This window comes from Elgaria multicarinata, chromosome 3, assembly GCF_023053635.1.
Source record: "Elgaria multicarinata webbii isolate HBS135686 ecotype San Diego chromosome 3, rElgMul1.1.pri, whole genome shotgun sequence".
NCBI lineage: Eukaryota > Metazoa > Chordata > Lepidosauria > Squamata > Anguidae > Elgaria > Elgaria multicarinata.
Window position 1 is genome coordinate 160,345,524 of NC_086173.1, and position 70,435 is coordinate 160,415,958.

A 70,435-nucleotide genomic window follows, 5' to 3' on the forward strand; every position below is an offset into this window, starting at 1 on the left:
CCCTCTTCATCACCACAGTTAAAGCTGCAGGAGCTATACTAGAGTGACCAGATTTAAAAGAGGGCAGGGCACCTGCAGCTTTAACTGTCATGATAAAGAGGGAATTTCACCAGGTTCTCCATATATACAAAGGACATCTGCTGAAATTCCCTTTTCTAGGCAACTGTTAAAGATACAGGAGCCCGGTCCTCCTTTCCATATGGTCACCCTACATTATTGTCTTGAGCATTCAGACTGAGTTCTGTCTCACCTGGCATTCTGGGGGCTTGTTGTCCTGCCGCTTCACCAGGAACTCCTCGGCGAGGCCGACCGCCTGGAAGCAAGTCTCCGGACGCCCGGCCCTGACCCAGCTCTGCATCTCCGTGGGCAGGATGGCCAGGAACTGCTCCAGGATCACCAGCTCCAGGATCTGGTCTTTGGTCTTCTCCTCTGGGAGCAGCCACCGATGGCAGAGTTTCCAGAGGACTCCGCAGACCTTGCGGGGGCCCTCGGTGATGAAGAGGAAATTTCCCCAGAATCCCCATATATACAAATGACACCTGCTGAAATTTCCCTTTCAACACAACTGTTAAAGATATAGGAGCCCTGTCCTCCTTTTCATATGGTCACCCTAGGTCACACATATCCCATAAAGGTTTAGCATGCTGTGGAGTGTATTTCTCTCCCCCCACTGCGATTGGTAAATTACCTATCCCAGGAACCCAGCCTCTGAAATACAGGTAAGAGGCTCGGGGTGGCTTGCTATGACATCTCTCGGGTGACGCATGGATAATTCTGGCTGTTCCATGGATAAATCCCGGTGACCATAAAGACAGCCGCCTAGAGTGTCTGGAACATCCAGCTACACTCTAGCCAGTGCAGCCAATCTCTATGATGGTTGGAGCAGCTGGTGCCACTTGATTCCTGCCATAATAATAATAATACAATTTATTTCTTACCCACCTCTCCATTTTGATCGAGGCAGGGAACAACAATAAATATACATAAAATGGAATTAAGAACTGTAACATCCTAAAAACATTCTAAAAACATCCTAAAATTCCACTGGATAGGCCATTGGGATATGCAGCTGCAGCGTGGGAGGACAGCGTGGGAACCACACTGCGTGGTTGGATAAGGGAACCACTGCTCTGTGTTGTTCCAGGGTCATGTGAGGGGCACGCAGGGCATGGTTCCCTTCCGCCTCCCCACACTGCTTCCTACCCACCCTCCCCTGTGATCATCTGAACAGACCCACTTGACTAGGTTCATACAACACGCTAACCCACAGTCAGTGGTTGAGTGTGCGTTGTTTGTTGAACCATGGGTTGTTTGTTGAACTGTAGGTTAGCGTGTTGTCTGAACCAGGACATTTCCTATAGGGTGGATTGTTAGCCATGCAATGTGGTTTATTTTTCTTGAACAAACCATCTTGAGAACCCACGGTTTGTGGTTGAGTTGTTCAGGGTTGTTAACAAGCCACCCTGCAGAAAATGTTCTGGGTTCAGACAACACGCTAACCTAGAGTTCAACAACAACCCACACTCAACCACTGACTGGTTTAGCATGTGTGAACAGCCCCACAGAGTGTAATCTAACACCACGTTAGCACTGCTAAAGTCAACTGAAACCAGTTCTATGTACATTCTTCTTGGTGGCTTCAAAAGGGGTTCGTAGCATTCATGGAGGGAGAAGTCGATCTAAAAGTATTTTAAAGGTATTTTGAGAGAGAGATAAAATGAAAGGACTGGTTTTAATTACATAGCATGCAATAGCAACAAAAAATCGCTTATTGAAGGGAAAATCTATGGAAGTCCGAGAACACGATATGGGTAAAATTTGTCGCATAGTTATTTGAACCAAGACTATTATAAAGGGGTGCATCCGTGGCATAACTTATGATGGCAAATGTATCAAATCCATTTTGGGGGTGGGGGGGAATGCCGTTGATTCACTTCTTCTGCCTGTGATGACAAGGAAATACGTAAAGAAAATGCTCAAATGAAATCCTACTCTGAAAAGAAATTATTTCCCCTTGGATCTGTTTGTGTCCCGTCCCCCCGTCCCCCGGATTCAAATAAAACATTGGACAAACATTAAGATGGCTGGCTCTTTTACTCATCAGTTACTTCAGGCAATGTGTTTTGCTAAACAATTAATGCAAAATGAGAACACCCAGAAGTCATGAGAGTTGGCACCAGTGTTCAGAAATGACCAGTTTATGTAAGTGTGAAAAGGATGGGGTGATTTTTTTTTGTTTTTTGCTGTATTTCATTTCAGATGAACCTTGTTTCTGGTGTTTTGATGCAAAAAGAATAACATGCTTACAAAAGCAGGCCGCTATTTTTGTTCACGATGAGAGAAAGGCCAAGCTATGAATTTGCCAAATGAAAAAGGAATTGTAGTGTCGTACATTTCTTGTAAGTATGACAAATGATAATAAGCATATCTATCTATCTATCTATCTATCTATCTATCTATCTATCTATCTATCTATCTATCTACACATACACAAACCAAAGCGTTGGATTATTCAGTCACACGCAGGAACATTTTTTCATTCTTGTACATGTTCTTTAAAAGATATCGGCAGGGGTGGGGGGAACCAAAACAGAAAAAACCCAAAACCAAATGCCACCTTGATATCAAACCTAAGGTCATTGATACAGTTTGGTCAACTGGTACGGGCCACCTCAGATATGCCAAATAGGCTCAGTAAAGAATCCCCACACACACACCTGTGTGTATTTCATTTGTGGGAATAAGAATTCTGTATAGTGCAAAAGTTAACATAAGTGCCATGCTGGATTAAACCAAGAGTCCATCTAGTTCAGCACTCGGTTCACACAGTGGCCAACCAGCCATCAGCCAGGGATGAACAATCATTTACCTAGGGAGGTTGTGGGCTCTCCCACACTAGAGGCCTTCAAGAGGCAGCTGGACAACCATCTGTCAGGGATGCTTTAGGGTGGATTCCTGCATTGAGCAGGGGTTGGACTCGATGGCCTTGTAGGCCCCTTCCAACTCTGCTATTCTATGATTCTATGACATGGTGCAACAGCACTCTCCCACCCATGTTCCCCAGCAACTGGTGCACACAGGCTTACTACCTCGAATGCTGGAGATAGCACACAACTTTTTCTATAAAACTGTTAAAGCTGCAGGAGCCCTGCCCTCTTTTTTGTCTGGTCCCTCTGGGCAGAGCTCCTGCGGCTTTACCCGTGGTGATGAAGAGGGAATTTCACCACGTGCTGCAGGCATACATACAAATGACAAGTGCAAAAGCAAGGAAAACCCCATGGGGGAGTAAAAAGAAGCCAAAGGCAAAGGTAGAACCAGGCAATCTTCAAAACGAAATATTTACAAAAGTTTATTTACAGTGCCAAGGTGATGCCCTACGCGTTTCCAACGCAAACTGAGCTCTTCCTCAGGGCGGTTATAGAGTTAGTTAAGTTGTCTGCTTGGCATTGTAAATAAACTTTTGTAAATATTTCGTTTTGAAGATTGCCTGGTTCTACCTTTGCCTTTGGCTTCTTTTTACTCTTCCATACATACAAATGACACCTGCTGAAATTCCCTTTTCTACACAACGCTAAAAGATCCAGGAGCCCTGCCCTCTTTTCCGTAGGGTCACCCTATGCACCACTAAATACCTGGGAGTAAGTCTTGGTTTGCACTGACAATTCAGGGCGAGGGAACAGTGGCACGCAAAAAAAAGACTCCAAGAATAATGAACGAACTCAAAAGTTTTCGAACCAGAGCATTTTTCTCCCTAAGGGGTGGGGTGAGGTGGGGGACGACTCTATAGGGTTAAGCCCACGGAGCCGTACTTGCCTAGAGAGCCTGAGAAATCAGATCTAGTGTAGTCTTATCTGGCCAAGCATGAAAGCTCCTTCCTGGTGGGGGCAGGGGAGGAAATGGCATTTTTTTTTGAATTTTGCAAGTAGCAGCAGCTGCAGTGGTAGCAGAAGCAAGCATCGCCACCCCCTCCTTCCACTTAGGGGGTGGGGTAGGGGTGGGGAAGGCATGAAGAGGTGAGCTCTTAAATGGGTCGCATGCATGCAGCTTTTTAGGAGGGGTGGGGTGGGGTGGGGTGGGGAGATCATTGCGGTGGAAATGGAAAGGAAGTCTGTTGATGCAAAGTCCTGAAAAAGGTGAAGGGACGGAACCCTCTTCAAGAGGCAGCTGGACAACCATCCGTCAGGGATGCTTTAGGGTGGATTCCTGCTTTGAGCAGGGGGTGGACTTGATGGCCTTAGGGGTCCCTTCCAACTCTGCGATTCTATGAAGGCAGCTGGTGCCAGCAGTGACCCAGAAAGTCTACTGCTCGCTCCCCCCCATCCCCCCAAAATCTTTCTCAGATTTTTTTAAATTTTATTTTTAAATTATACTGTTGTTTTCTGCTTATCATGAGCTGGAAGGCATGAGAACTCTAAGCTGAATTCGGCTCTAATTGAGGGTATTATTTGAAGGGCTCCTGATAACCTCTCGTTTGGATTACTGCAATGCGTTATACGTGGGGCTGCCTTTGAAAACGGTCCGGAAACTTCAACTGGTGCAAAACAGGGCAGCAAGGTTATTAACAGGGACTGGCCGGCGAGATCACATTACGCCAGTCCTTTTACAACTTCATTGGCTGCCAGTCCAGGTCCGGGCCCAATTCAAAGTGCTGGTATTGACATTTAAAGCCCTAAACGGTTTGGGGACAGGTTATTTGAAGGAACTCCTCCTCCCATATGTACCCGCCCGGACCTTAAGAGCATCTACAGGGGCCCTTCTCCGTGAGCCCCTGCCAAAGGAAGTGAGGCAGGTGGCTACTAGGAGGAGGGCCTTCTCCGCTGTGGCACCCCGGTTGTGGAACGAGCTCCCCAGAGAGGTCGGCCTGGCGCCTACACTGTACTGCTTTCGTTGCCAGCTGAAGACCTTTTTATTCACTCAGTATTTTAACACTTAATTTTAACTTAAATTTAAATTTTACTGTTCTAACTCTGTATTTTAATCTTATATCAACTTTGCTGTGTGGTTTTATCCTGGTTGCGCTTTTTATACTGTATTTCGTAATTGTGTTTTAAACTGTTGGTGTTTTACTGTGGTTTTAATTTTTGTGAACCGCCCAGAGAGCTCCGGCTATTGGGCGGTATAAAAATGTAATAAATAAATAAATAAATAAGGGTGGAAGGACACCCCCGCATAAACGTCTGTGTGCCTGTTCCCATGGCTAGGGTATAGAAAGGAGAACAGGGCTCCTGTATCTTTAGCCGTTGTAGAGAAAAGGGGATTTCAGCAGATGTCACTGAAGCTGGCAAACCCAGCCACAATCTAGAACTGTAAAGCAGTCTAGGGTGACCGTATGAAAAGGAGGACAGGGCTCCTGTCTTTTAAACAGATGAATAGAAAAGGGAATCTCAGCAGGTTTCATTTGTATGCATGCGGCACCTGGTGACAGTCCGTCTTCATCGCAGCAGTTAAAGCTGCAGGAGCCTTGCCCTCTTGACCAGATACAACAGAGGGCAGGGCTCCTGCAGCTTTAACTGTTGTAGAGAAAAAGGCATTTCAGCAGGTGTCCTTCGTAGGCATGCAGCCCCTGGTGAAAGTCCCTCTTCATCGCAACAGTTAAAGCTGCAGGAGCCCTGCCCTCTTGACCAGATACCAAAGAGGAAGGCTTTCTCCGCTGTGGCACCCCGGCTGTGGAATGAGCTCCCCAGAGAGGTCCGCCTGGTGCCTACACTACTCTTTTCGTCGCCAGCTGAAGACCTTTTTATTCTCTCAGTATTATAACACTTAATTTTAACTTAAATTTAAATTTTACTGTTCTAACTCTGTATTTTAATCTTATATCAATTTTGCTGCATGGTTTTATCCTGGTTGTGCTTTTGATACTGTATTTTGTATTTGTGTTTTTAACCTGTTGGTAGTTTTACTATGGTTTTAATTTTTGTGAACCGCCCAGAGAGCTTCGGCTATTGGGCGGTATAAAAATGGATTTTTTATTATTATTATTTAATTTTTTTTATTATTATAAATTTATTTGTGGTCTCTCCCACACTAGAGGCCTTCAAGAGGCAGCTGGACAACCCTCTGTCAGGGATGCTTTAGGGTGGATTCCTGCATTGAGCAGGGGATTGGACTCGATGGCCTTGTAGGCCCCTTCCCACTCTGCTATTCTATGATTCTATACCAGTTTATGTGGCTTGCAAATATAAAAGATTTTCCGTATATCCCTGCCTGGACCCTGAGATCATCTTCAGCAGTTCTTCTCTGGGTGCCCCTGCCAGAGAAATATAAATAAATAAATACATAAAGGAAATGAGGTGGGTAACTACTAAGAAGAGGGCCTTATCTGTTGTGGCACCCTAGTTGTGGAATGTGCTTCCCGAAGAAGCTCTCCTGGTGCCTACGTTGTGCTCTTTCCAGTGCCAGGTAAAGACCTTCTTATTCTCCCAGGAATTTTATTCTTTCAGTTTCTGTTAAATTGTTTTATACTGTCATTTTTAACTTTTAAATTGTTTGAATGGATCATGATTTTAATGGTTCCAAACGGCACAGACAACTTCAGCTATCGGGCGATATTGAAATGTAATAAATAAATAATGCTGCCTCATTTCCAGTAACCTAGATTTTTTTAAAAAACCTAATAATTCTGGGTTATTGTTGCATACGAACCAGACCAATGTGGTTATGCTTTTCAAAGCTTCTATCCTTACACCGTCCTGTCTCCGTTTCTCTTTCCCACAGGGGCAAAGCCTCTTCTGCGATGTCAACGCCTGCTTGCCCGAACATCCGAAATAAAAAGAACCTGGAAATTAGGCCGCAGACCTGACATTTACCCAATGCTTGCAGCAAAAGAGAGCAGTCCGCAGGCGATAGGGTAGGCCAACTCTGTCACTGGAAGAGACAAAATGGCTGCTAAGCGAACCAAACTGGGCCTCAAGTTCCAGGCCTCCCAAGAGAGAGAGCTGCAGCAACAGATAAAAATGGAGGATGGTGACGAAGAGGAGGACAGAGCAGCGAAAGGCCCTCGTGTCCTCCAGGCCGGAAGCCTGAGGGACATTTTGGGATGGGGGAGACCAGAGCAGGTGAAACAGGAGCCCGATGAAGAGATTTCCCAGTACTGGGAAGCCCACAGCCAGGAGTGCCTCAAGCTCGTGCGGTCCCCGCATTCAGGATGGGGGTACCCCCAACAGCCGGAGGAATTTGTGCTGAGGCAACGGGGAGTCAAGAGGCAGGAGCAGCAGGTCAGAAACCCAGCGAATTGAGTTGTGGGGCAGTGGGAGGTTTTGGCTACGACCAGAATTAATTTCAGCAAGGCCTCCCATCTCTGCAGTGGGCCCTTTTAGGATGCTGGGGAGTAAGGGGGACCAACTCAGCACTGCTGGGAGAGGGCTCTGGACAACACGTGCTGAGGGCCCCCTCGACTGTGAGGCGGTGCTGGTTCTAGGATTTTGAGGGCCTTTGGGCAAGACATCCTCAGTGAGCCCCTGTCTCAATGAGTCCCTGCCTTCTCACCGCCATGGTCACTGTTGTGTTTCTCAGAACCTCCCGCCTTCTTGGGAGACAATAAGGAGGCCTGCTAGGTAATCCACAAAGCTTTATTCAAGCAATAAACATCTCTTCCCACCCGAAGAGAGACTAATCTCTAGGAACTTTCCCCTAGGCAAAACTATGTGAGTCAATTGTCCTTTCAAGAAGAATGGAAAGTCCTTTCCCAAGATGCGTTAAATTCAGAGAAACTAGTTCTGAGGCAGCTTCTGTCGGGATGCCAGACAGGTTGACTTTCTCTCGCCTTCCTTTAGCTCCACCCATTTTAGTCTGCGGCGTACTCTAGGATCGGCTAGCCTCTCCGTGCCCTCCCCTTTGGAAGAATATTGGCTTCCCACTGACGGTGTATTGTTTGCCCTTGAGGAGATCAGCTCTGGAGAGGGTTCACTCCCAGCTGGTGAAGAGCCCGTGAGAGCTTTCTCCCCCACTGGTACAGGCTGGCCTGTTTCTGGCGCCGACTCCTCTACTTCAGAGTCTGATTCTGATTGATCACCTGAAACACCTTCTTCCAAAACAGGGGGAGCAGGGCTAGGCATGACAGTCACTACCTGCTCTTTCTGCTCGTCGCTACTGTTGGCTTACATGGCAAGCAGAGAGCGAGTGAGAAAGGAGGCCCCGGCATCTCCTGGTCCTTCTTCTCAGCATCCCCCTGAGGCAGGGGAACAAGCAGGTTGCAGCGGTGAAAAGGGTGAGCAACTCAAAGCAGCCCTTGTCTGTGGGTAGGGTGACCCTATGGAAAGGAGGACTGGGCTCCTGTATCTTCAACAGTTGTATAGAAAGACTTCTGACATGAGTCTACCCGTACACTGTGCTCAACATCTAAGGTCCTGCTCTGAGTGCCTACTCTAAGGGAAGCTCGGAGGATGGCAACAAGGGAGAGGGCCTTTTCAGTGGTGGCCCCCCAATTGTGCAATGATCTCCCCGAGGAGGCTCGCCTGGCGCCAATACTGTTATCTTTTCGGCACCAGGTCAAGACTTTTCTCCCAGGCATTTAACAGCATTTAACAAAGCTAAGTATGTTTGTTTTTTAACAGACCTCAGAACTGTTGTTTTAAAATGGATACCATTGTTTTTATACTGTTGTTTTGATGGTTTTAAATTTTTGTATTCTTTTTAATGCTCACTGTTTTTAACAGTTGTAAACCGCCCAGAGAGCTTCAGCTATGGGGCAGTATATAAATGTAATAAATCTATATATATAAAAGCCCAGAGGCCTCCTCCAAGCCACTTATGCAAACAGGAGAGAAGGCAGAGGCAGTGGATTGGCCTACGCCAACCCGTAGGCCAATCCACTGCCTCTGCCTTCTCTTCTATTTGCATGTTCTCTCCTATTTGCACTTATAGGCCAATCCACTGCCTCTGCCTTCTCTCCTATTTGCATGTTTAAAAATTCTGAGCTCACAGGGCCTTCTATGGAAGTTCCAAGTTCCGAAGAAAGTTCACTGCCAGGAGCTTCCGGCCTAGCAGAGGGCCCAAAACCCACCAACCTCCTCACCAGACTGCTCCTCTACACCTGTCGAATGACGGGCTTTTTTGCTAGTAAATAAATAAGGGGAATTTCAGCAGGCGTCATTTATAGGCATACGCAGCACCGGGTGAAATGACCTCTTCATCACAATGGTGAAAGCTGCAGGAGCCTTGCCCTCAGCTGTACCTGGTCACTCGACAGATGTGATGAAGAGGGAATTTTACCAGGTGCTCCAAATGATACATACTGAAATGCCCGTTTCTATACAACTGTTAAAGGTACAGGAACCCTGTCCTCCTTTCCATATGGACACCCTGTCTGTGGCTCCCCCCGCTGTGGTGCGGGCCCTCAGCAGCTCCCAGCCATGCCTACCCTCGGCGCTGGTGAGCCACCTCAGAAGTCGCTTCCCAGGGGTAGAATATAAACGTAATAAAATACCCCACTGCATGTGTGAACCAGCCCTTTGTCGCCGTTCGCAGGTGCCAGTTCCGTTTGACGAGACGGACGTCCATTCCCCGGAGGCCGAGCACACCTTCCTGGACAGGCGGCGGCATCATCTCCGCAGAGAGGCCAAGCGGGGCCTGGAGAGGGAGGCCGGGTCGCTGGGTAACGCTTTCTTCTGCCCCGAGATATTGGCAGGGCCTGTGTGTTCTGTGTGAGGAGGTTTTATCTAGGGTGACCCTATGAAAAGGAGGACAGGGCTCCTGTATCTTTAACTGTAATGTAGAAAAGGGAATTTCAGCAAGTGTCAATTGAAGAGGGTGGAATTCTCTCTTCATCAACACAGTGAAAGCTGCAGAAGCCCTGCCCTCTTTTGTATCTGGCCATTCTACTATAGCTAGTGTAGCTTTAACTGTTGTCATGAAGAGGGCATTTCACCCACTTCAGTTGACATCTGTTGCAATGCCCTTTTCTACAGTACTGTTAAAGGTATAGGAGCCCTGTCCTCCTTTTCATATGGTCACCCTAGTTTTATCCCACTCATCATTGCCGCTCTTCTATCTCCACGTTAGGCATTATAAGAAAAGGAATTGAGAATAAAACGGCCAGTATCGTACGGCCCTTAGAATACTGTGTACAGTTTTGGTTACCACACCTAAAAATGGATATTATGGAGCGGGAAAAAGTGCGGAAAAGGGCCACTGAAATGATGAAAGGGCTGGAGCATCTCCCCTATGAGGGAAGGTTACAACAGCTGGGATTGTTCAGGTTGGGAAAAAGGAGGCTGAGGGGAGACGTAAAAGAGGTGTACAAAATTATGCATGGGGTGGAGAATGCGGACAGGGAGACATTTTTCTCCCTCTCTCAAAATACTAGAACCCCAAGGGGTCAACCCAGGAAGCTGATGGGTGGGAGATCCAGGACAGATGAAAGGAAGGACTTCTTCACACAGCGCAGAGTTAAATTATGGAACTCACTCCCACAAGATGTAGTGATGGCCACCAATTGGGATGGCTTTAAAAGGGGGGTGGATAAATTCTTGATAGCCAAAGGCTATCCATGGCTACTAACCCTGATGATTGTGTGCTATCTCCAGGATACTAGGCAGTAAGCCTGTGTGCACCAGTTGCTGGGGAACATGGGCGGGAGGGTGCTGTTGCACCATGTCCTGCTTGTTCATCCCTGGCCGATGGCTGGTTGACCACTGTGTGAACTGAGTGTTGGACTAGACGGACCCTCGGTCTGATCCAGCAGGGCACTTCTGATGTTCTATCTAATAGCAAACTTTGGTGATCCAGCCTAGTAGCCAAGTCTGGCTTCTCTGGGGTTGCCCATATGGCCACACACCTTTTCTGCTGACCACCGATGGTTTGGTGGTTTTTCCAGCTTTCTTGCACTTCCCCCCACCCACCATTTCAAAAGGTGGAAATGCTTCTCCTAAAGCTTATTTCCTGGCCGTAAGAGGTGTAAGCTAAGATATCCTGGCATCTTTGGCCTTTTGGCCCCACCCCTTTTTGCCTTTAGCTCCACCCACCAACAGAATTTATTACATTGTTACAGTAATGGAATTTGTCTCTCAGTTGAAAGGGGTTTTGCACTCATGCCCTCGGGCAGTCTTCCTCAACCTGGGGCGCTCCAGATGTGTTGGAAGCCAGATCCCAGCTGGACATCAGGACAAACTTCCTGACTATTAGAGCAGTACGACAATGGAACCAGTTACCTAGGGAGGTTGTGGCCTCTCCCACACTAGAGGCCTTCACGAGGCAGCTGGACAACCATCTGTCAGGGATGCTTTAGGGTGGATTCCTGCATTGACCAGGGGGTTGGACTCGATGGCCTTGTAGGCCCCTTCCAATTCTGCTATTCTATGATTCTATGATTCTATAAGTTGTGATGGCTTATCGCTTTTAGCAATAAAGATTTCATTCATTCAGATGAATGTAATGACTAGATGAACTCAAACAAAAGTTTCCCACGCAGCCCCGTTCACGCCTTTCTTCTCGGTCCCAGTTGGCTCCATCACACCGATCCACGGTTTCCAGAAGATGAGCCGCCGTGGCACCAACTGGTCATACGCCGAAGTGCTGGACCTCTTAGATATTTGGGGGGAGCAGCGGATCCAGCAAGTCCTTCAGAGCAGCCACCGGAACATGGACACCTTCCAGGTCATCGCCAACGAGATGGCCAAGCGAGGGCACGAGCGGACGGCCCAGGAGTGCCGGACCAAGACCAAAACGATGCGGCGGGAATACAAGAAGGTCAAGGAGAGTAATTCGGTCGGGAAAGGGCGCACGGTGTGCCCCTTTTATGACCAGCTGGAGCGCATTTTGGATTCCTCTGGGGGGTTGCAAAGTTTCGCCCCCCGGGAGGAGTCAAGAGGAGGAGATGACGTTCGGCCGTGTGCCCCAGAAGAGTCGGGAGACTACCGGGACCTCTTTGACCCCTCCACTCAGTTTTCCGTTGAACTTGTCGATTCGGTGGACTCCCCCACCGTGGTGTGCAAGATAGAGAACACTAACGAGGAACCGACAGGCACCCCTCGGACGGCCGTGGGTAAGTACCACGTTTTTGTGCAAGGAGGCATAATTGGTTTGCAGAGAAAGGCAGGTCGAGCGGTTGTGGGGGAGAATGGGGAGTCCAACGTTCTTTGTTCAATTTTCGCCACTTTCTGAGAAACCCCACTCTCTGGTCAAAAGCAGAGCTGGAAACTGGGAAGCACCCCTCTCTGCTCCGAAACGAGTTTTCTAATCCAAGGAAAGGAAAGGAAAAGAACCTCTCGTGCAAGCATTGAGTCATTACTGACCCTTGGAGGGACGCCAGCTTTCGCTGACGTTTTCTTGGCAGGCCTTATAGCGGGGTGGTTTGCCGTTGCCTTCCCCGGCTGTTATTACCTTTCACCCAGCTAACTGAGTACTCATATTACCGACCTCGGGAGGATGGAAGGCTGAGTCGACCCGAGCCGGCTGCCTGAAACCAGCTTCCGCTGGGATCGAACTCAGGCCGTGGGGAGAGTTTCGGCTGCAGAAACTGCTGCTTTACCGCTCTGCACCACATGAGGCCTTTTTCTAATCCAAAGAGAGTTTTAATGTTTTGATGCCTGCTCTCCCACGCGATGGAACAAAATGGGATTTCGCAGTAAGTCCTTCTTCTCGATCATCCCAGAGTGCAGGACATGGAATCGTGGGCTCAAGTGACAGGAAGCCAGATTCTGGCTGGACATCAGGAAAAACTTCCTGGCTGTTAGAGTGGTACAACAATGACCTAGGGAAGTACTGGGCTCACCCATCCTAGAGGCCTTCAAGAGGACAGCCATCCGTCAGGGATGCTTTAAGGTGGGTTCCTGCACTGAGCAGGGGGTTGGACTCGATGGCCTTAGAGGCCTCTTCCAACTACACTATTCTATGATTCTATTCTATGAATCTGTTCTATTCTATTCTCCCTTTTTTTTTTATCTGGTCACTCTAGTAGAGCTCCTGCAGCTTCAACTCTTGCAATGAAGAGGGAATTTCACCAGACGCTGGATGAAATGACACAAATGACACCTGTTGAAATTCCCTTTTCTGTGCAACTGTTAAAGATCCAGGAGCCCTGTCCTCCTTTCCATATAGTCATCCTACCTAAAATAAATGGGTAAGTATGGAATTCGGGGTTGGGGAGATTTCTTTTCAGCTCCACCCACTTTCGCCCTTGACTACAGCCACCCGTGAAGTGCAGCCGCTGAGATGAAATGAAATGAAATTTTCTTCTGCAGAAATTTGGAGGGCCAAATTTCATTTCAAAGAAGATCCGTCACCGGTGGTATTAATGAATACATTTCTCTTGTTTTTTAGAAGCCGACCATCTGCCCCACCCCCTGCCGCCCACCCCACCCAGCATTCCCAGCAGCCCAGCCACCACTGGTTCCACAGCAGGTAAAGGTGGTGTTGAATTCATACCATTTGCTGGATCGAATGTATTCCCCCCCCCTCTTGTTTGGATACTGTCTGCCTCCTAAGGGCAGTATCCAACGTTGTCGTGCCACAAACTCCAATAGCGCTAACGGAGCTCCACCGAATCTTTCTGTTGCATGTCACACTTGAACAGCCGCTTGCACAAATGTAACTTTCGTTGGCTTCTCCTCTTGCGCATATTTCGAAACCTAGTTGTCTCTAGCAAAACGTCATTTGTGATGGGAATTATTTGATGTTGCTGCCTCCTCTTAAAAAGGCAGTTAGCAGAGAAAAACAAAAGGCAGAACAGAATGAGCGTTTACCAGTCCCTCATGCAGACAAGACGATCAGGGGTCTGGAAACAAAGCCCTATGAAGAGAGACTGAAAGAACTGGGCATGTTTAGCCTGGAGAAGAGAAGATTGAGGGAAGACATGAGAGCACTCTTCAAATACTTGAAAGAGGTTGTCACACAGAGGAGGGCCAGGATCTCTTCTCGGTCCTCCCAGAGTGCAGGATACGGAATAACGGGCTCAAGTTACAGGAAGCCAGATTCCAGCTGGACATCAGGAAAAACTTCCTGACTGTTAGAGCAGTACGACAATGGAACCAGTTACCTAGGGAGGTTGTGGGCTCTCCCACACTAGAAACCTTCAAGAGGCAGCTGGACAAGCATCTGTCAGGGATGCTTTAGGATGGATTCCTGCATTGAGCAGGGGGTTGGACTCGATGGCCTTATAGGCCCCTTCCAACTCTACTATTCTAGGATTCTATAAAAGGAGACCACGTCCTCCCTTGATGAAGTAAAGGTAAAATTGTTTACTCACGGTTTCAATGCATAAAAATGCAGCTATAGCATGTAGTTTCGGAACAAAGTTTGTTCCCTCTATTTCTTTGTGTACTATAACACTAGCAGAAGAGAGAGCAAATGCATGCGCTCCCAGCCACGGAGAAGGTCAGAGAGAGGGGATGGAAGAGGAGGAGCAGGAAACTACACTAGAGACCGTCAAGATCCTAAGGCTAGTTTTCTGGGGTGACCATATGAAAAGGACAGGCCTCCTGTATCTTTAACACTTGCATAGAAAAGGGAATTTCAGCAGGTGTCCTTTGTATGCATGCAGCACTGGGTAAAATTTCCTTCATCACAACAGTTAAAGCTGCAGGAGCCCTGCCGTCTTTTGTATCTGGTCATTCTAGTATCGCCCCTGCAGCTTTAACTGTGGTGATGAAGAGGGAATTTCACCAAGTGCTGCATGCATACAAATGACACCTGCTGAAATTCCCATTTCCATACAAGTGTTAAAGTTACAGGAGCCCTGTCCTCCTTTTAGTATGGCCACCCTAAGTTATTGTCAAATTCCCCATGCATTAACCAGCTAACTGCAACACTGTCCACTTCCTGTAACTTTTAGATGAGGTTGCAGTATTCCCAACAATTTGTGCTAGCGGAATGACATAGTTGGATACTGCCCAAGGTGTCTTTCTGGTTAAGTACGGTACCTTGGACGACCTTCCCTGTTTAGGGAACAGGGAATCTTGAACTATTAAGTGGGCTAAGGTGACCATATAGAAAGGAGGACAGGGCTCCTGTGTCTTTAACAGTTGCATAGAAAAGGGAATTTCAGCAGGTGTCATTTGTATGCATACAGCACCTAGGGAAATTCCCTCTTCTTCACAACAGTTAAAGCTGCAGGAGCCCTGCCCTCTTTTGTATCCTCCAGCTTGTCTGCATCCTTCTTGAAGTGCAGTGCCCAGAACTGGACACAGTATTCAAGATGAACCGATTGAATTCAGCCGTCAGGCTGAATGAGATTGCCCAGTCTTTGTATACAAAGTACCAAGTTCCTTCAGCTTATCTTTCTAGGATTGACTTCCTTGTCCCGGAATTCTGTGCAGCATTTCAATTTGATTTGATTTTTTACATTTATATATACCGCCCCATAGCCGAAGCTCTCTGGGCGGTTTACAAAAGTTAAAAACAGTGACCCTTAAAAAGTATACAAAATTTTAAACCATCAAAAACTTAAATAGTATAAAAACAACGGTATCCATTTAAAAGCAACAATGGGAAAAGTCAGTGGTTTTGATATAAAAACCAATTCTTAATCACTGGCGTTTTTGAAGAATTGTGAATTCCTTCTTCTTGTTTCTCTCTCCCCATTTTTGAAATGGTTTGCTTTCAGATGTGCATATAACGCCTTCTCACAGTCCATTGGCCGGACCTACGGGCCACTCGGCTGCTGAACGCCTCGCCAACCTCCGGAACCGGCATAAAAAAACCCGGAACGATTTGGCCCTGGAACTGGCGAGAGCGGCCGACCAGCGGATGCAGATGGCCACCAACAGGATCCTTTCCGCCCTCGACGATTATGCCAAGGTGGACCTGGAGGAGCGCGAGAAAGACCGGGCCGGGACCGAGCAAATCATTGCCATCATGCACCGCCAGACGGAACTGTTGGAGCTGCTGGTCCGGCAGCAGTCCCCTGCCCCGGCTGCCGTATCTCTGGCCTCCTCGCGGCATGCGTGGTCTCCACGGATTGGGCAAGCCTGCCACCGGCCTACGGGCCCTTCCTCCTCCCGCCTGGGTGTTCCCCGCCGGCCGTTGACGCCCAGGGCACGGAACAGAAGGAGGCCTCAAAACTACAGTCCTTGATTGTCCCGTTGCACGGATAGCTTGCAGTTTGAGGAGTTATAATTTTTATTTTTATTTGGGTTCTCAACATGATTTGGGTCATTTCCTCACCCCTCCTTCGGGTAGAAAAGATAGCACGTTCATTTTTATTGTCTACCAAGTGAAATTTAAAAGGCCTCACTTTTAACGTCTTCCAAGTGAAATCTAAAAGGTCTCATTTTTAATATCTACCAAATTTAAAAGGCCACGTTTTTAATGTCTTCCAAGTGAAATCTAAAAGGTCTCATTTTTAATATCTACCAAACAAAATTTAAAAGGCCACATTTTTAATGTCTACCAAGTGAAATCTAAAAGGCCACGTTTTTAATGTCTACCAAGTGAAATCTAAAAGGCCACGTTTTTAATCTCTACCAAGTGAAATCTAAAAAGCCTCATTTTAATGTCTTCCAAGCAAAATCTAAAAGTCCTCATCGAAACCTTTATTGGTGGTTTGTTCTGTTTTGCCAAAGAAGCACTGAAAACCATTGTTTTTCTTCCCCTCCCTTTTTCTTTTATTTAAAAAATAAAATAATCTAACATCCTCTCGTGTCCTGACATTTCAGCAGTTGTTTCCACCCACCCCACCCCAAAGAACCTGCAGAGTGCTATTGCTGTTGGCAGCTCTTGTTTTTGAAGGGGCCAAGCAGTCCTGACTTAATCCTGAGCAGTGGCTGAGCCCCCAAACCTATCTTTCATCACTTGCCACGGCTTTAACGACAGTGAATACGGCTTTTTTTGCCTTTTTCATGGTGGTTAAAGCCATGGTTTAAGGTGTCTTCTGAACAGGGCCTGGCTTTCTGCCTTAACCACCGTGGTTAAAGCCATGGTTTAAGGTGTCTTCTGAACAGGGCCTGGCTTTCTGCCTTAACCACTGTGGTTAAAGCAGTGGTTTAAAGTGTCTTCTGAACGGGGCCTGGCTTTCTGGCTTAACCAGCATGGTTAAAGCCATGGTTTAAGGTGTCTTCTAAACAGGGCCTGGCTTTCTGCCTTAACCACTGTGGTTAAAGCAGTGGTTTAAGGTGTCTTCTGAACAGGGCCTGGCTTTCTGCCTTAACCGCTGTGGTTAAAGCAGTGGTTTAAAGTGTCTTCTGAACGGGGCCTGGCTTTCTGGCTTAACCAGCATGGTTAAAGCCATGGTTTAAGGTGTCTTCTGAACAGGGCCTGGCTTTCTGCCTTAACCAGCATGGTTAAAGCCATGGTTTAAGGTGTCTTCTGAACATAGGGTTGCCATATTCTGAATCCACAAAACTGGGACAATTTTGGGGCGGGGGAGGGGCTAGGTTTTTTTTTTAAAAAAACTGAGCAATATGTAAAGGTCGAGGGAAAGAAAGAAAGTGATTGAAGCTTTAGTTATCTAACACTGCAATCCTATGTGTGTCTACTCAGAAACAAATCCTATTAAGTTAAATAGGACTTATTCCCAGGTAAGTATGCATAGGATTGTAGCCTAAAGTACTTAAGCACCTCCCAATAAATAATAGGCAAAGAACAGTTTAAGCAAACAAACAGAAAAAAATGACACTAAATTACATTTCTCCACTAGTTCCCAAAAGCTAGAGGAGACTTCAATATGGAGACTTACACTCCACTGAGCAGACTAAAGGCACCATTTTGGAGGTTGGAATTTTTCCGGCAGCCTAGAAAAGGAATCTGGGATTCTTGACTGACTGGCCGGGACATTTTGGAAATGCTTGGTTTTCCGGGATGTATGGCAAACCTATCTGAACAGGGCCAATGTGAAGAGCCAAAGCCTGTTCATAAACATCTGGGGCTAAAAGTGGTATTAGTTTCCTGGTCAGAAGTAGTGGCTTTGGGTTGGTTTGAGCCCCAGTGTTAACCTTGGCTGGGAACATCGTCTCTCTTATCATGAGAGTGATTTTGACACGTCCCTTCTCCCTTCAACAGATGTTCCCCCATAACTCTTGAAGCTAGGCCCTAAACCAGAGAGCAGGCCTCATCGTGAGGTAATCTGATGTCATTGCCTCAGGCCGTGAGCAAAGTATGGCTGTTTTTTTCATGGATTGTTAAAAACAGATCTTTAAAACAACCCGCCGATGAGAGCAGGGGTGTTGTTTGACCTGGGCTGATGGGGCAGTGGACTTGAATCTCCCAGGGTCCCAGATCTCTATTTCCAGAACCCTGAGTGGCCATTAAAGCCAATGAAAAACAGTGGGGGCTGGGGGCTCCGACATCAGTGGGGCGGTGAATCTGTTCCAGGTTTCAGTCTGAACTGCGGAATGGCACTTTGGATAGACCCTTTATTTAGAGTTCTGACTGGTTCTGACAGAAGCCTGGATCAGACTTGCCTCCCCACTGGCCCCCACTGATGGTTCCTTCCCTTCACTGCCTTGCAGGGGGTGATTTTCAAGGGAGTTGCAGCTGTGGAGGGAGGAGTTAACCTCCAAGTAGTGGAGGCTGGTGGCTCCGATTTCGGTGGGGCTGTGAATCCATTCTGGGTTTCAGTCAGAACCAGCCAGAACTTGAAAGGAGCTATTCAAGGTGCTGAACCAGTTTGGGGGCTCAGATTCAGCACCCTGAGCAGCTCTTTTTGAGTTCTGGCTGAAACCCATAATTGATTCATAGCCCTTCCGAAATTGGAGCCACCAGCCTCTGCTGCCTTCAAGACCCACCCACCCACCCCCACTTCGCATGGCAATTATATTTAGGGTGTGTGTGTGTCTTCCATTGGGGTCAAGAAAAGTTTTTCTTAGAATCATAGAACCATAGACTTAGAAGGGGCCTACAAGGCCATCGAGTCCATCCCCCTGCTCAATGCAGGAATCCACCCTAAAGCATCCCTGACAGATGTCCAGCTGCCTCTTGAAGGAAATACTGTTGCATGGGATGGAGGGCAAACAGAGGCAGCAAATCAATTGTAACTGAAGAGGAATTACTGATCTGAGGTGATCTGGGACAGGGGGCAAGTTAATGAAACAAATGATTTTTGTTTGTTGGGATTTGGATGAGAAAGGGGTTGACTGACTTTTACCTATTGTATCAAATACCTATCTATTTGAATAATGGGCTCAAGTTAAAGGAAGCCAGATTCCGGCTGGACATCAGGAAAAACTTCCTGACTGTTAGAGCAGTACGACAATGGAACCAGTTAGCTAGGGAGGTTGTGGGCTCTCCCACACTAGAGACCTTCAAGAGGCAGCTGGACAACCATCTGTCAGGGATGCTTTAGGGTGGATTCCTGCATTGAGCAGGGGGTTGGACTCGATGGCCTTGTAGGCCCCTTCCAACTCTGCTATTCTATGATTCTATGATTCTGTTTCTGAATTTGCACATATTGCTATAACAGGGCCAGCGGCTAGAAAGAGGAGCTGTGTTATATTCCACCTCTGATGTGATCCTGGTCTGAAAACCCGTCCCCCAAGATGTTCCATCTAGAAGGGAATGCCTGAGTGTGGCCACCTTCTCACTGCTATTCTTGCTGCTGCCTGTTTGCTTGGCTGGACTCTCCCTCTCTCAAAATACTAGAACCCAAAGGGCTCATCCCACGAAGTGGATTGGTGGGAGATTCAGGACAAATAAAAGTACTTCTTCACACAGCGCAGAGTTAAACTGTGGAACTCACTACCACAAGATGTCGTGATGGCCACCAGTTAGGATGACTTTAAAAGGGGGTTGGATAAATTCCTGGAGGAGGCTATCAATGGCTGCTAGTCCTGATGGCTCTGTGCTACCTCCAGTATCCGAGGCAGTAAGCCTGTGTGCACCAGTTGCTGGGGAACATGGGTGGCAAGGTGCTGTTGCACTCATGTCCTGCTTGTGGATTTCCCCATGGGGCATCTGGTGGGCCCCTGTGTGACCAGAATGCTGGACTAGATGGACCCTTGGTCTGATCCATCAAGGCTCTTAATATGTTCTTCATTATGGTATTCATTTTTATTATTATTTGGATTCGTCGTTGGAGGGAAGGGAGCAGTTGGTTTTATCCAGAGAATATCGAGGTCTGGCTAGCAGAGATGCCTTGGTTGGTGGCCCCACATATAAACAGTACTGGACTAAGAATAAAATAGTCTCGCTGATCTAGGGCAGCTTCTGATGTATTTCAGCTCTGAGCGGTAACTCCTCCCCAGTTAAAGCAAGGAGAAGTTTAACTGCAGTTATCACAAGGGAACAAAGAACAGAATTAGACCTTAACTTGGGCCCATTTCCTGTCTTTTTTAGAGACTAGGGTGACCATATGAAAAGGAGGACAGGGCTCCTGTTTCTTTAACAGTTGCATAGAAAAGGGAATTTCAGCAGGTGTCATTTGTAGGCATGTCGCACCTGGTGAAATTTCCTCTTCATCACAACAGTTAAAGCTACAGGAGCTATACTGCAGTTATACTGTGACCAGATTTAAAAGAGGGCAGGGCACCTTCAGCTTTAACTGTGGTGATGAAGAGGAAATTTCATCAGGTTCTCCATATATACAAATGACATCTGCTGAAATTCCCTTTTCAATACAACTGTTAAAGATACAGGAGCCCTGTCCTCCTTTTCATATGGTTACCCCACCTAAACAGATATGCCATTATTTAATGCACAGTAAACTGTTGCAGATGTTTCTTGGGCCGGATCTACACTACTGCTTTAAAGCGCTTTATAACAGTTTTATAGCACTTTAAAGCAGTTAAAGCGCTTTATAACTGTTATAAAGCACTTTAAAGCAGTAGTGTAGATCCTGCCTGGGCCAGATGATTTTGGCCAACAGCTAGCTGCTTTGGGAAAAGAACAAAACAACAACAAAAAATGGACCGGACGGAGAACTTATCTGAGGAGAAAATCCAAGAGTTTTTATACCTGGTAAATGTCTGTTTTCGAAGGTGGAATGATATGCTTGTGTTTGTTCACAAAAGGAATTTACAAAAATGTTTAGTTGCTGTTTTGGGGTGGGTTTTTTTTTTTAAAAAGGACAGATCTATTTGAAGTGGGGATGTTACAACTCTTTCAGGCTGAAAGAGAAATTATGAAAGCTCTTGGTACGGGTGGGGGCCTGCATTCCAGCGATGGGCGGAGCCACAGGAAAATGTGGGCGGGGCCACATCCCATTCCAGCTTCTACTCAGAAGCAAGCCACATTGAGAGGATTTATTTATTTATTTATTTATTGCATTTATATTCCACCTTTTTTCCTCCTTAAGGAACCCAAGGCAGCATTCATAATCCTCCTCCTCTCCATTTCTATCCTCAGAACAACAACCCTGTGAGGTAGGTTGGGCTGAGAGTCTGACTGGCCCAAAGTCACCCAGTGAGCATCCATGGCAAAGTGGGGGCCCCACTTATAGTTTCTTGCCCCAAGGAACCCCCCCAAAACCTGGAGCTGGCACTGTCCCCAGCCTTCCCATGTTGACCTGGAAAACAAGTCAAAGTTTCACATGGCCGAGAAGCCAAATAAAGCAGGATTCCTGCTCGCACGGAGACCTCTACAACCCACTGCAACGGCTTTCAGGCAGGCAAAGGAGAACCCCATTCTATGCGTGTCTACTCAAGAGTAAGCTCCAGCGCAACAGCATTCACGCAAAGGAACAGCTCAAATGCCAAAATTTAAAGGTGTTTAAAGTTTAAACACCGAGCAGAGTATTTCAAGGTTGAATGCCTTTAAATCAGTATTATTTCTGACCAGAAATGAGAATAGAGTTCTTTTGTACTGTGCTGAAGAACAGATTGATTTCTTGGGAAACCCCAGCGTTTACCTCCAGGGGATTTCTGCACAGAGCGGAAGAGGCGGGGCCTGCGGAAGGTGCTCGCGGGCCAGAAGTGGCCCTCAAGATGGAGGTTCCCCATTCCTGGTCAATAGGAACAGGATGCTCCAGTGAAAGCTGGTGGCTCTGATGTCAGTGGGGCAGTGAATCTGCTCAGGGACAGGGTCCAGCACCTTGGATAGCTCCTTTAGAGTTCTGACTAGTTCTGACTGAAACCCAGAGTGGATTCACTGTCCCATCCACTGGGATGCACATCAGTTTGCTGTTCTAGGTAATGCAATGCATGCAACAAGGAGGAGGGGAGGAATCGCACCCTTCAAGCATAAACTTTATTGCCTTAACATTCAGCACCAACAGTTACGTATCAGCATGCCAAATACTGTTCTATCTTATTTGTTTCCTAAAATCCCCTACTTCCGTATCATCCACAGGATCTGAATGTGAACTTTTGCAAATAAATATAAATGGGGGGGGGGAGAGGGAAGGATTAGAGTGAGGAGTCCTTTCTCATCGAGTTTCTTCAGCTTTATCAGAAATTCTCCTATGCTTTCTCCCCATTGTGGGTTCTCATGTGTGCCATAAGGTTGGAGCTCGAACCAAAACTTTTCCCGCAGTCCACGCACAAATACGGCCTTTCCCCCGTGTGAATTCTCTGGTGGCCAATGAGGTGTGATTTCTGACTGAAGCTTTTCCCGCAGTCGGAACACTGGAAGGGCCTCACTCCTGTGTGGGTGCGCTCATGCGTATTGAGGTTGGAGCTCACGCTAAAGCCTTTGCCACAGTGCGAGCAGACATATGGCTTTTCTCCAGTGTGGGTTCTCTGGTGGCTAGTGAGGTGTTGCTTCTGACTAAAGCTTTTCCCACAGTCGGGACATTTGTAGGGTTTGTGTCCCGTGTGAATTCTCTCATGTGCAATAAGGTCTGAGTTCATACAGAAGCATTTCCCACACACGGAGCACTTAAAGAGCTTCTCTCCCGTGTGGATTCTCTGGTGCCTATAGAGATGGGACCTCCCACTGAACGTTTTCTCACAATCTGAGCATTTATATAGCTTCTCGCTGGCATGGATTCTCTGATGTCCGTTCAGATGCGAGCTGCGACTGAACATTTTCCCACACTCGAGGCACTGATGAGGTTTCTCTCCTGTGTGGACGCTCTGGTGAGTGATAAGCTGTGAGCTCTGGCAGAAACTTTTCCCGCAATCTGAGCATTTGTAAGGTTTCTTTGTGTGGGATCTCTCATGCCTAATCAGGTCTGACCGGGTGCCAAAACTTTTCCCACACCACACACATTTGAACGGCTTTTCCCCCACATGACTTCTCAGGTGGCTAGTGAAAGAGGAGGAATGGCGGAAACCTTTTCCACATTCCGAACATTTGTAAGGTTTCTCCCCTGCGTGGGATCTTAAGTGCTGAGCAAAGTCCAAGCTCCCGCCAAAATTTTCCCCACAGTGCAAACAGGAATACAGTTTCTCTTCCACATGTGTCCTTTCATGCGCTGCAAGGCTGGATCTCAATGCAAACATTTCCGGACACACCAAACATTTGTGCAGCTCCTCTCCTGTGTGGATTCTCTGGTGAGAAATAAGGGCCATAGTCTGATTGAGGGTCTTCTCGTCCACAGTACCTGGATTTTGTCCGTTGCTCTTAAAGATCCTTTCCTCTTCTGCTTCACTGAAGTCCTTGTCGCCTCCCAAAGGAGGAACTGATTTACGCTCTTGGTTTCCAGGGCAGCTTGCCTGTTTGGTTTCAGGCTGATGTGCAGAAATTCCTCCATTCTCCTGACACAAAGAAATTCTTTCTGTGGACAATGCCTGGGGTCCCACTTCCTCCAGACCTTCCAGATATGGCTTCTCCTCCTCCTCCTCGCTGCCAGGAGTCCATTCAGTACCTGCTGGAAATAAACAAGCAAACCTGACATTAGAGCAATATCCCAAGATGATGTGCACACAGAAAAAACCTGGAACCGGCATGGCTATGAACGGCCTTACATATGTATGCGTATCACCCAGAGACTAGCCATGATCTTATATGAGATTATGGTAGTGTAAGCCTTGAAAGGTTGTCACACAGAGGAGGGCCAGGATCTCTTCTCGATCCTCCCAGAGTGCAGGACATGGAATAACGGGCTCAAGTGACAGGAAGTCAGATTCCGGCTAGACATCAGGAAAAATTTCCTGACTGTTAGAGCAGTACGACAATGGAATCAGTTACTTAGGGAGGTTGTGGGCTCTCCCACACTAGAGGCCTTCAAGAGGCATCTGGACAACCCTCTGTCAGGGATGCTTTAGGGTGGATTCCTGCATTGAGCAGTGGGTTGGACTCGATGACCTTATAGGCCCCTTCCAACTCTATTATTCTATGAATAGTAGTATGACAATGGAATCAGTTACCTAGGGAAGTTATAGTCTCTCCCACACTAGAGTGATTCAAGAGGCAGCTGGACAGCCATCCATCAGGGATTCTTAAGGGTGGATTCATGCATTGAGTCGGGGGTTGGACTCGATGTCCTTATAGCCCCCTTCCAACTCTACTATTCTAGGATTCTATGGTTCTATTACTTGAGATCTACCAGACAGATTTTGTTCATTTAGTTTTATATTGAAGCTTGAGCAGTGTAGACATGCAGAAAATCTCAAAACTTCTAAAAAGTTCAAAGCTCGAGCTCTGGGCAGCTTAGGAAGGGAGACGGATGAAGCAAAAGGGAGGTTAATATATATTCCTCACGCTGTGCATGTAATGTAACATGTGAGACAGTGTGTGTATGCATGTGCAGTAACGCGTACTTCTGTGAGCTCTTAGAGTGCTGGGCCAATGATAGGATAGGCACAGGAAGTTGGGAGAGGGGCTGAAGAAGTCAGTAGAAAATAGGTAGAACAGGAGGAACAGAAGCTGAGGAGAAAGTGCTGAAAAGACACCAGAGGTAGAAGAGAGAGAAAAATCTTACACCACATGTGTTTGACCTCCAACTTCAAAAAATGATAAACAATCTTTTTAAACATGGTATTTATTATTTATTTATTGCATTTCTATACCACCCAATAGCCGGAGCTCTCTGGGCGGTTCACTATATATATATATATATATATATATATATATATATATATATTTCACATTTGCCGGTTTATTTGTAGTATATTTATTTTAAAAGTGTAAAGTTGTTCCAATTGCATGGGAAACGGGCAAACATGTTTTTATCCAATCTTTTCCAGACTACTAGACTCTGTGGTGACACGGGATTTGCTCTAGTAGTTATATGAAACCTCCATATACGGGAGGAGTATACCTCCAAATATCAGTTACTGGGATGTTTCCTTCATGCCCCACTTGTGGACTTCTTGGGAACATAATGACCATGGCAATGTGTTTGAGAGGGTGTATGGGAAACACTTGTTTCAGAAGCCAAATATGTGGTTGTAACTGGAAGGAGGGTATCAGGGTAGCACACTGCAGTGGATTGCAGGGATGGAGCTGGTGTCTGGATCAATGACCCTGCTTCCTGAGAGAGTGGAACGCCTTGGTACATTTGCAAGGGTGTATTTCTGGGCGCAAAGATTACTGCAGACGCTGACTGCAGCCAGGAAATCAGAAGACGTTTACTTCTTGGGAGGAGAGCAATGACAAATCTTGATAAAATAGTTAAGAGCAGAGACACCACACTGACAACAAAGGTCCGCATAGTTAAAGCAATGGTATTCCCCGTAGTAACCTATGGCTGCGAGAGCTGGACCATAAGGAAGGCTGAGCGAAGGAAGAGAGATGCTTTTGAACTGTGGTGCTGGAGGAAAATTCTGAGAGTGCCTTGGACTGCAAGAAGATCAAACCAGTCCGTACTCCAGGAAATAAAGCCAGACTGCTCACTGGAGGGAATGTTATTAAAGGCAAAACTGAAGTACTTTGGCCACATAATGAGAAGACAGGACACCCTGGAGAAGAGGCTGATGCTAGGGAAAGTGGAAGGCAAAAGGAAGAGGGGCCGACCAAGGGCAAGATGGATGGATGATATTCTGGAGGTGACGGACTTGACCTTGGGGGAGCTAGAGGTGGCGACGGCCGACAGAAAGCTCTGGCGTGGGCTGGTCCATGAAGTCACGAAGAGTCGGAAACGACTGAACGAATAAACAACAATATATATATATATATATATATATATATATATATATATATATTACTGTATATATACACACACACTCTTCTTTATTTAATAAACAAATAGGATGGCAGAATGGCTCTGGGATGGAGAAGAGAAGGGGGTTGGGGACGTCACAGGTGCCTGCCAATCAGTGCTGCATGCAGCCTTAAGCTAGCAAACCCATTCCTCCTGAAGCTTGAGCACTGGAAGGCAAATGGCTCATTTGAACACGAGAAGAGGTGTTCACTACCAGAGCTGCCCTGCTGTTCAAACGCCCAACACATCTCTGTGCCCCTGAAGTCAATAAAAATATGAACACGAAGGAACCCTCACCCACAGCGCAGGTGTCTCCAGTGTCCTCCTCCCGCTTGGGCTCCCTGTAAAGCTGCTTTGGTTCGATATCCAACGGAGCCCATTCCGCTTCGGGGAGATTCACGGATCCCGGATGTATTAGCACCTGAAAAAAAGCCAGAGGATCTAAATCAGGGCACGGGGATGGTTGGTAAGCAGGATTCGAGGCTCTGCTCTGCCAGAGGTTCAGAGGATGGCAACAAGGGATAGGGCTTCTTTGATGGTCCCCCCCATCACCAGTCTGTGAAATGTCCTCCCCAGTGAGACCTGCTTGTCACCAACTTTGTCATCTTTTCAGCATCAGATTAAGACTTTATTCCCAGGCATTTGATGGCACGACTTGGGACAGCACCTTCTCCCTTACCAACCTGCCCGATCGCTGAGGTCATCAGAGGGCACGCTCCTGGTGGTTCCACGTGGCCCTGTGGCCCGATTGGAATCCACCAGGAGAAGAGCCTTTCGTGTGGTGGCCCCTTCTCTGTGGAACTCCCTGCCCCTGGAGGTCAGGCAGGCGCCAAAACTAGGCTGCTTCCGGGGCCTCCTGAAAACCACTCTGTGTCGAGAAACCTTCCTCAACTGACTAGCCACCGTTTTTCTAGTTCCTTTGTTTTTAAATTGAACAAGTTTAATTTGCTTTTTTAAATCTTCTTTCTTTTACTGTTTATACCTATGTTCACCGCTCTGGAATCCGTGTTAATCTTTTCAATGTTAGGGTGTGGTTTTTTTATCGGGTCCTGGTAGTCTTGTTGGTAATTGTTTTAAACTGTTCCAAATGGCTTTAAATTCTGGCACATTAAAAGACTTATGTTTTATTGTGTTGTGAACCACCCAGAGAACTTTGGCTACTAGGTGGTTTCGGGATGTCATGAATGAATGAATGAATGAATGGTAGGTAAGAACATAAGAAGAGCTGTACTTGGAGGGTGAACTCATGTCCTGCTTGTGGATTTCCCATGGGGCAGCTGGTTAGCCACTGTGGCAACAGAATGCTGGACTAGAGGCCTTCAAGAGGCCGCTGGACAACCATCTGTCAGGGATGCTTTAGGGTGGATTCCTGCATTGAGCAGGGGGTTGGACTCGATGGCCTGATAGGCCCCTTCCAACTCTACTATTCTGATTCTATGATTCTTTTTCCCCCCAGCAAATGTAACTTTATTAAAAAGCTCTCTGTAAAAACTTCTTGATGAGTTACTAGGTGTGTAAATACATACCATAGTACCATATTTCTTCGATTCTAAGACACACTTTTCCCCCCATATAAACATTGTGGGACCACAATACCTGACGGAACGCCTCTCCCGACGTAAATATACCTGGTCACTACATTCAACATCTAAGGTCCTCCTCCGGGTGCTTACTCCGAGAGAGGCTCCGAGTGTGGCAACGAGGAAAAGGGCCTTTTCGGTGGTGGCCCCCAGACTATGGAACGATCTCCCTGTCAAGGCTCGCCTGGCGCCAACGCTGCTATCCTTTCGGCGCCAAGTTAAGACTTTCCTCTTTGCCCAGGCATATGGCGGCACATCTTAATCACCCACATGTTTAGTTTTTAAACTGTTTTTAATGCTTTATGTGTGTATGTTCTGTGTTTTAAAATTTAAAATTTTGTATACTTGTATTTATCTCAATTTTAGAATTTCTGTAAACCGCCCAGAGAGCTCTGGCTATGGGAGCGGTATATAAGTGTAATAAATAAATAAATAAATAAATAAACAAACAAACTCTAAAAACGGGGTGCTTCTTAGAATCATGGGTGCGTTTATTATTTCTTAGAATCAAAGCTTTTTTTCTGTTGGTGGTACTGAAATTAGTGTGCGTCTTACAATCGATGGCGTCTTACAATCGAAGAAATACAGTAATTTTCTTTCCATTTAACACACCTTTAACCAAAATGTATCTGCCATTATCATCTTTCAAGACATCATTAATTTCTGCATTGACTCGTGGATTAATTATTATTGCCACACCTTTTGTTTTAGCATTTGCACAAGATGTACGGAATACACATTACCTAACCTCATTCCATTCAGGTATGCTCTACGTTGCTCCTTTATATGTGTTTCTTGAAGGAATATTATATCTGCTTGAGTTCTCTTTCAGCTCCTTACTACTTTTTTCCCTCTTTATACAATTATTTAAACTGTTTACATTCAATGAAATAAATCTAATTCTATCCATATTATTCTTAAGAGAAATCTAACTACACACCCACACACTTTTTAAAAGGGAAAATTTATGATGGATTGATTGTCCTATAATCCATGTAATCCATGATTCCCTTCTGATTCTATGATTCTAAGACCCTTGGTCGGATCCTTACATCCCAGAGAGTTGCTCCCAGTCAGTGAATTCAGCGTTGAACTGGATGGATCTGGCGCAGGCGCTCTGAGCTACCCTTCATCACTGGTTCAGATTGTTCATAGAAAACGTAAGAAGAGCAATGCTGAATGCTCAAATCCGTAAGTGGTTCCATCAAAAATACAAGTTAAAAATGCTTTTCTTTAAAAAAAAAAAAAAGTAAGAACAGTAAGGCAGGTTGAAAGGTTGTCACACAGAGAAGGGCCAAGATCAATTCTCGATCCTCCCAGAGTGCAGGACACGGAATAATGGGCTCAAGTGACAGAAAGCTAGATTCCATATGGACATCAGGAAAAATTTCCTGACAGTTAGAGCAGTACGACAATGGAACCAATTACCCAGGGAGGCAGTGGGCTCTCCCACACTAGAGGCCTTCAAGAGGCAGCTGGACAAGCATCTGTCGGGGATGCTTTAGGGTGGATTTCTGCATTGAGCAGGGGGTTGGACTCGATGGCCTTGTAGGCCCCTTCCAACTCTATGATTCTAGGGTCGTAACAGAACCCCTTACATGCTGAGGAAAGCATGTGTGAACAAGTATCTTTTCAAGACTTGCCACCATGTTTGATTCCCAAACTGCATACGGCAGGGTTTCTTACATCCTACCTGGTGTAGAATGAACCTGGGACCTTCATAGAATCATAGAGTTGGAAGGGGCCTACAAGGCCATCAAGTCCAACCCCCTGCTCAGTGCAGGAATCCACCTTCAAGCATCCCTGACAGATGGCTGTCCAGCTGCCTCTTGAAAGCCTCTAGTGTGGGAGAGCCCACAACCTCACTAGGTCATTGTTTCCACTTTCGTGCTGCTCTAACAGTCAGGACGTTTTTCCTGATGTCCAGCCGGAATCTGGCTTCCTGTCACTTGACAGTTTATGAATAAGAGACTAGTTCTGGTGCTGTTGAAAATAGTTAAACTCTTTAATCATTCTTGTCCGTATGCAAAATACTCGACGTTTCGGATTAGTTGTAATCCTTCCTCAGGAGCTACAATTAATGTAATTAATACAGTTTAATATATATTTGAAAAAATGGTGTTGCGTTACATGTCTGTTTGTTTTTTCAAATATATTTTAAACTGTATTAATGACATTCATTGTAGCTCCTGAGGAAGGATTACAACTAATCCGAAACGTCGAGCATTTTGCATACGGACAAGAATGATGAAAGATTTTAACTATTTTCAACAGCACCAGAGCTAGTCTCTTATTCATTATCTGTTCAGTGGTTCCTCTTTACCCTGTCAACTACACACTTCCTGCCACTTGAGACCATGATTCCGTGTCCTGCACTCTGGGAGCATCGAGGAAAGGTCCCGGCCCTCCTCTGTGTGACAACCTGTCAAGTATTTGAAGAGTGCTCTCATGTCTCCCCTCAATCTTCTCTTCTCCAGGCTAAACATGCCCAGTTATTTTAGTCTCTCTTCATAGGGCTTTGTTTCCAGACCCCTGATCATCCTGGTTGCCCTCCTCTGAACACGCTCCAGCTTGTCTGCGTCCTTTATTATTATTATTATTATTATTATTATTATTATTATTATTATTTATTTATATAGCACCATCAATGTACATGGTGCTGTACAGAGTAAAACAGTAAATAGCAAGACTCTGCCGCATAGGCTTACAATCTAATAAAATCATAGTAAAACAATAAGGAGGGGAAGAGCCCAGAACTGGACGCAATACTCTAGATGAGGCCTAACCAGGGCCGAATAGAGAGGAACCAGGACCTCACGTGATTTGGAAGCTATACTTCTATTAATGCAGCCCAAAATAGCATTTGCCTTTCTTATAGCCATATCGCACTATAGGCTCATATTCAGCTTGCAATCTACAATCTATATCAGTGGTTCCCAAAGTGGGCGGTATTGCCCCCTTGGGGGCGGTGGGATTGCATAGGGGGGGCGTTAAGAGGCAAAGGGACGGCAGGGGGGCGCTCGAGGTGGTCTCTCCAGAAGGTCCTAAAACCCAGGGACCGAGCAGGAAAGAATGGCAAATCCAGCTGCTCTCCCCGCACCGCTCCTGCTCAGGAAGGCCTTTCTCACTCACGCAGCCGCTCTCTCCTCCTATCTCAAGCCCACAGCGGCCCCACCAGAAGTAGGGGGTGGGGGAAGCGCCCACAAGAGGCAGCAGAGCAGGAAACAGCGGCGAATTCAGCTGCTCTGCCCACTCTTCTCTTGCCTAGGAGGGCCCAGGGCTTCTTTCCTGCTGGAGCCACCGCCGCCTGCTCGCTCGCTCGGCCAGAGCTGCTCCTTCCTACAAGCTGCCCCGGCAGACCTCTCGCGATAGTTGCTGCACAAGGCGGGAGCAGCAGCCATGTGGCGGAGAGGAAGGAGCATGTGGAGGACGGCGGGCGGCAGAGCAGCTGCCAAGAACAGCAGTCAGCCAGCAGGCTGGGTGGGTGGGGAGTAGGACTGCTTGTGCTGCTGCAAGATATCACCAGGCTCCCTTCCCCTGTCAGGAGTTGCAGACTGGGGCCATCTCCCCTCTGAGCTGCTGCCCTCCTGTCATAATCAGCCCGGCAGCTATTGTGAGGCTTGGGGGGAGGGGGGGGTTGGAGAGAGAGAGAGAGAGAGATGCTGTGTGTCTCTGTGTGTGCTCCCACCCCCCAAAAAACCTGGACTACAACAGGATCGGGAGAGAAAAGAAAAGGGGGAGGGAGAGAGGATTGCAATTCCCCAGGTCCTTCTTGGCTAAAGAAGATTCAGCAGCACCTTTTTCCAGAATGCTTGCTGAAACCATTCCTATCTGCCCTCGCTTATTTCAGGGTGTCCAACCCCCTTTTTTCAAGCGTTCTTTTGGTAAACATGGTACGAGTGTATCTTGTGTCACCATAAAAACAGGGCTGCAACACAATCCTAAGTATGTCTACTCAGAAGTAAGCCCCACTGAGATCAATAGAACTTACTCTGAGGTACATGTGCATAGGATTCAGCCTGAAAACGAAGAGAGGGTGAAGAAAAGACAGGAGAAAATGAATTGTAGAAATAGAATAGCAAGGTAACTGTGGGATATTTAACCATATTTAAATACAGTAAGTACAGTAAAATTAGTGCCCCTCTACTTCAGCCCCAGCCAGATTTTCCATAGGAAAACTCTGTACCAGGTGACAGATAATTATTTTAAAATTTTAATTAAAATACATTATCCTTTCCTATAACAAAATGGTGCTTTCTCCTAAGTAAGTGTGTTCCACTGAAGAAGGAAATCCTATTTGATTCCTATATTCATGCTAGTGTGACATGATAAGTTAAAGGCACAATTTTATGCATGTTTAGACAGAAAAAAGTCCTTCAACTCCTAGAATCTCCTCTAAATGGGAAGCACCCACCCCAGGCTTGCCGAGGGAGGGAGAGAAAAGAGAGCGAACGCCTCTGTTTGCAGCCAGCATGGCAGGGCACACCAATTGGATTTTGAATAAAGTATTCAATTAATTGTTACTGTTTTGAATTTTATTGTTATTATCTTCCTTGGTGGGTCGTTGAAAACCACTATTCTGAATAATGATTTTTATAGTGTAGGGTAGGGGGGCGCTGGGCATGAGTTTGTGGAACCAAGGGGGCGGTGACCTGAAAAAGTTTGGGAACCACTGATCTATAATCTACACATTACAGTGTAGGCGCCAGGCGGACTTCTCTGGGGAGCTCGTTCCACAGCCGGGGTGCCACAGCGGAGAAGGCCCTCCTCCTTCCCCCTCCCTACCTCCCAGCAAGGGCAACAATGGAACCAATTACTCCTCACCTGTTTTCCTGAGCTCTCCTGGGCCTCTTGCTGCCTTAGCCAGAAATCCTCGGCGACGGCCACCGCTTGGGAGCAGCACTCGGGCTCACCGTCCCTAACCCAGCCCTGCATCTCCGGGGGCAGGATGGCCAGGAACTGCTCCAGGATCACCAGCTCCAACATCTCCTCCTTGGCGTTCCTCTCCGGCTGCAGCCACTGCCGGCAGAGCTCCCACAGGCGCAGGCACGCCTTCCTCGGATTCGTGGCCTCCTCGTATTGGAACCCCCGGAAACGTTGACGTCGGGCTTCTGTCTCATGGGCAAGCTCGTGAAGTTCTTCTTCCTTCGCCGGCTCGTATTCTCCGAGGCGGCCTGGGCTCTTATAGGCTCGTGGGGATGCTCCGTCCACATCTGGACCGATATAAGCCGGTTGGGTGTCTCCATTGAGGCCCGGTAGGCCCACCATGGCTTGATTTCTTCTAGGCCACCGGCTAGTGGCAGCCAATCCCTCAATGGGAGCGCCTGCATCATCCCACAGAGCTTGTGGATAGCCAAATCCTGCGTCAGGAACGCACACGACCTTCAAGAGCTCCTGAGAACCCCAGCAGTGGGACACTCCATCATCTGGCTCCTCTTTCACCTGACAAGGCATCTCCCCAGACTGGAACTGGGCAGCCTGGGACGGCGACTCCCTCTGCTCAGCGGCCATTTTGTCCTGCCAACACATCAGGAACAAGGCCGTGAGAGAAAACAGCGACATTCCAAATGTTGAAAGGCGGAGATTTTAAATTTTGAATCCAGCCGCTGTGGCCTGTTCAGATTTTGAAATTTAGTGATAGGGGCTACGTTGTTATCTTTCCGGTGTCAAGCAAAGAACTTTTCTTTTCTCCCGAGCATTTTAGAGGCAATGAGTACTTTCCAACAGGGGGAAATCATATTTCCTTACTGTTGCTCTGCTTCCTGCTTCTCTTCCGCATTTGAAATGAGCTGAATTACACAGGAAGAGAGCAGTGACCACTAGGGGTGTGCACGGACCCCCCGCTCCACCCCGCGGGCCGATCCGAAAATTTTGGATCGGCCCGCTCCGCTCTGCGCCGCTCCGCCCATACTCCGCTCCTCTTCACCGTGGAGCTCCGGCTCCGAATCGGAGCTCCGCAGTGGAGGGGAGTGGCGCCAAGTAAGGCCGGGAGAGGAGGGTGGGGGGGGTTACCGGACCCTGCCGCCGTCGCCGCCCATGCAGCGACGGCGGCAGAGCCCGGTAAGGGACCAAGGGGGAGGGGGGCCTTACCTGCCTCCGTCCACGGTCCGTCGGCTTCTTCAATTGAGCCCATGGTTCAACCAGGAAGTCTGGGCCGCACTTCCTGGTTGAACCGCGGGCTCAATTGAAGAAGCCGAGGGACCGCGGACAGAGGCAGGTAAGGGAGAGGAGGGGGGGTTACCGGGCCCTGCCGCCGTCGCCGCATGGGTGACAGCGACAGCGGCAGGGCCCGGTAAACCCCACTTACCTTTCTGGCGGAGCTCCGGATCGAGGCGAAGGATCCGCCTTCACCTAGATCCTCTTCGCCACGCTCCGCCGGCCCCCCAATCCTCTTCGCCTCCGCCTTAAGGGCAGGCGAAGCCCCCCGCTCCCTTCCTGCTTCTCCGTTTCGAGGAGAAGCGGCGCACATCCCTAGCGACCACGTGGCCTATAATTTAAAACCTCCCAGCGTATATAGTTCAATGGGACAGTACCCTCTAGTGGGCATTGTATAGCGGAACTTCGACTGCACACGGCAGGAAACCCTGACATATTTCAGAAGAATCAGGTTTTCTGAGGTTTATTTTTAAATGGATTAACTGGGAAAAGGAACGGGAGACGCACAGGAGGCTCACCACGTCGTCAAAATGACCAGCGAACTTCCATAAGTGGCCAGTCACGAGCATGCTATAAATTGCCCGTTTAAAAACACTCCTAGTTCTAGGATATTTGGCTGCGTTTCTCGCTTCCCGGCCTGTTTATTATTGGTTATATTACATTCTTTTTAACATTTGTATTGTATTTTATATTTTTTCTGACTGAGTTGTAAAATGGCATTTTAGTTTTTCAACTGGTTGCAATCTGGCCAAAGAACATTAATTTGGGGGCGGGTTAAAAATATACTAAATAGAAATAAATAAATAAATCCCATGGAGTTATAATTTCTCCCCTTAAATCCCTCCAACCCTGTTAACTAAAAAGACCCAAGATTGCTGATCAGCATTTGTAACCTGCTTTTCACCTTTTTTTCAAAAAACCAGGGTTTCCAGTGCCACAGCTATTTAAAAACAAATGCAAAATACAATCAGAAATGAAAAGCCCATTGGCGTTTATGTCACAAAACAAAACAGGCAAAGAACATGATCTCTGTAGGGTAGCTGTGTTAGCGCATTGCAGCCCAAAACAGCAGAGAGTCTGTTGGAGCCTTAAAGACTAAGAAATTCATTCTGGCATTAGCTTTCGTGGACTATGGCCACTTCATCAGATGCATGGAGCATTTCAGATTTCGTATAATAAACCATTGGGTGTCCCAATGGAAAGGAGGACAGGACTCCTGTATCTTTAATAGTTGCATAGAAAAGGGAATTTCAGCAGGTGTCACTTGCATATATGCAGAACCTGATGAAATTCTATCTTCATCACAACAGTTAAAGCTGCAGGAGCCCTGCCCAATTGACCAGATGGAATAGTGGAGTTGGAAGGAGCCTATAAGGCCATCAAGTCCAACCCCCTGCTCAATGTAAGAATCCACCATAAAGCATCCCTGACCGATGGCTGTCGAGCTGCCTCTTGAAGGCCTCTAGTGTGGGAGAGCCCACAACCTCCCTAGGTCATTGGTTCCATTGTCATAGTGCTCTAACTGATACAAAAGAAGGCAGGGCTCCTGCAGCTTTAACTGTTGTGAAGAAGAGGGGATTTCACCAGGTGCTGCATGCATACAAAGGACACCCTGCTGATATTCCATTTTCTATGCAACTGGTAAAGATACAGGAGCCCTGTCCTCCTTTTCACATAGTCTCCCTAATAAACCAGAAAGTCTCCAAAAGGCTGCGTGCATCTGATGAAATGTCCCATAGAAGAAATTTGTTAGCCTTTAAGGTTCCACAAGGGTCCCTGTTCTTGTAGATTGAATAAATAATTTCAAATGGCCGGAGAGCCGGATAAAACCATGGATTAACACTCACATGCACCAACAGCCGGAGGATAAAATCAAGATGTGCCATTTATTTAAATACCATATTTCTTCGATTCTAAGACGCCATCGATTGTAAGACGCACACTAATTTCAGTACCACCAACAGAAAAAACAAGGTTTGATTCTAAGAAATAATAAACGCACCCGCGATTCTAAGACGCACCCCATTTTTAGAGTTGTTTATATGTCTTAGAAAGTGTGTCTTAGAATCGAAGAAATACGGTATATAAGGGTGCAATCCTACACTTAAACAGATAAGGGTGCTGGCTGGAGAATGCTGGGAGTTGTAGTCTAAACACTTTTGTTCAGTCTAGACATGCATAGGATTGCACCCTAAACGAATAAATAAAATGCAGGCCCTCCAGAAGATCTCCAATCGGTGCGTGCAATTCCTGAGTTTCCAGATCCTGCCCACATACCTTCCCAAGGCCTATAGACTGCACTCCTAATTGCAAGTTGAACACTATCACCCTGTTCAGACAATACGCTAAGCCACAGTGGTCAAGCATGTTGTGCTAAATATTACAGCTTAGCGTGTTGTGTGAACCATTCCTAACCATGGTGGCTACATAACCACGGTTTAAACACGCTCGCTAACCCTTTGCTGCAAAAGGGTTAGCTGCCTAACTATGGCTTAGCGTGTTGTCTGAACTGGCCCAATAGGACTTATGTCTGAGCAAACACGTACAGGATTTCCAGAGGGGTGTGCCTTGTTAGTCTGTTGCAGCAAAAAACAGTGAGGAGTCTTGTGGCACCTGAAAGGCGAACGTATTTGTTTTGGCATCAGCTTTCGTGGGTTCCGTCAACTTCACCAGATGCATATATGCAGCGGGTGGCATTTGGTGGCAGCATAAATATTCAGAGGGAATTGCAAAGACACATACCAAAGTGAAATTACACAACTGAACAAGTACAATTTCGGGTGACCCTATGGAAAGGAGGACCGGGCTCCTGTATCTTTAACAGTTGCATAGAAAAGGGAATTTCTGCAGGTGTCATTTCTATGCATGCAGCACCTGGTGAAATCCCCTCTTCATCACCAGAGTCACAGTGACCAGATACAAAAGAGAGCAGGGCTCCTGCAGCTTTAACAGTGAAAGCTGGAGGAGCCCTGCCCTCTTTTGTATCTGGTAACTCTAGTATAGCGGTTACACAACAGTTAAAGATACAGGAGCCCTGTCCCCTTTTTCACATGGTCACCCTACACTGAATTCATCAAGAAATTCAATTCTATTTCCTGTGGCTCGAATAAGGACAAAGGTTTTGTTTGCTGATCCCACGAAATATGTTTACCGGCTCGCTATTGCAACGACCTCTTTATGTTGCCTTCCAACCACTGTTTGCCAACGGCAACTGTTAAAATAAGCACCACTTTTGTGCATTTCAATTCCTTCTGACAACACAGCTGCAGATTTGAGGTTAACACTTCATTCCACGAAAGCTTGTGCCGGAATAAATGTGTTATTCTTCAAGGTGCCACAAGACTCTTTGTTGTGTGTTTTTTCGGCCAGATTCAGCCAGCTGCCTGTGTAGAAAACATAGAAAGACATGCCGTTAGCTTTCCAAATGTGGGAGCGGGGGAATAGGGGGGGGAATCAATCAAGAAATCCACAAAGCCCTGAATAGCTACCTCTCAGCAAAGCAAGGCGGTAATTCTGTTCCACTTCATGGCATCTCCGCAAGCCACATTTTGCAATTCTTAAGCCAATATTTGCAAAAAAAAAAGAGGACACCCCCACCCACCCCACTCTCCTCCTCCAGGAGGGCTGGTCAGGAAGTTACAGCCTGCTCTATATCCATAGCTCCCACCCCCGCCCCACTCAAATTTTTGGGCTTCTCTAGGAATTGAAGCTCTGATGTTTAACCCTTACATTCCTGTTGAAAATCATGAATTGGAGCCACAGGCTAACCAAAGGATGAGCATTTCCAACGATGAGTACTGCCCACACTCCTTTTTCCTTCATTCATGGCAGGGCTTTCTGTGTATGTCACAGCTGCCTGGGTGTGAGGTTGCCAGCATGCCCCATGTGTCTGTGCCTTTAACAACATGGCGGTATTGTTGCCAACTTACTCAACGTTCCCCTGCTCCTGTGCATTTAACAACTGCGTGGCAGGAAGGTCGCCAACTTACACAACATCCTCCTGATCCTGTGCATTTAACAACTGCATGGCAGGAAGGTTGCCAACTTACTCAACATCCTCCTGCTCCTGTGCTTTTAACAACTGCATGGCAGGAAGGTCGTCAACTTATTCAACATCCTCCTGCTCCTGTGCATTTAACAACTGCATGGCAGGAAGGTCGCCAACTTACTCAACATTCCCCTGATGCTATGCATTTAACAACTGCATGGCAGGAAGGTCGCCAATTTACTCAACATTCCTCTGCTCCTGTGCATTTAACAACTGCATGGCAGGAAGGTCACCAACTTACTCAACATCCTCCTGATCCTGTGCATTTAACAACTGCATGATAGGAAGGTCGCCAACTTACTCAACACCCCCTGCTCTTGTGCATTTAACAACTGCATCTTGAGGTTATCAGTGCCTGTACCACCATGGCCAAGCTGTCCCTGTCCAGGAGAGGCCGTAGTTGGCGAACCAGACGAAGCTGGTAAAAGGCACTCTAAGCCGCCATGGCCACTTGAGCCTCCAGCAACAGAGATGGATCTAAGAGTACCCCCAAACTACGAACCTGATCTTTCAGAGGGAGTGCACCCCCATCCAGAACAGGCAATGAACCTGTCTCCCGGACTCAGGAACCACTCACCTACAGGGCTTCTGCCTTGCCAGGACTCAGTTTCAGTTTATTTATTTATTGCGTTTATATATCGCCTAGTAGCCAAAGTTTTCCAGGTGGTTCACAAAAATTAAAACCATGAAATACAATTTACCCATGTGCTTAGGGTTGGCCTCTTATCTCCACAAGAGCCAGTGTGGTGTAGTGGTTAGTGTGTTGGACTGGGAGTCGGGAGATCTGAGTTCTAGTCCCCACTCAGCCATGGAAACCCACTGGGTGACCTTGGGCCAGTCACAGCCTCTCAGCCCAGCCTACCTCACAGGGTTGTTGTTGTGAGGATAACGTGGAGAGGAGGAGGATTATGTACGCTGCCTCAGTTTCCTTGGAGGGAAAAAGGCGGGATAAAAATGCAATCGATCAATCCAGAGGACGAAATGTGCCACACCACCCAATAACCCAATTCTGTTCCCTTTTCAGAAACCAACAAATAACAATCTAGTATCTTTAGTGGTTTTGTAACACTCCCTCTTCTTTCTTTATCCCTACTTTGTACTGTTTTATATAATGGTGTATCTTCCTGTTTTATATCGGTCTGTTGACTGTAAATAAAGGAATACAATAAATACTCCCCCCAAAAAGGAACAAAAGAGGACACGGGTTTGCCTAAATGTATATGTATAGATGCAAAGAAATAATTATTATATCTGAAGTAGAAATTCACGAGTTCACCTTAGCGAGGGAGAATGGGCCCAGGCAACCCGTGTGCCTGGGTGCTCTCTGGGTGCCCTTGAGGAGTAGCGTCAAAATCCCTCTGCGCCCTTCTTATACGTCTGTGTCTTCATGGGGTTGGATCCGGGATCTCCTTTCCACAAGAACCGCTCCCTCCACCTGGCTTTCAGGGGTCTCCCCTTCCACCCACCCACTCCCACACCAAAGCTCATCCCAGTGACCTGGTCAGTCAACCTCTGCACGGCGACACTGCTTTTCAAGATTACCTCAGCACAAAGTGGACTTTTATAAGCAAGTGATTTGATAGTCCATTGATTGCCAATATGGGTTAAATTTTTAGGCATTTTCTCACATCTTTTAAAGGTTGCCATACTGGAGGCATTTTCTAAGAAAATAAAAGATATAAAGGCCTGATTTAGGAAGGCACCATGTTCAGATGACCTTATTAAATGACATCTGTAAACACCTTGAAATCAATGCGGTGATCACTAGAAGCCAACATGGATTTGTCAGGAACAAATCCTGTCAGACTAATTTAATCTCATTTTTTGATAGGATAACCTCCCTTGTGGACTGTGGGAATGCTGTGGATGTCATATATCTCGACTTCAGCAAAGCTTTTGACAAAGTGCCCCATGATATTCCGATTAACAAACTAGCTAAAAGCAGGCTAGATGGAACAACTATTAGATGGATTCACAGTTGGCTACAGAATCGGACTCAAAGAGTACTTATCAATGGAACCTTCTCAAACTGGGGAGAGGCAACGAGTGGGGTGCCGCAGGGCTCAGTCCTGGGCCCAGTGCTCTTCAACATTTTTATTAATGATTTGGACGAGGAGGTGCAGGGAACGCTTATCAAATTTGCAGATGACACCAAATTGGGTGGGATAGCTAATGCCCTGGAAGACAGAAACAAACTTCAAAGTGATCTTGATAGGCTGGAGTGCTGGGCTGGAAACAACAGGATGAAATTTAATAGGGATAAATGCCAAGTTCTACATTTGGGAAATAGAAACCAAAGGCACAGTTACAAGATGGGGGACACTTGGCTCAGCAATACTACAAACGAGAAGGATCTTGGAATTGTTGTAGATCGCAAGCTGAATATGAGCCAACAGTGCGATATGGCTGCAAGAAAGGCAAATGCTATTTTGGGCTGCATTATTATTATTATTATTATTATTATTATTATTATTATTATTATTATTTATTTATATAGCACCATCAATGTACATGGTGCTGTACAGAGTAAAACAGTAAATAGCAAGACTCTGCCGCATAGTATAGCTTCCAAATCACGTGAGATACTGGTATTCGGCCCTGGTTAGGCCTCATCTAGAGTACTGCGTCCAGTTCCGGGCTCCACAATTCAAGAAGGATGCAGACAAGCTGGAGCGCGTTCAGAGGAGGGCAACAAGGATGATCAGGGGTCTGGAAACAAAGCCCTATGAAGAGAGACTGAAAGAACTGGGCATGTTTAGCCTGCAGAAGAGAAGATTGAGGGGAGACATGAGAGCACTCTTCAAATACTTAAAAGGTTGTCACACAGAGGAGGGCCAGGATCTCTTCTCAATTCTCCCAGAGTGCAGGACACGGAATAACGGGCTCAAGTTAAAGGAAGCCAGATTCCAGCTGGACATCAGGAAAAACTTCCTGACTGTTAGAGCAGTATGACAATGGAATCAGTTACCTAGGGAGGTTGGCTCTCCCACACTAGAGGCCTTCAAGAGGCAGCTGGACAACCATCTGTCAGGGATGCTTTAGGGTGGATTCCTGCACTGAGCAGGGGGTTGGACTCGATGGCCTTGTAGGCCCCTTCCAACTCTGTGATTCTATGATTCTATGATACAGGAGCCCAGTCCTCCTTTCCATACGGTCACCCTATGCTCACCCAAGGGCCTTAAGATCGCTCTATGAAATGGGATGCTCTTCACTTTTCCTTCTATTCCTAAGTCAGGAAGTTGCAACCCAAAGAGGAAAAGACCACACCAGGAACAGAGTTTCAACCATCTTTACTGAATAAAGTGTTCAGAACATGTAACTATGGTGGTAAGGGGGAAAATATATATATTTAGATATATAAGTTGCCACTTAGGAAATACCATGCAACACATAATACTAAATGAACATTCCTTTTTTGGGATGCACAACAAATATAGCGAAGGAAGTTTAATATGAAACAATATTATTAAATTCCTGCCTTTCAAGCCTTCAACAGGCTTCCAAATAACTTAGCAAGTACTTCAAAAGGAAAACTACAGTATTTAAATAATTAAAAGAGCATTAGGCAGATATTATTCCTATATATAGCAAACCTTGTGCGATTCACTGTATTAAAGGCCCCAGAAAAATATAAATGAGATTGGGAGCGTGCTGTGTTATTCTCCAGGTTTAGAAAGATTAGCAGCAAAGGCTTAAGTCAGGGTGGGGAGTCACAGCCCACCCGATGGTGCTCGACTACAACACCCATCAGCCCCGGCTAATGCCAGGGGTGATGGGAGTTGTAGTCAACTACCACAGGGTGCGGTGGCACAGTTTTCCCACCCTTATCTAAGCAACGACCGGAGCTCTGCCATGAAGGTACAGAAACAAGCAGACCTAGACAGGAACATGATGTCATTTTAAGCGCCTTAAACAAAAATGTGAAAAGGAAAAAAAAAAAAAAAGAAGAAGAAGAGAGAGAGAAAGAAAGATTTGTGTAATTAAAAAATCAAAGAAGAATTAGGTTTATATTTCAAATCATGCAAGGATCAGAAACTCCTGATCTATTAAGCACACAATAGTTTGTTTCTAAAGCAACAAAAAAAGAGAAAACGTTTGTTTTAGCCGGTTCGGTGTGGCCCCCAAAGCCCCAGGTTTCTAGCCAAAGGAGGCCCTAAAACATTGGACACCCAGAATCCGGAAGTGATTGATTGGGGGAAGGGGTACCCAAACCCCCAAGGTCGCAAAGGAAGAGTAAAACACCACAAAGCAAAGTGTCAAAAGTGGAGGGACCGGCAGACTAATTCATTTGCGTGCGTTATTACATTCTTAAGAGTTTACAGGCGTCTCTCTTCCCTCGCTACTCGTTTCCAACTTGCTGTTTGTTTTCTCTTGTGCAGGAACGTCTGGATCAGCGCCGGCCAAACTCTTCTGGCTTTTCTCCCCCACGTGGACTGTGTAATGCCTGTGAAGCTCTGATTTCGACCTGAAGTTTTTCCCACAGTCAGCGCACAGGAACGGCTTGGCTCCCGTGTGGGTTCTCTGGTGTGAAATGAGGTTTGAGTTCCGGTTGAAGCTTTTCCCACAGTCCATACAGACGTACGGCTTCTCTCCCGTGTGGATCTTCTGGTGCCTGGTAAGGCTGGTGCTGTCGCAGAAGCTTTTCCCGCAGTCGGAGCAAATGTACGGGGTCCCCCCAGTGTGGACGCGCTGGTGTCTAACAAGGCTCATGTTGGAATAGTAGCTCTTCCCGCACTCGGTGCACTCAAAAGGTTTCACCCCCGTGTGGGTTTTCTGATGCGTGATCAGGTTCGAGCTCCAACGGAAGCCTTTCCCGCACTCCAGGCACGTGTACGGCATCTCCCCCGTGTGGATTCTCTGATGGAGGGTCAGATCTGCTTTCCGGCAAAAGTTCTTCCCGCAGTCGGCGCAGTTATACGGCTTCTCTCCCGTGTGGATTCTCTGGTGGATCCTAAGCTCTGACCGTTCGCAGAAGCTGACGCCACACTCCGCGCATTTGTACGGCTTCTCCCCCTTGTGGATGATGGAGTGCCTGATTAAGTGCGACTTGACCCGGAAGCTTTTGCCGCAGTCCAGGCACTGGTAGGCTTTCTCCCCGGCATGGATTCTCTGATGAATAGTGAGACCCGAGCTTTGGCAGAAACATTTCCCGCAGTCCAAACACTGGTACGGTTTCTCTCCTGTGTGGATTCTCTGGTGTCTGACAAGGCTGGTGCTGTAATTGAAGCTCTTCCCACAGTCCAAGCATTTGTACGGCATGTCACCCGTGTGGGTCACCTGAAACTCAATGATTTCCGAGTTGTCAGGAAAGCCGCCGTCGTTAACCGCACCAGCACCCTCGGTCTTCACCGTGCAGGTTCTCTGTTGGCCAGCCGTTTCACCGAAGGGCTTCTCACCTTCGCAAGGAATGGGTTTTCCTACTTTCTCTCCCGGGGAACTTCCTGGACGCTCCTCAGGTTCTGGCCAAGTTCTGGAAGCTTCTGCAGGCTCATCGTGCTGGGAAGTGTCCTCTTCCGGGCTGCCCATTGCGACCCCGTCTGCTTCCTCTTCAGGAGAGTCTTGCGGCTGATCTCTCTCCCCATTCGTACTCATGGGCTCAGCACCTGTGGCAGCGAGGAAAAAAGCAAGGGAAATCTCAAAACTCACAGAGGGTTTGAATGAATGAATACCTTTATTGAATAAGTCTTCTGACCATTTCAAAAAATCACATAATCTTTAAAAACAAACAGACATTACTTAAAATTTATGATTTAAGATTTTAAAACAATATACAGTTCATATATGATACATTATATATGACTGACAGTTAATAAGACCCCTCGTATATTACAACATTTGATAAAAACTTATTAATTAATCCATTTTTTCTAATTCTTTTTTCCTTATGCTGGCTGCTTTAAGAGCGAAGAGAGCAACCCTCTGGGTTACAAAATAGTTAGAACCACGTAAGAGAAAGGACAATTTATCCTTGGCTGTCCAGTCTCTCATGCGTATTAAAAACATAGATAGATAATGTTCTCTATATTTTGAATATAAACAACATTCAAGTAAATAGTGGGCTAAATCTTCTATTTCAGGGTTGCCACATATACATAGTCTAACTTTCGATGGAATACCTTGGAATCGACCCTGTAACATCATTGTGTCCATCAGGGTTTGAATTTCTGACCCATTCTTGCTACAGAATAATAGTAATAATAATAATAATAATAATAATAATAATAATAATAATAATAATAATAATTGTATTTATTTGTTACCCGCCTCTCCCTCTGGATCGAGGCGTGGTACAACACAAATACAAACACCATAATATATATATAATTGATTAAAACACATAAAACTAATACATTATTAAAAGCAGAACATTATTCAAAGGCATCTTAAAATTCAACTGGGTAGGCCTGCCGGAAGAGATCAGTCTTTATGGCTGTCTTAAATTCTCGAAGACTGTTAAGTTGACAAACGTAAAAAGGGTCCGTCTAGTCCAGCACTCTGTCCACACAGTGGCCAACCAGCTCTCGACCAGGGACCAACAAAGCAGGACATGGTGCAACAGCACCCTCCCACCCATGTTCCCCAGCAACTGGTGCACACAGGCTTACTGCCTCAAATACTGGAGATAGCACACAACCATCAGGGCTAGTAGCCATGGATACCTTCGCCTCCAGGAATTTATCCAACCCCCTTTTTAAAACCATCCAAATTGGTGGCCATCACTACATCTTGTGGTAGGGAGTTCCACAGTTTAACTCTGCGCTGTGTGAAGTCGTCCTTCCTTTGATCTGCCCTGAATCTCCTACCCATCAGCTTCATGGGATGTCCCCTCTGAGTTCTAGCATTGTGAGAGAGGGAGAAAAATGTCTCCCCATCCGCTTTCCCCACACCAGGCATAATTTGGCACACCTCCATCATAACCCCCTCACTCGCCTTTTTTCTAAGTTCAACATGTCCTATCACTTCTCCCTCTTCGTTGCTTTTGTTCCAAGCTCAAAAGTAGCAAAGATGCCTTTGAATAATGGGGCGCTTTTAATAATGTATTAGTTTAAAATGTTTTAATCAATTATATGTATTTTAGGGTGTTTGCATTTGTATTGTACCCTGCCTCGATCCAGAGGGAGAGGCGGGTAACAAATAAATAAATAAATTATTATTATTATTAGTAGTAGTAGTAGTAATCTTTCCTTAAGAGTATCAGAAGAGCCCTGCTGGATCAGACCAAGGGTCCATCTACTCCAGCGCTCTGTTCACACAGTGGCCAACCAGCTATTGGCCAGGGATGAACAAGCAGGACATGGTGCAACAGCACCCTCCCGCCCATGTTCCCCAGCAATTAGCGTATACAGGCTTCCTGCTTCTGATACTCAAAGTTGCACTTCACCATCATGAGGACTAATAGCCATTGACAGCCTTCTCCTCCGGGAATGTATCCAACCCCCTTTAAAGCCATCCAAAGTGGTGGCCATCACTACATCTTGTGGTAGTGAGTTCCATAGTTTTAACTCTGCGCTGCGTGAAGAAGTCCTTCCTTTGATCTGTCCGGAATCTTTCACCCATCAGCTTCATGGGATGACAATTAATTGGGTTCTAGTATTTTGAGAGAGGGAGAAAAATGTCTCCCTCTCCACATTTTCCACACCGGGCATAATTTTGTACACCTCACTCAGGTCTCCCATCAGCCTCCTTTTTAAAGAACATCAGAAGAGCCCTGCTGGATCAGACCAAGGGTCCATCTAGTCCAGCATCTGTTCACACAGTGACCGACCAGCCATCGGCCAGGGATGAACAAGTAGGACACGGTGCAACAGAACCCTCCTGCCCATGTTCCCCAGCAACTGGTGCACACAGGCTTATTGCCTCGAATACTGGAGATAGCACACAACCATCAGGGCTAGTAGCCATGGATCGCCTCCAGGAATTTATCCAACCCCCTTTCAAAGTTGGTGCCCATTATGATGCACATTCTAGGTTTTGGAGATGGACAAGACACCTAAGGCAGCTTCCTACCTGTCGCTACCTGGCATAGGTACGATACCTAGGTAAGATACACTGCCTGATCAGAAACCTCAGGTCCACCTGAATGCCACGTCCCACCTTAAAAGAAAAGAACACACACCCATACTGTTTTACTCTGTACAGCACCATGTACATTGATGGTGCTATATAAATAAATAAATAATAATAATAATAATAATAATAATAATAATGTATTTGAAACTCTAGGAATCCTTACCGAGAGAGCTGGAAATTCCAGCATCACCTTCCTGGAAATCCTGGTTCTGCTCGCGGTCCAAAGGAGCCCGTTCAGCCACAGAGAAATCCGGGCCTCCCTCTTCAACCGGCACCTGAAACAGAAATGAAGGATTCCGGTCGGCAAAGAGGGACAGAGCAGGAAAGAGGGACGTTCCTGAAATCATAGAATCCTAGAGTTGGAAGGAACCCAAAAGGCCATCTAGTCCAGCCTCCCCTTGCCAATGCCGGAAATCCACCACTACAGCATCTCCGGTTTGTGGTTCTGGGCTCCACCCACCCCCAGCCGTAGATTGGAGTGGTGCTATCCAGGCCCAGCTCTACCCTATCATATTTGTGTGAACCAGGGCTGAGGTGAGGCCTGATCCATCGGGGCAGGTGGTAGAAGTGGGAATCTGGGCTGAAAGAACGGCCTGTGGAACACCAGGCAGGTTTTAAACTAAACCCAAGGAAGGGGACAGGCAGAGGAAAAGGAGACGGCTTGGGAGGCCTTCGTCAGACTCGCTCACTGGAGAAATTCAAGTGGATCCCACGGTTGTTTCACACACATAAAATCTCCTACTGATTCTGCCTTTTGGGTTTCAACAGCCGAATTTAGGAACTTCCAAAGAAGGCTTTTTGCTGTCGCTCTTGTTCAAACAATTGGGAGTCACTGCCAATCATCTAGAGGGTAAAATCCAATGCAAGTCCTACTTAGGTCTCCTCTAAGTAGGACTTACTCTGGCTACCCTGTCCCATTCCTTTCAATGGGTCTCCTCTAAGTAGGGCTTACACTGGCTACCCTGTCCCATTTCTTTCAATGGGTCTCCTCTAAGTAGGGCTTACACTGGCTACCCTGTCCCATTTCTTTCAATGGGTCTCCTCTAAGTAGGGCTTACATTGGCTACCCTAAGTCCCATTCCTTTCAATGGGTCTTCTCTAAGTAGGGCTTACACTGGCTACCCTGTCCCATTCCTTTCAATGGGTCTCCTCTAAGTAGGGCTTACACTGGCTACCCTGTCCCATTCCTTTCAATGGGTCTCCTCTAAGTAGGGCTTACACTGGCTACCCTAAGCCCCATTCCTTTCAATGGGTCTCCTCTAAGTAGAGCTTACACTGGCTACCCTGTCCCATTCCTTTCAATGGGTCTCCTCTAAGTAGAGCTTACACTGGCTACCCTGTCCCATTCCTTTCAATGGGTCTCCTCTAAGTAGGGCTTACATTGGCTACCCTAAGTCCCATTCCTTTCAATGGGACTCCTCTAAGTATACATTTTAGTGGCAACCCCAAGTCCTATTCACGTCAATGGCTCTACTCTAAGTATGACTCCTGCTTGCTTTTACCCAGAAACGTACCAGTAGTTTGCAACCTACCTCTGCTTTAAATGATGGCGAGCCTGAACCATGCAGAGCTGCTAGGAGCAACAAGCCAGAATTTTGTATTTTATTTTATTTTTTAAAAAAGTGGGACTGTAAGAGAGGCATCAGTTGTGGATTGGGCCCTGGAAAGATTCTGGGGCACTGTCAGCTGCTCATGGATGCCAGCTAGCGGCACCAACCCTGGCTCTGGGGTGGAGCGCCCCTTAATGAGGACTAGTACCTGAAGTTGAAACGCACTTAGCACCGCCGCTGAGCCAAACCTGCTGCTCACCTGCTCCTCTGGCCTCTCGGCCTTGCGCTTCTTCGGCCGGAAGCCCTCGGCCAGGGCCACCGCCTGGGCGCACGACTTCGGACATCCCTCCACCACCCAGCGCTCCATCTCCGAGGGCAGGATGGCCAGGAACTGCTCCAGGATCAGCAGCTCCAGGATCTGCTCCTTCGTGTGCCTCTCCGGCTTCAGCCACCGGCAGCAGAGGAACCAGAGGCGGCTGCAGGCCTCTTGGGGCCCCTCAGACTCCCGGTAACGGAACTGCCGGAACTGCTGGCGCCGGATCTCCAAGAGCACCGCGTCCTCGTCCGGGACCTCTTCCTTTGGCTGCCCGGAGGGATCCAGGTTTCCGTGGGCCTCTTCGGATCCTCCGCCGAAGGCCAGCTGGGTTTGGGTCTCCCGCTCTTCCGTGGGGCACCGCCTGACTTCTGCTTCTGCCTTGAAAGAGGCTGGAGATGTCTGGGGCCCCATCTGGTGAGAGGGCCCCAGGCCCTGCGGGCTTGAGACGCCCGAGCTAGGAGACTCCACTGTCCTTGGGAACGCCTGCCAATGGGCCTCTCCATACAGAAGGGTCCCCTCACTGGGCTCAGGTTTCATTTGTTTACTTGGCAACCTCGGCAGAAAAGCCCTGTTAACCCCGGCCTGGGTGACACTAAAGCCATTCCCCCCTTCTTCCTCCGCCGTGGGGCGAGCCGCCTCCTGCTCCTCCATTTCCATCTCTGCTGTAGGGCCTGCCGCCGCCGCCTCCTCCTCCTCCCTCTCCTCCAACAGCGCCACCTGCTCTAGCTTGACCTGGAGCTCGGCTCCCTGCTCGGCGGCCATTTTGAGCGAGCAAATTCACGACAGCGGCCTATCCTCCCAGGGCGTCTCCGCGTCTCTCTCGGGATTATTGGGAATCCGGGGCCAACGCGCGGCTAAGAACAGGAGCCGAGAACATTCCGGAAGGGCTTCTCCCTGAAGGAAAGACACGTGAATCAGAATGAGAGGGAGGAGACACATGGATACGAATTCCTGCCCTCTTTCAAGCCCACACAGAGGCCCCGTTCAGACCACACGCTAAACCCGTTAACCGTTTTGTGGTTAAGCAGCATGGCTTAGCGTGTGGTCAGCATGCCTGTCCCTTGTGAATGCCATTGCTTTCCTGGCTTCTCATCCTCCATTTTGAAGAAGAGTTTAATTGATTTATTGCATTTCTATAGCCCTCTGGGCGGTTCACAAAAATTAAGACCATTCAAAGTATAAAACAACAGCATAAAACCATAATATAAAAATACAATATAAAAGCACAACCAAGATAAAATCAGCAGCAATGCAGAAATACAAAATTTAAAATACAAATTTAAACCACCAGAGTTAGAATTAAGAGCCTCGTGTGGCGCAGAGCGGTAAAGCAGCAGTTTCTGCAGCTGAAACTATCCCCACGGCCTGAGTTCGATCCCAGCGGAAGCTGGTTTCAGGCAGCCGGCTCGGGTCGACTCAGCCTTCCATCCTCCCGAGGTCGGTAAAATGAGTCCCCAGTTAGCTGGGGGAAAGGTAATAACGGCCGGGGAAGGCAACAGCAAACCACCCCGCTATAAGGCCTGCCAAGAAAACATCAGCAAAAGCTGGCGTCCCTCCAAGAGTCAGTAATGACTCAGTGCTTGCATGAGAGGTTCCTTTCCTTTCCTAAAGTTAGAATTAATTTATAGACTGTTAAAATACTGGGAGAATAAAAAGGTCTTCACCTGGCGTCTAAAAGAATATAGTGTAGGTGCCAGGCGAACCTCCTTAGGGAGCTCATTCCAAAGCTGGGGTGCCACAGCAGAGAAGGCTCTGCTCCTGGTGTATTTGATACACCTCGCTACGGGGAGATGTGGGTAGAATTATAACAGACCCTCGTGATACAGGTTCTGTTACTGCAAGTCCTCATTCACACATGCATACAAGCTCACATGTGTCATGTTGAATTCAGGATTAGGAAGCTGCCTTATACAGCGTCAGACCCTGGGCCCATCTAGGCCAGTACTGACAACACTGACTCGCAGTGGCTCTCCAGCATCTAAGGCGGGATTCTTTCCTAGCCTGACCTGGAAAACCCACTTTTTCAAACGCCGCTAAGAGTTATGCATAGTTTTAACACTGTTTTGCGTCTTAATTATTGCTAATTTTACTGTATTGTTGTTTGTAATTTCCTAGTTATAAGCCCCCTTGAGAGAACCTTTTGGTTTAGAAAAGTGACATTAAAACATCTCTGAAATAAACGCTTCCATGAACCGGAATCCGCTTCATCAGATAAATGAATCCTCAGTTGTGTATGAATATGTGGCATTCCTTTTGGGCTCCTAGGGGGAGGTTTTGTGTATGATGAACACTTCTTGTGTTCTATTTTTTGTTTGTTTGCTTATGGTGTTTATTTATTGCCATATGAAAAAGAGGGCAGGGCTCCTGCACCTTTAACAGTTGTACAGAAAAGGGAATTTCAGAAGGTGTCATTTCTATGCATGCAGCACCTGGTGAAATTCCCTCTTCATCACCACAGTTAAAGTCGAGATATAAATGCAGTACTACTGCTGCTAATAATGATAATAATAGCCTAGCAGTGAAAACTTCCTCCAGCATGGATACCTCCACACACAGGGCTCAAACTCTCCTTCCTTCATCCAGCGTCTGGTCGACCTCAACTCAGGCTTGGCTGGGGTTGATGGGAGTTGTGGTCCAACACACAGAGGGCGTCCAGTCGGGGAGGCAGGCAGCTTTAGACTTAGCAGAGAACTCTTCTTCAGACTTCCCCTGGCAGAGATCACCAACAGCGAAACAACTTTTCGAAGTTGGATGGTCCAAATCGGTATTTTTGAATGATGAAAATTGCCCCCTAAGCAAACAAACCGGATCCCAACAGCAATCCCATCTCTGTTCCACAGACCAAAGTTGATTTCTGAGGGTTGTGGTTTCCCCCACTACTCCAACACTGCAGTTGTTTTTCCTCTATAAACCTAGGATGACCACATAAACATTATTTATTTATTTATTTATTTATTTGTTACATTTTTATACCGCCCAATAGCTGAAGCTCTCTGGGCGGTTCACAGAAATTAAATCCATGAAGAGCATCTGGTACCTCTGGGCAGAGCTCCTGCAGCATTTTCACATTTAAAAAATAACTCCTAGGATGACCATATGAAAAGGGAGACAGGGCTCCTGTATCTTTAACAGTTGTATTGAAAACGGAATTTCAGCAGGTGTCATTTCTATGCATGCAGCACCTGGTGAAATTCCCTCTTCATCACCACAGTTAAAGCTGCAGGAGCCCTGCCTAGCGTGACCAGATACAAAAGAGGGTAGGGCTCCTGCAGCTTTAACTGTTGCGATGAAGAGGGAATTTCACCAGGTGCTGCATGCATAGAAATGACACCTGCTGAAATTCCGTTTTCAATACAACTGTTAAAGATACAGGAGCCCTGTCTCCCTTTTCATATGGTCATCCTAGGAGTTATTTTTTAAATGTGAAAATGCTGCAGGAGCTCTGCCCAGAGGTACCAGATGCTCTTCATGGATTTAATTTCTGTGAACCGCCCAGAGAGCTTCAGCTATTGGGCGGTATAAAAATGTAACAAATAAATAAATAAATAAATAAATAATGTTTATGTGGTCATCCTAGGTTTATAGAGGAAAAACAACTGCAGTGTTGGAGTAGTGGGGGAAACCACAACCCTCAGAAATCAACTTTGGTCTGTGAAACAGAGACGGGATTGCTGTTTGGATCTGGTTTGTTTGCTTAAGGGGCAATTTTCATCATTCAAAAATACCGATTTGGACCATCCAACTTTGAAAAGTTGTTTCGCTGTTGGTGATCTCTGCCAGGGGAAGTCTGAAGAAGAGTTCTCTGCTAACTCTAAAGCTGCCTGCCTCCCTGACTGGACGCCCTCTGTATGTGTGTTGGACCACAACTCCCATCAACCCCAGCCAGGCCTGAGTTGAGGTCGACCAGACGCTGGATGAAGGAAGGAGAGTGTGGAGGTATCCATGCTGGAGGAAGTTTTCACTGCTAGGCTATTATTATCATTATTAGCAGCAGTAGTACTGCATTTATATCTCAACTTTTTTCCTCCAAGGAATCCAAGGCAGCGTACATAACCCTCCTCCTCTCCACTTTATCCACACAACAACAACCCTGTGAGGCGGGTCGGGCTGAGAGTCTGCGACTGGCCCAAAGTCACCCAGTGGGTTTCCATATGGCCGAGTGGGGACTAGAACCCGGATCTCCGAACTCCCAGTCCAACACTGTAACCACTACACCACACTAGGCTATGTTTGCGGGGTGTTTTCTTCTTTAATTATTTGCTGCGAGGGGAGAGGAGCCCTAGACAGAGGTGGCGCACTTGGCTTGCGTTGCAGACTGTCCCACTGGCTAGGCTGACTGGGGATGATAGGAGTTGTAGTCCAACACATACGAATGGCGCTAGGTTGGAGGGGGGAGGTTTGCTTACTCTAAAACCTGCCCTTTTTTGGACATGGGTGTGAGCGTCTCTAAAGGCGATCCTCTCTCTTTATCCAAGTTTCTCCAAACTATTATTATTAATTTTGGGTCCGGATTTTATAGGGCGGGAAAAGGCGGAGGGGGTGGGGATCGGATCCTAGCAGTAGCAAGCAGCCCAGACGCCCCTACCCTGGGGAAAACGGGGCTGGCTTGGGGGTCGCCCTGGTTTCATCCCTGGCTCTAGCAAGAACCCCCTCGCCCGTGACTCTCCCCCCACTTTGCATTGCCTGCGACACCTCCCTCCCCGACGCGGCGCGTTCCCACGTTCAGCCTCCGTGTTCTTACCACGCGGCCGCCATTCATCTCCTGCTGTGCAGCTGCTGAACATTCCAACCGGAAGGAACTCTCAGTGTTGTTTTTTTTAGTATTATTATTTCCAGACCCTTTCAACCAGCCTTTGAAGTTTCTCGGCCCGTCTAGGAATCTCGTTCTAGTGATCTCTGTCATCTTAACCCTTCAACTAACCACATCCAGCTCCCCACCCACCACAGGTTCAAAGGAAAAGAATAGAAAAAGCAGTGTGGGGTTACATGGGAGGCTTTTTCAGGCTTGTAGGCTGGGCATGCGTGCAGCCCCAGCCAGTGGAGGGTGGTGGCTCCGATTTTGGTGGGGCTGTGAATTCACAGAATAGTAGAGTTGGAAGGGGCCTACAAGGCCATCAACTCCAACCCCCTGCTCAATGCAGGAATCCACCCTAAAGCATCCCTGACGGATGGTTGTCCAGCTGCCTCTTGAAGGCCTCTAGTGTGGGAGAGCCCACAACCTCCCTAGGTCACTGATTCCATTGTCATACTGCTCTAACAGTCAGGAAGTTTTTCCTGATGTCCAGCCGGAATCTGGCTTCCTTTAACTTGAGCCCGTTATTCCGTGTCCTGCACTCTGGGAGGATCGAGAAGAGATCCTGGCCCTCCTCTGTGTGACAACCTTTCAAGTATTTGAAGAGTGCTATCATGTCCCCCCTCAATCTTCTCTTCTCCAGGCTAAACATGCCCAGTTCTTTCAGTCTCTTTGTTTCCAGACCCCTGATCATCCTGGTTACTCTCCTCTGAACATGCTCCAGCTTGTCTGCGTCCTTCTTGAATTGTGGTTTCAGTCAGAACCAGCCAGAACTCTAAAGGAGCGATCCAGAGTGCTGAACCCCATTTCCCCAAAATAGTTTTCAACACCTTGGATAGATTTCTGGCTGGTTCTGATTAAAACCCAGAGCCCCACAGAAATCGGAGCCACCACCCACCACTGACTGGAGCACCCACCCTCTGGAGAACATCAGAAGAGCCCTGCTGGATCAGACCAAGGGTCCATCTAGTCCAGCACTCTGTTCACACAGTGGCCAACCAGCCATCGGCCAGGGATGAACAAGCAGGAGATGGTGCAACAGCACCCTCCCGCCCATGTACCCCAGCAACTGGTGCACACAGGCTTACTGCCTCGAATACTGGAGCCCTTGATCGCCTAACCCCCTTTAAAAGGCATCCAGATTGCTGGTCATCCCCACATCTTGTGGTTGTGAGTTCCATAGTTTAACTCTGTGCCGTGAAGAAGTCCTTCCTTTGATCTGCCCTGAATCTCCCACCAAACCGCTTCATGTGATTTTATTTATTTATTTATTTAATGATTTTTATGCCGCCATTCAGCCAAAAAAGGCTCTCACGGCGGCTTACAAAAGTATTTCATGACAGTCCCTGCCCACAGGCTTACAATCTAAAAGACATGGCAAAAAAGGAAAGGGGATTGGGAGGGAGGAGGAGGAGGGGGGGGAAAGGAAAGCAAATTCAGGCACTACAATCTTAGTTGTAAAGTTCAGCAGTTACAGTTGACGGCAGGAGGGAGGGGGCTCTCAGCTGGAGCTGGACACCTTTGGGTTCTAGCATTATGAGACAAGAGAGAAAAAAGGTCTCCTCTCCACATTCTCCACACCATGCGTAATTTTGTACCCCTCTACCATGTCTCCCATTACTCAGGGCCAGCATTTCCATAAAGCAGTCTGATGTGGGTGCATCAGGCAGCAAAATCTTGCAAGAGCAGCAAGCCGGCCGAGTGGGCCATTCGACAGAAAACACACACACACCCCAACAGTTTAGACATATTCCTAAAACTCACCTCTTCATGCATTCTTTTCCTGAAGTGTGACCCAACCAGCTATGGCTTGACTAGTTCTGACTAAAACCTGGAGTGGATTCACGAACCCACTGTCATCGGACCCACCTGCCTCCATTGATGCTGACCATGTTTCGTCCACACTGGCTGGGTGGGGGTTTTGCCCATTTTTCTTCCGATCAATGGTAGACAAAGCTGACTGCTCACCACATTTTGAAGTAATACATCTAAAGCAGCCTTCCTCAACCTGGGGCGCTCCAGATGTGTTGGACTACAACTCCCAGAATGCCCCAGTCAGCATTCTGGCTGGGGAATTCTGGGAGTTGCAGTCCAACACATCTGGAGCGCCCCAGGTTGAGGAAGGCTGATCTAAAGGGTTAGCAGGTGGCACAAAATCATTATCTACAATAATCTAACCGTACACCTGCTTAAAGTCTTCTTTTTTTTTTAATCGTTTTCTTTTCCTCTATTTCTGCTAGGTTGACCCTATGGAAAAGAGGACAGGGCTCCTGCATCTTTAACAGTTGTACTGAAAAGGGAATTTCAGCAGGTGTCATTTGTATATATGGGGAACCTGGTGAAATTCCCTCTTCATCACAACAGTTAAAGCTGCAGGTGCCCTGCCCCCTCTTTTAAATCTGGTCACTCTAGTATAGCTCCCGCACCTTTAATGGTTGTGATGAAGAGGGAATTCCACCAGGTGCTGCAGGCATACAAATGACACCTGCTGAAATTCCCTTTTCTATGCAACTGTTAAAGACACAGGAGCCCTGTCCTCCTTTTCATAGGGTCATCCTAATTTCTGCAAACCTCGAAGTGAAGCTCTAATCAGGGACATTGCTCAGGAGAAAATGCAGAGCCTAGCAGCTGTTCGTGGAACGTGGGGGGAATGGGTTATTGCAGGCCGTGGGGGAAACAGCTGTGGCAGCTGCTGCAGGATTTGAATACCGCCAATGAAGCTCCGCTGAGGAGCTTTAACTTACAAAGGCTCTCCAGGGACACAAGGATGGATTTGTGGAAGAGATGCAAGATCGTAAGGAGAGCCCTGCTGGAACAGCCCAAAGGTCCATCTAGTCTAGGGTGACCCTATGAAAAGGAGGACGGGGCTCCTGTATCTTTAACAGTTGCATAGATAAGGGAATTTCAGCAGGTGTCATTTGTATGCATGCAGCGCCTGGTGAAATCCCCTCTTCAGCACAACAGTTAAAGCTGCAGGAGCCTTGCCCTCTTCTGTATCTGGTCACGGTAGGCAGGGCTCCTGCAGCTTTAACTGTTGTGCTGAAGAGGGAATTTCACCAGGTTCTGCATGCATACAAATGACACCTGCTGAAATTCCCTTTTCTATGCAACTGTTAAAGATACAGGAGCCCTGTCCTCCTTTTCATATGGTCACCCTACTAGTAGCCATTGATAGCCTTTTCCTCCTAGAATTTATCCAACCCCCTTTTAAAGCCATCCAAATTGGTGGCCGTCACTACATCTTGTGGTAGCAAATTCCATAGTTTAACTCTGTGCTGTGTGAAGAAGTCCTTCCTTTGATCTGTATGGCTTCATAGGATGATCCTGTACTTCTTCACTCAGCACAGAGTAAAATTAATAGAATTCGCTACCACAAGATGCAGTGATGGCCACCAATTTGGATGGCTTTAGAAGGGGGTTGGATATATTCCTGGAGGAGAAGGCTATCAATGGCTACTAGCCCTGATGGTTGTGTGCTATCTCCAGTATCTGAGGCAGTAAGCCTGTGTGCACCAGTTGCTGGGGAACATGGGTGGGAAGGTGCTGTTGCCCACTGCGTGAACAGAGTGCTGGACTAGATGGACCCTCAGTCTGATCCAGTAGAGCTCTTCTTAGGTTCTTATGCAAAAGCTGAGAAACCACCAGATAATTTGCACCTGGGGAAAGCGTGGTGGCCGTTTGGAGATCAAGGAAGTTCAGATTTGGCCCATGGTCCTGATGTTGAATACCCCTGGTTTGGAGGATGCATGGGATTCATTCCTTTGCTGCTGAACCCACTCCAAGTACACAGACTCATGGAAGCGTACTCCATGTTTGTTTATTTATTTATTTATTGCATTTCTATACCGCCCAATAGCCGAAGCTCTCTGGGCGCTTCACAAAAGGGCAGTCTAAATAAACACATTGCGTGGGCCTTTCTCCCACACAGACGGAACTGCACTCATGTTCTGGGCCTAATGAAGGGCAGACAACCCCATTGGGCCCCTCACCAGCGTCCCCGGGCAACAGGGGATAAAAATGAAACTGAGGGGGGTCAGTTCAGGTGAAAAGGAGGCGTGCCGCGCTCGGAACTGAGGGGACGAGGCTGGGCCTAGTGCACGTGTGAGGCTTTCGGTGGGTGGGGGAGAAGCATCTGTCTGTCTGTCTGTCTGTTTCTCCTTCCCCTCCCCGACATCCCATCCCCAACCACGTCCCGCCAAGGACACTCCGGCCCCAGCGGCTCAAAGGCCAATGTGACCGCGGCGTCGACGCCCACCCCGCTCCAGCCAAGGCCCTGCGACGACGCCTCATCTCCAGGTGGGTCACTTCACAAGAGGAGGACCACTGATCTACTATGATCAGGTGCAGAAGCTCTTCAGATTCTCAAGCTCAACACTGGCCATTTCTACACCAGCCTGGTGTAGAGGGAAGGAGGGGGGAGGATCTCGTGAGATCCTGATCGCGAGATCCTCCCCTGAGTTCACATGCGGGCACGACAACCCAGAAGGAAGGAGGGTGTCGCGCCTGCCATTTTTAAAATTATTTTTTTAAAGGAACTGAGCGCACATGCGTTCCAACAAGATGTGAGTGGTGTTTAAAAATAAAAGCCCCAACTCTGCCCCCCCCACCTGATTCCTCCCAGCCCAGTTCCTTTTCTCTACTGCTCCCCGCTACTCATAGGGAGGAGAGAAGAAGCCGGGATGGGTGGCCACACCTCCTGTGATCTCAGGACGATCCCGAGACCGTGGGAAGAATCGGATTTCCCCAGGGAGTACTTATCCCTGGGAAAACCGTCCTTGTCCCTCTTTCCTCCCGGGAGTCCCTGTGCATCATCTGGACGCACAGGGACTCAGCCGTGACCAGCCCACATTTTCGGGCTGGTGTAGAAATGGCCATTGTCCAACTGGAGATGCTTCTTCCATTGCGAACATGAGCACCAAAACCAGGCTGTGGCTCTTCTCCGACAGCATAATGGCGCAGGACACTTCCGTTAAAATCCGCACTGGAACAAAGTGCTGGGACCATGTGACCCCCCTCGTTATTTGATTATCGATTTATTTTTTATTATACAAATTTATATACCGCTTTCCACAAAGGGATCAAAGGGGTGAACATAAACTGCAATGGCATCAAAACAATAATAATAATTATTATTATTGCTATTATTATATTTATTTGTATCCCGCCTTTTGCCCAATACTGGGCCTTACAAAATTTAAAACATATACATTTTAAACCTAGGAAAAGAAATGCACAATTTATTTATTTTTTACAATATTAAAACATAAACTTTATAAGTCCTTAACATAGATGAAGGACCAGATTATTCTCCAAAGGCCAGCTGGAACAAACAAGCTTTTGCCTGCTTCCGAAAGCCCATCAAGGAGGGAGCCAGCCTAGCTTCCCCGGGAAGAGAGTTCCAGAGCACCGGAGCAGCCACCGAGAAGGCCCTCTCCCATGTTCCCACCAAGCGTGCCTGTGAAGAAGGTGGGACTGAAAGAAGGGCTTCTCCAGAAGATCTCAAAGCACGGGCAGGCTCATAAGTGAGAATACGTTCTTTCAAATAACCTGGACCCGAACCATATAGAGCTTTATAGGTCATAACCAGCACTTTGAATTGTGCCCGGAAACAGACTGGAAGCCAGAGGAGCTGTTTTAACAGGGGAGTTGTGTGCTCCCTGTAACCAGCCCCGGTCAACAATCTGGCTGCAGCTCTTTGAACCAGCTGGAGTTTCCGAACACTCTTCAAAGGCACCCCCACGTAGAGCGCGTTACAGTAATCCAATCGGGATGTAACTAAGGCATGTGTCACCGTGGCCAGGTCCGACATCTCTAGGAACGGGCGCAGCTGGTGCACTAGCTTTAACTGTGCAAATGAACTCCTGGCCACCGCCGAAACCTGGGCATCCAGGCTCAGGGCTGAATCCAGAAGTACACCCAAGCTGCGGACCTGTGTCTTCAGGGGGAGTGTAACCCCATCCAACACAAGCTGAATCCCTTTTCCCTGATCTGCCTTTCGACAGACCAAGAGCACCTCTGTCTTATCTGGATTAAGCTTCAATTTGTTCGCCCTCATCCAATCCATTACTGCCAACAAACAGCGGTTTAGCACAGAAACTGCTTCCTTGGAATTGGGTGGAAAGGAGTAGTAGAGTTGGGTGTCATCAGCGTACTGGTGGCACCGCACCCCATAACTCCGGATAACTTCTCCCAACGGTTTCATGTATATGTTAAATAGCATGGGGGACAAAATATGACAATTAAAGCAACAGAATACAAATTAATCAGTCTGTGCGGGCCTGTCGAATGTCAGTTGGGCGCACCAACACTAAATGCTCTAGAGCAAGTGCTAAGGATAATAATAATAATTTATTTCTTACCCACCTCTCCATTTTGATCGAAGCAGGGAACAACAGTAAATATAAAATCTATAAAACTGAATTAAGAACATAATTCAGTACAGGTTGTATAGAACCTGTTCCGTCTTGCATTTCACAGATCGTCAGGGACATTTTATTTTGTCGTCCACCCATTGTCAGAATTGGGTTTTCTTGTTGTTTCCGAATTTGTGCATATTCACATTTGCACAAATTCGGACTTGCGAAAATGCACACACACACACACACCCAAAAGTACAAATCGCTCCCAAACGTGCATTTAAACACTTTATCCTATAAGGGAAATGCAGATTTTTGGCTTTTTTATTTTGCATATTTTTCTATTAATAAATTTGTGCATTTTTTTTTAGAAAGTTATAAAAACCGTCTGCGGAATCTGCCCAGCTGGGGGAAAGTTGGCGCACGGCGGAATCCATGAGTCATAAAAATCCGAACTCATTTGATTCTGTTACGAATTTCTCCGACATCCCTGGAAAATGCTCCTGAGGCAAACGTGAGGAGCATGCGGAACCCTCAGACGTGCCTCCTCTGATTGTCGCAGAGATAAGGCAGGAATATAAAGGGTGAGGCAGTCCCTAAGACAACCTGGTCCCAAGTTAAGGTTAATGGGTTAACAACACCTTGAACCTGGCTTGTTAGCTTATCTAGGGTGACCCTATGAAAAGGAGAACAGGGCTCCTGTATCTTTAACAGTTGCATAGAAAAGGGAATTTCAGCAGGTGTCATTTGTATATATGGAGAACCTGGTGAAATTCCCTCTTCATCACACCAGTTAAAGCTGCAGGAGCTATACTAGAGTGACCAGATTTAAAAGAGGGCAGGGCACCTGCAGCTTTAACTGTTGTGACGAAGAGGAAATTTCACCAGGTTCTCCATATATACAAATGACACCTTCAGAAATTCCCTTTTCAATACAACTGTTAAAGAGACAGGAGCCCTGTCCTCCTTTTCATATGGGCACCCTAGCTTATCAACAGCCTTTATTGTATCAGCTGGACTGGCTTCCACCAGTTCAAGGAGCTGATTACTAACTCTAAGTGCCTCAAAGTGATCAGGACCCAGTTTTAAGGCCCTGGTTAGGCCTCATCTAGAGTATTGCATCCAGTTCTGGGCACCACACTTCAGGAAGGACGCAGACAAGCTGGAGCATGTTTAAAAGAGGGCAACCAGGATGATCAGGGGCCTGGAAACAAAGCCCTATGAAGAGAGACTGAAAGAACGGGGCATGTTTAGCCTGGAGAAGAGAAGATTGAGGGGAGACATGAGAGCACTCTTCAAATACTTCAAAGGTTGTCACACAGAGGACGGCCAGGATCTCTTCTCTATTGTCCCAGAGTGCAGGACACGGAATAACAGGCTCAAGTGACAGGAAGCCAGATTCCAGCTGGACATCAGGAAAAACTTCCTGACTGTTAGAGCAGTACGACAATGGAACCAGTTACCTAGGGAGGTTGTGGGCTCTCCCACACTAGAGGCCTTCAAGAGGCAGCTGGACAACCATCTGTCAGGGATGCTTTAGGGTGGATTCCTGCGTTGAGCAGGGGGTTGGACTCCATGGCCTTGTAGGCCCCTTCCAACTCTGCTGTTCTATGATTCTATGAATTATCTCCTCCTATGTGGGCCTCTTGCCTTCCAGGAAATGGCTAGTGGCAGCGTGCAAGAGGGCTTCCCTTGGGCCAGTGCCCCATATGTGGAACACGGCGCCCCGAGCAATTCTGTAATCTTCCTCTCTGTTTGTGTTCTATTGGCTGTTTAAGATATTTCTCTCCAAATAAGCTTCTGTTGCCGCTTGACTTTCTTGTCAGTTTTGTCTTTTTGCGTCCTTGCTTTCTGATGCTGCTTTGAGTCTGCCAACTCTGTGTTTCAAATGGTGGAGGGCTGTTGGTTTTGTGTGACTGTTTTTACATCTCGTGAGGAGTGGCCTCGAATACATTTGTTGCTGGAGGGAAAGCAGGGTATACATTTATGTATAAATATGAATAAATTGTAATACAACTCGGTAAATTAACAGCTAAAATCAACTACAATGTCCTATTGTATGTTGAATCATAGAATCATAGAATAGTTGCGCTGGATGGGGCCTACAAGGCCATCGAGTCCAACCCCCTGCTCAATGCAGCAATCCACCCTAAAGCATCCCTGACAGATGGTTGTCCAGCTGCCTCTTGAAGGCCTCTAGTGGGGGAGAGCCCACAACTTCCCTAGGTAGCTGGTTCCACTGTCGCACTGCTCTAACAGTCAGGAAGTTTTTCCTGATGTCCAGCCGGAATCTGGCTTCCTTTAACTTGAGTCCGTTATTCCGTGTCCTGCACTCTGGGAGGATCGAGAAGAGATCCTGGCCCTCCTCTGTGTGATGACCTTTCAAGTATTTGAAGAGTGCTATCATGTCTCCCCTCCATCTTCTCTTCTCCAGGCTAAACAGGCCCAGTTCTTTCAGTCTCTCTTCATAGGGCTTTGTTTCCAGACCCCTGATCATCCTGGTTGCCCTCCTCTGAACACGCTCTAGCTTGTCTGCGTCCTTCTTGAATTGTGGAGCCCAGAACTGGACGCAATACTCTAGATGAGGCCTAACCAGGGCCGAATAGAGAGGAACCAGGACCTCACGTGAATTGGAAGCTATACTTCTATTAATGCAGCCAACAATAGCATTGGCCTTTCTTGCAGCCATATCGCACTGTTGGCTCATATTCAGCTTGCGATCTACAACAACTCCAAGATCCTTCTTGTTTGTAGTATTGCTGAGCCAAGTATCCCCCATCTTGTAACTGTGCATTTGGTTTCCATTTCCTAAATGCAGAACTTGGCATTTATCCCTATTAAATTTCATCCTGTTGTTTTCAGCCCAGCGCTCCAGCCTATCAAGATCACTTTGAAGTTTGTTTCTGTCTTCCAGGGTATTAGCTATCCCACCCAATTTTGTGTCATCTGCAAATCTGATCAGCGTTCCCTGCACCGCCTCAGTGCAGGGAAGTTTGTTCACGTTTTAATTTAAAGTAAAGGCAGGAGATCTTGACAAACGAGAATAACAAGAAGAAAGAAAAACACTCTTGGACACCCCTCCGCCATTTCAGGTTAGTCAATCTACAGACATCCTTATTCATCAAAAATTACTTTGGTCAGTAAATGTTCCTCTTCCTTCTCCACTTCATCCTCACTGTGTTGAGTGTTCACCATGCTGTTTTCAGGGGTGGGTGCCGGAGCTGTGAACCCTTGGGGTATCCATTGCCTGTTCATGCGGACGAACGACAGAACCTCGGCGGTGCTGAGCGGGAGGCGCGCCAGATTCGCACTCAGATCAGGCACCGTGGCACGGAAAAGCTTCTTGGAACAGATGCCCGTGGGAGGGCAGGCAGCGTAGCGGAGGGCCACGAGGAAGAGGGACGGCCAGGCGTTGCGTTTCCGTTGCCAGTACACTAAGGGGTCCATATTAGCCCCGATGTGGTCTACGTAATCACGTGTGTAGGCCACCACCTCTTCCCTTGCCACCAGCGTGGCATCTGGTGGAGAACTGTTGCCTTGGGTACCGGGGAGGGGAGCCTTCGTCAAACCAAGCCTCACACACCACTTGGCCCAAATGCTGCTGGTCTCAGGTGACGATTGCGAAGAGGTGCTTCTGGCAAGAGGCACCGGGGGCGGGGGCTCTTCGTCCATCAGCAGATACCCTTCGGCAACACCGGCAGATTCATCCAAGGGCAGGTTTTTGAGACACACCTCCGCCGTCGTCAGCTGGACGACGTGCTCCTTCACCGCCCCGATTTGCCGGTCGGCGTCCCCTGCCAAAAACTTTGCCATGGAGTCCTTGAAACGAGGGTCGAGGAAACTGGCCGCCTGGTAGAGGACGTTTCCCCTGACCTCCCGCAAATGCCGGCTGTCGTTCACGGCCTGCAGCAAGTCGGATGCCAGGCGGGCAGCCTCCGTGCCTCCGTTCCCCTGTAAGCCGGTTTGATGCAAGAAATCCTTGATGTAGCCCTCAATGACATGGAGCAGAGGCAGGACGTGACCCAGGGTCGCGTTATCACTACGGAGGATGACGTTGACGGCTTCGTCAAAAACCTGAAGGAGCTGTACTACATCCCGGATCAGCCTCCAGTCTCCAGGGGTCAAATGGAACTCCCTGTTGTCAATCAGGCAATTGTCGACGGTGCACTGATGTTTGGATAGGTGCTGAAGCATGGAAAGAGTGGCATTCCACCCAACCGGTTCAGCCTCGTCCTGTCCCATCTGTTCTTGAAGGTGATCCTGCAGCGCCTGTATCTCGTTCGGAGAGCGGCGGGTTTGGGAAAAGTGTTTCAAGTGGCGGCGAACTTTCCGGGCCTTTTCCAGCATTTTCTCCACATCGGTGCCAACCTTCCCCAGCACCCCATCCACAATCAGGTCCAAGCAGCGGGCCACGCAAGGGATGGGAGGCAGGCCCGCATCCGTCACGGCCCATTCAACAGCCGCCCCGCCGTCACAAGCCACGCACCCCACTTCCCGGTGCAGAGGGTCCATCCACTTCCCGACGACCGCTTTCAACTCGCGGGAGATCCCCTCAGCGGTGTGGCTCTCCTCGAAGCCGCGTGCGACCAGGGCGGCGCGGCGCCTCACCAGAGTGCCGGCGGTGTCGGTGACCCAGTGAGCTGTCACCGTCATGTAGTCCTTCGTCTCTCCGCTGGTCCAGAGGCTGGCGGTGAGATGCACAACGGGGTCTACAGACAGCTCCAGGTCGCGCTGAAGCGCCGCTTTGATGGCATCCGCCAAGGCCGGGATAGCACAGGTCGAGAAGTAGGCACGGCCGGGTACCTGCCAGCCGGGTCGTAAGTGCTTCAGCATCCTTAGAAACGAAGGCTCTTCAACAGTCGAATAGGGCAGCATCCCTTCGGCCAGATACTCCGCTAGGAACTCGTTGTACTGTAAAGCCAACGGGTCGTATGGCGAAAGGTACTGGCTCCTCTCCAGCGGCTCGTCAATGGTCAGCCGTGACGGCGTGGACGCAGCGTGGGCACACTGCAGCGATGCCGGATGGAGGGTGGGCATCGCGTTACGAGGGGACTTCTCGACCGAGGCCATCCCTGAAGCCGCCACTGCCCCGCTTTTCTTTGGGGGCACGAGGAACGGGTGGTGGATCTGCAAGTGTTTGTGCATGGCGGAGGTGCCAACTCGCCCGCACCCCCCTTCCTTGCCGAGGCGAACCCGCACTCGGCAGCGGTTGCACACCACCACAAACCGGTCCCGGTTGTCGACGACAAAGTGCTCCCACACGTAAGACGTGGTCTTGCGGCGTTTGGGCCGCGAGGGGGCAGGCTCGGGTTCCCCACTGCAGACGCCCGACGTTGAGGCTCGGTTGCTCACGGGGAATTCCCTCGAGTTGATGATGGCGGCGGAGGCGGCAGCCATGCGATGGGTTGCTAGTGGGGGAAACCCTTGCTCTGGGGTGCTAGGCCCAGAGGCCGTGTCTTCTAGGTGATCAACCACGGAGGCCGCCTCCCCTTTGACGTCCTCCATCTTAAAGTCAACCATGAGGGGCTCAGAGTCAGAGAGCTCCGGGCACAGTGGCCCATCGGACTGGGGGTCCTCGGTTTTTATCCGCTCCCGAAAGAAGACGTGCTCTGCAAATGTTGAGTCCTCGCCTCTGGGGTGGCCTCTAAGCTGCCGGTAAGTCCTTGGGACCGTCTCCGGTACATCCATGGCACCAGCACCCGAGGCGATGGCTGAGCGGGTGAGACGCCTCATGGCTGGATGCTGGCAGGCCCAGGATGTTTCACCTGGATGGGATGAAGGAAAAGAGGAGGTAGGACAGCAGGCCGAGTGCGGATGTTAAGGGCGGATGTTAAGGGCCACACCCCGAGTGCGGATGTTAAGGGCCACACCCCAACAATGGTGAGTGAGAAGAGAGAGCAGGAGATGATGTTGATGATTTTATTATTGCACTTATTGCATTTATATATCCTGCCTTTTTTCCTCCAAGGAAAGCCCTACATGGTTTGGGTCCAGGCTACCTATGGGATAGGGGTCTGGAAACAAAGCCCTATGAAGAGAGACTGAAAGAACTGGGCATGTTTAGCCTGGAGAAGAGAAGATTGAGGGGAGACATGACAGCACTCTTCAAATACTTGAAAGGTTGTCACACAGAGGAGGGCCAGAATCTCTTCTCGATCCTCCCAGAGTGCAGGACACGGAATAACGGGCTCAAGTTAAAGGAAGCCAGATTCCAGCTGGACATCAGGAAAAATGTCCTGACTGTTAGAGCAGTACAACAATGGAATCAGTTACCTAGGGAGGTTGTGGGCTCTCCCACACTAGAGGCCTTCAAGAGGCAGCTGGACAACCATCTGTCGGGGATGCTTTAGGGTGGATTCCTGCATTGAGCAGGGGGTTGGACTCGATGGCCTTGTAGGCCCCTTCCAACTCTGCTATTCTATGATTCTCTGATTCTCTGATCGCCTTCTCCCGTACAATCCGCCCCGCAAACTCAGGTTCTCTGGGAAGAATCTACTTCAACTAGCAAAAACTAGATTAACAACTGTTACCCAGAGGACCTTCTCTTCTGCTGCTCCCAGACTGTGGAATGGCCTGCCGGAGGAGATTCGTCAACTTAACAGTCTACTAGCATTCAAGAAAACTATATTTATTTATTTATTTTATTACATTTATATACCGCCCCACAGCCGAAGCTCTCTGGGCGATTTACAACAATTAAAAATAGTAAGCATTAAAAGTATACAAAATTTAAAAACCATCAAAAACATAAAAAACAGTATAAAAACAACAGTATCCATTTAAAAACAACAATTCTGGGGTCCATTAAAAACAAACTTAACGTTGTTAAATGCTGTTAAAATGCCTGGGAGAAAAGTCTTGACCTGGTGCCGAAAAGATAACAACGTTGGCGCCAGGCGAGCCTCATCGGGAAGATCATTCCATAATTGGGGGGCCACCACTGAAAAGGCCCTCTCTCTTGTTGCCATCCTCCGAGCGGCCCTCGGAGTAGGCACCCGGAGGAGGACCTTAGATGTTGAGCGCAGTGTACGGGTAGGTTCATGTCGGAAGAGGCGTTCCATAGGTATTGTTATCTATAAAGACTGATCTCTTCCAGCATGCCTATCCACTGGAATTTAAAGATGTTTTTAGAATGTTTTTAGAATGTTTTTATGTTTTAATTGAGTATTATGTATTTTATCGTTTATTGTTGCTCCCCACCTCAATCAGAATGGAGAGGCAGGCAAGAAATTATTATTATTATTATTATTATTATTATTATTATTATTATTAGGCAGCATACATAATCCTCCTCCTCCTCTCCATTTTATCCTCACAACAACAACCCTATGAGGCGGGTTGGGCTGAGAGTGTGTGACTGGCCCAAAGACACCCAGTGGGTTTCCATGGCTGAGTGGGGACTAGAACCCGGATCTCCCAGCTCCCAGTCCATCACTTTAGCCTCTACGCCACACTGATGATGATTTATATTTATTTATATCCCACCTTTTTCCCAGTTCTGGGACTCAAGGCAGTTTACAAGATTAAAACATGTACAATTAAAACAGATAAATATAAATTACAAAAGTTAAAATAAAATTAAACCTACAGTAAAATTAAAAGATTAAAAAATTAAAATGTTAAAAAATTTAAAAAAAAAACTGTAACAGGTGAAAAGAGGGGTGTGTGTGGATCCAATACATTAACACGGGTCCAGTAGAGTTCCAAAAGCCTGCTGAAACAAAAAAGTTTTTGCCTGCCTCCGAAACTGTAGCACAGGGGGAGCCAAGCTAGACTCCCTGGGAAGGGAGTCCCAGAGCCTTGGGGCAGCCACCGAGAAAGCCCTCTCCCGTGTACCCATTAGACACGCCTGGGATGTTGGTGGGACTGAGAGAAAGGCCTCCCCAGAAGATCTCAGAGCACGGGCGGGCTGATAAGGGAGAATACGGTCTTTCAGATAACCTGGACCCGAGCCATAGAGGGCTTTATAGGTGATAACCAGCACTTTGAATTGTGCCTGGAAACGAACCGGAAGCCAGTGAAGCTGTTTTAAAAGGAGAGTTGTATGCTCCCTGTAACCACTACTGACTTGCTCCCTGTCTCTCTGCCTATCAAGCAAGCAAGTGTGATCCATGATGAGAAAGAGGATAAGGACCAGAGCAACTGGTGACAGTGGCCGTGAGAAGGCAGACTTACTGGGCGGGGTCCATGGAAGGTGTCTTGGCCAAAAGTCAAGGGGACTAGAATGTCAGAATCTTCCTAGGGAGTGCTATGAAGATTGAAAGCTAGATCTTGTGAGAACAAGTGGGGACTGCCACAAAATGTTGCAGCGTGGAACGCTGCCTCTTCAGGACCCCTTCCATTTCCGCCCCTCTGGTTTTCCCTCTCCACTGCCCCCCAACAATGAACTTGGTATTCCATGGCTGTTGACCGCATTCAGTCCTCTCTGTGCTGCTTCTGGGGTCTTCCCCACTTCAGGGTTCTCAGCAGCGTAAAGATACCTCCCCTTTGTGTGAGAGGGGGCCATTTGGGGCTATCAAAAGGAACGGCACTCAGCGCCTGAACGTTGGAGATAGCAGGAAGGACGGCGGTATGGAGCGTGCATGTTCAGAGGAAGTAGACTGCTGAGTACCATATCCTCGGTAGGGATAAGAGCCAGTGTGGCGTAGCGGCTAAAGTGTCAGACTGGGAGTTGGGAGATCCACGTTCTAGTCCCCACTTGGCCATGGAAACCCACTGGGTGACTTTGGGCCAGTCACAGACTCTCAGCCCAACCCACCTCACAGGGTTGTTGTTGTGCGGATAAAAATGGAGAGGAGGAGGATTATGTACGCCGCCTTGCGTTCCTCGGAGGAAAAATGGTGGGATATAAATGCAACAAATAATAAATAAACATGCCCTGCTTCCGGGCTTTGTGGAAGGTATGGGCCAGCCAGTGTTGAAGAAAGGATGCTGGACTTTGGCCTGATCCAACCCAGCTTTTCTTACATTTGTGTGAATTAATCGTGGGGAACCTGAGACCCCTAGACGTTGGTGGACTACAATTCCCATCAGCCCATGCCAGCACAGCCAACAGTGGGGAATAATGGGAGTTGTATTCCAACAAAGTTGCATTTTGCATGTTCAACATCCCTGGTATAATGGAAGTTAATAATAAATAATATTATTAATATTAATAACATTGATATATTAATAATAATATTAATCATTGTTGTTAATAACAATAATAATTTCATTTCTATACCGCTCCATACCCAAGGCTCTCTGGGCAGTTTACAACAATTCACTAAATTACAAAATACAACATCATAAAAACTGTCCAAAAAAATTAAGCATAGAAAAATTTAAACAGTGTAAACATCTAAAAACAATTCAAATAAACAATGTTTTCCCTAATAGGTCTGTCCTAAAATACCAGGCGTAGATGCCTCATCATGTACCATTAAGTGCCTCGGAGTAGAGGGTGGTCTTTACCTGGTGCCCACCAGGTGGGCATCAGTGGGGAGCTCATTCTACTGTACAGGGGCCACCACTGAGAAGGCCCTCTCCCTCTTTGCCACCTTCTGAGCCTCCCTTGGAGGTGGCACTTGGAGGCCCCCCCAGATGGGCACGTTCCGGTCAGAAGTGTTCTGTCAGGTATCATGGTCCTAATATGTGAATTTATGGTACGGATTAGCTCGAGACCCCTGAAATTCCCCTTTCAATACAACTGTTAAAGATACAGGAGCCCTGTCCTCCTTTTAATATGGTCACCCTAACATTAGGGGCAGGGTCTAAACATGCTTAGGATTGCACCCTAAGGTTGCAATCCCACATATGTCTACTCAGAGGTAAGCTCCATTGACTTCAGTGGGGCCTACTGCCAGGTACGTGGGTATAGGACTGTAGCCCAAATGTAATTTCTTAAAAATAAAGGAATACTTTCAAGGGGCCTATGGATTCCACCCATATTTTACTGTGAAGTAGGGGGAGGGGGATATATTAAATATATTGCCTTCTGTAGGGTGACCATATGAAAAGGAGGACAGGGCTCCTGTATCTTTAACAGTTGCATAGAAAAGGGAATTTCAGCAGGTGTCCTTTGTATATATGGAAAACCTGGTGAAATTCCTTCTTCAACACAACAGTTAAAGCTGCAGGAGCTATACTAGAGTGACCAGATTTAAAAGAGGGCAGGGCACCTGCAGATTTAACTGTTCTGATGAAGAGGGAATTTCACCAGGTTCTCCATATATACAAAGGACACCTGCTGAAATTCCCTTTTCTATGCAACTGTTAAAGATACAGGAGCCTGGTCCTCCTTTTCATATGGTCACCCTACCTTCTGTCAACAGCTAGAAATTTGCTTGATGTAATTTTCTTCCTTTTTTCTTGATATTTATATTTGGAAAATTAATCAAACATCTTTTTTTAAAAAAAGGAGAAAAGAAGCAAATTTAGACGGCTTTAAAGGGGATTAGGCAAAATGATGGAGGGTGGATATAGTATCTGCAACTGCTAGCCGTTATTAGTTCACAAAACCCCTGTAAATTCCCCCATTGATGCCAGTAACAGTGGGAGAGATCTAAACATGTTCTAACCAGGGATCCCCAACCTTTTTGCACCCGTGGGCACATTTGGGAATTTGTGGGCACCACCACAAAATGGCTCCCATGCAATTTGTGGCTAGTCACATAATGGCTGACCTTGGGGGTCTGGATAGACAGATGTGAGCTAAAGATGGCAGGGTGTGTGTGTGTGTGTGTTTTAAATATCAGAAGCTGGGAGATAGCAAAGCAAAGAGCCAGTGTGGTTTAGTGGTAGGGCTGGGAGTCGGGAGATCTGGGTTCTAATCCCCACTCGGCCATGGAAGCTCACTGGGTGACTCTGGGCCAGTCACAGACTCTCAGCCCAGCCTACCTCACAGGGATGTTGTTGTGAGGATAAAAATGGAGAGGAGGAGGATTATGTATGCCGCCTTGGGTTCCTTGGGAGGAAAAAAAGGCAGGATATAAATGCAATAAATAAATTAAATAAATAGAAGAGGTAAAGAAAGAGCGAGGCTAGAGGCTAGGAGGGAGGAGGAAGCAGTGAGCGAAAGAGGAGAGTGAAATAGCGAGGCAAATTTATTTATTTATTTATTTAAAGCATTTTTATAGCGCCGCCTCACCATTTCTGGCATCGAGGCGCTTTACAATAACATATAAAACAATTCAATTAAAACCCTCAACCCTCAAATGTGTAGAGGGATAGACTCTAGAGAGCAAGGCTAAATCCACCAATCTGGATGTCTTTAAAAGGGGGTTGGATAAATTCCTGGAGGCAAAGGCTATCCATGGCTACTAGCCCTGATGGTTGGGTGCCATCTCCAGTATTCGAGGCAATAAGCCTGTGTGCACCAGTTGCTGGGGAACATGGGCGAGAGGGTGCTGTTGCATCATGTCCTGCTTGTTCATCCCTGGCCGATGGCTGCTTGGCCACTGTGTGAACCGAGTGCTGGGCTAGATGGACCCTTGGTCTGATCCAGCCTCAGGGCACTTCTGATGTTAGAAAGTGAGAGAAAGAAGACTGTCCTAACATTGGGTGACCATATGAAAAGGAGGACAGGGTTCCTGTATCTTTAACAGTTGCATAGAAAAGGGAATTTCAGCAGGGGTTATTTGTATATATGGAGAACCTGGTGAAATTTCCTCTTCATCACAACAGTTAAAGCTGCAGGAG

At 47.5% G+C, this 70,435-nt stretch overlaps 3 protein-coding genes across 4 annotated transcripts; 1 reads left to right on the forward strand and 2 right to left on the reverse strand.

Annotated features, from left to right (window-relative positions):
- The first annotated feature begins 11,318 nt into the window (after positions 1-11,318).
- LOC134396244 (uncharacterized) lies at positions 11,319-16,473 on the forward strand. Of its 2 annotated transcripts, XR_010025256.1 has the most exons (4): positions 11,319-11,980; positions 13,258-13,338; positions 15,539-16,198; positions 16,268-16,473. XR_010025256.1 is itself a non-coding variant. In XM_063122665.1 (3 exons), the coding sequence occupies exons 1-3, from the start codon at positions 11,473-11,475 to the stop codon at positions 16,006-16,008; spliced, it is 1,059 nt and encodes a 352-aa protein (XP_062978735.1). In that variant the 5' UTR covers positions 11,319-11,472; the 3' UTR covers positions 16,009-16,473. The 2 variants fall into 2 exon arrangements, 1 of the variants encoding a protein (XP_062978735.1); XM_063122665.1 differs by having other exon boundaries at positions 15,539-16,473.
- Positions 16,474-22,048: 5,575 nt separating this feature from the next.
- Positions 22,049-36,240, reverse strand: LOC134396157 (endothelial zinc finger protein induced by tumor necrosis factor alpha-like). The gene is made up of 4 exons (XM_063122550.1): positions 36,171-36,240; positions 32,293-32,985; positions 26,186-26,309; positions 22,049-23,614 (listed from the first exon to the last, which is right to left on the reverse strand). Exons 2-4 carry the CDS (start codon positions 32,977-32,979, stop codon positions 22,263-22,265), a joined length of 2,163 nt encoding a protein of 720 aa, XP_062978620.1. The 5' UTR covers positions 32,980-32,985; positions 36,171-36,240; the 3' UTR covers positions 22,049-22,262.
- Positions 36,241-41,928: 5,688 nt separating this feature from the next.
- On the reverse strand, positions 41,929-52,395 carry LOC134396149 (zinc finger protein 436-like). Its single transcript, XM_063122539.1, has 4 exons — positions 52,350-52,395; positions 47,552-48,502; positions 45,906-46,017; positions 41,929-43,275 (listed from the first exon to the last, which is right to left on the reverse strand). Exons 2-4 carry the CDS (start codon positions 48,368-48,370, stop codon positions 41,981-41,983), a joined length of 2,226 nt encoding a protein of 741 aa, XP_062978609.1. The 5' UTR covers positions 48,371-48,502; positions 52,350-52,395; the 3' UTR covers positions 41,929-41,980.
- Positions 52,396-70,435: the final 18,040 nt, after the last annotated feature.

What these genes read in the sequence shown, in the direction of transcription:
- LOC134396244 (XM_063122665.1), top strand. Translation starts at nt 11,473, where the DNA reads ATGAGCCGCCGTGGCACCAACTGGTCATACGCCGAAGTGCTGGACCTC. An exon ending in CACCCCTCGGACGGCCGTGG is followed by an intron (nt 11,981 to 13,257) that starts GTAAGTACCACG and finishes CTTGTTTTTTAG; the next exon opens with AAGCCGACCATCTGCCCCAC. An exon ending in CACCACTGGTTCCACAGCAG is followed by an intron (nt 13,339 to 15,538) that starts GTAAAGGTGGTG and finishes GTTTGCTTTCAG; the next exon opens with ATGTGCATATAACGCCTTCT.
- LOC134396157 (XM_063122550.1), bottom strand. Translation starts at nt 32,979, where the DNA reads ATGGCCGCTGAGCAGAGGGAGTCGCCGTCCCAGGCTGCCCAGTTCCAG. An exon ending in AGGAGAGCTCAGGAAAACAG is followed by an intron (nt 26,310 to 32,292) that starts GTGAGGAGTAAT and finishes GCTTTTTTTCAG; the next exon opens with GTGCTAATACATCCGGGATC. An exon ending in TGGAGACACCTGCGCTGTGG is followed by an intron (nt 23,615 to 26,185) that starts GTGAGGGTTCCT and finishes GTTTATTTCCAG; the next exon opens with CAGGTACTGAATGGACTCCT.
- LOC134396149 (XM_063122539.1), bottom strand. Translation starts at nt 48,370, where the DNA reads ATGGCCGCCGAGCAGGGAGCCGAGCTCCAGGTCAAGCTAGAGCAGGTG. An exon ending in CCGAGAGGCCAGAGGAGCAG is followed by an intron (nt 46,018 to 47,551) that starts GTGAGCAGCAGG and finishes TTTCTGTTTCAG; the next exon opens with GTGCCGGTTGAAGAGGGAGG. An exon ending in TGGAATTTCCAGCTCTCTCG is followed by an intron (nt 43,276 to 45,905) that starts GTAAGGATTCCT and finishes TCGCTGCCACAG; the next exon opens with GTGCTGAGCCCATGAGTACG.